Source organism: Cnephaeus nilssonii (assembly GCF_951640355.1).
Source record: "Cnephaeus nilssonii genome assembly, chromosome: 4".
Lineage (NCBI taxonomy): Eukaryota > Metazoa > Chordata > Mammalia > Chiroptera > Vespertilionidae > Cnephaeus > Cnephaeus nilssonii.
In genome coordinates this window covers 52,325,161-52,397,249 of record NC_137075.1, presented here as the reverse complement: position 1 = coordinate 52,397,249, position 72,089 = coordinate 52,325,161, and the positions used below count along the sequence as shown (strand labels likewise).

The 72,089-nt window shown below is 40.0% G+C and overlaps 1 protein-coding gene across 2 annotated transcripts; it reads left to right on the top strand.

The window, feature by feature from the left end:
* The first annotated feature begins 21,449 nt into the window (after positions 1 to 21,449).
* On the top strand, positions 21,450 to 71,604 carry SPPL2A (signal peptide peptidase like 2A). 2 transcript variants are annotated; one of them, XM_079769225.1, is made up of 16 exons: positions 21,450 to 21,651; positions 32,585 to 32,704; positions 33,017 to 33,199; positions 33,963 to 34,052; positions 34,496 to 34,629; positions 38,588 to 38,739; positions 45,455 to 45,551; positions 46,590 to 46,691; positions 48,236 to 48,317; positions 49,088 to 49,162; positions 53,403 to 53,459; positions 53,654 to 53,707; positions 54,136 to 54,238; positions 55,034 to 55,114; positions 57,816 to 57,976; positions 68,829 to 71,604. In XM_079769225.1, the coding sequence occupies exons 1-16, from the start codon at positions 21,586 to 21,588 to the stop codon at positions 68,901 to 68,903; spliced, it is 1,632 nt and encodes a 543-aa protein (XP_079625351.1). In that variant the 5' UTR covers positions 21,450 to 21,585; the 3' UTR covers positions 68,904 to 71,604. The 2 variants fall into 2 exon arrangements, with proteins under 2 accessions (XP_079625351.1, XP_079625352.1); XM_079769226.1 differs by lacking the exon at positions 53,654 to 53,707.
* Positions 71,605 to 72,089: the final 485 nt, after the last annotated feature.

The following is a 72,089-nucleotide window of genomic DNA, read 5'->3' as shown; positions in this document are numbered from 1 at the left end:
TTGTTTCTTTGAGAGTACGTAGTTCCCATTGGAAATAAATATTTGAACAGAGAGAAGAGCTCAGAGACATACCCATGTCAAATTGAAACCTTTTGTGCAATAAGATTGGAACGACAAATCACTGTAAAAGGAACAAACTGTTTAAAAGATGTTGGGAAACTGGCTCCCCATCTGGGAGAAAATTTTAAGTAAAACTTCAAAAAGATAATGAGATAGTTTACATTAATTAGCCTAGTATCTCAGGGAACACATAAGAGGGTGTTCACTAGAACATTGTTTATGGTGCTGGGGAGTTGGAGGTAAACTGGATGGCTATTACTGAGAGAGCAAATAGGTTGGATGTAATGGATTTTATGTATCACATTAGGGGCCCAGGGCACGAATTCATGCACCTTGAAAGGAACTGTGGGCCGAGAGGCTGTGGTGAGCACAGGGGCGGGTCTCGGCCCATCCTCCATGCCCCTGCCTGGCCCCTCCCGCTGTGGCCCCAGCCCCCTTTCTGCCAGCAGCCTCGCTCCCGCCACCATCACTCCCACATGCTGACAGCGCCAGCCCCGCTCGCACCCACTGAAGGTGTGGAGCGATTGGGGCCAGCACCGGCAGCAGGTGCAAGTGGCGGCTGCTGCCCCAATTGCCCCTTAGGAGCAGGGAGAGGTGGAGAAGCCCTGAGGGGCGATCAGGGCCAGCAGCCGCCTCTCGCACCCGCTGACAGTGCCAAGCGATCGGGGCCAGCGCCAGGCGCTGGCAGAGGGTGCAAGCAGTGGCTCCGGCGCCGGCAGTGGGTGTGAGTGCCAGGCGGGACCATGGCACGTGGGAGCAAAGAATTTTCAGTAACCACCAGAAGCTCGCCCCAATGACAGCGACTGGCACCCCACCTTGGTCTGGCACTCCTGCTCACCTACTCCACCATCCTGCTGTGGCCGATGCCAGCCATGTTCCACGCATGCACCCCTGTGGTCAGCGCACGTCATAGCGACTGGTTGCTTGGTTGTTTCGCCATTCCGTCTATTTGCATATTAGCCTTTTATTATATAGGATAATGAGAATAGATCTTCCAAAAATAGTACTAGTGACAAAAGATATAGAATGCTATAATATTCATGTAAACTAAAAAATATAAACCCACAAAATAATATACCATTTGCATAATGCATTCAAATAACAAGATGCACATTAAATATGTTAAATTATCTATGGAGATATGGAATAGAAATAGAATATGATGAGCAAAAGGGATGAATGGATGGATGGATGGAGGGATCTTGGTGGGACCAATAATGGTAACATGCCAGTAACTGAAGAATGTCAACTTTCTGCACCTAAGATCCAAATAAACAAATTAGCACATGCAGGCAAGCATAGCTACAGATATGTTTATCTATCTATCTATATACTACATAGGTATAATTTTTTTTAAGTTAAAAATGAATACATGAAGATTCTTATTTGTTCATTAGTTTTCTTGTGATTTCTAGTAGATGTCCTAACAAAAGTGAGTCTCAGGGCCTGCTAAGCTGAGTCAGAGCCCAGGCCTGAAGACTCACCAAAGCCAGCTCCCCCGAATAATCCACCTTCCTAGTGCACAACCAGTGTGTCTCTAACTACAACCATAAATCTGGGAGATTTTAATTAAAGTTGAGTATCATCTTTCTGTCTAGTTAGAATGCATCCTTCCTTTCCTTCAGACAGAAAGTTGTACATGTTCATTTTTATTTCTATTCAGTTACTATTTCTTTGTCTAATTAAGTTCTTCAGTTAATGGAAAGAGTTAAACTGTTAATATCTTCTCATAGGCACTAATAGTTTTCATATTATCACTGCTAATACTACTGTAATTTTCTTGGCCAATGAAGTTTTTTTGGTATGAAGATAGATATCCTTTTTTTATGTTTCAGGAATAATTCCTGATATTTCAGGGATAACATTTAAGGTGAAGACACTATAAATAGAAAACTAGCTCACTGAATTGTAAACTGGCCTGAAATGGAAAGGGAGGCGTGTGGAATGGACTGTACCCTTAAGTGGAAGAGAATGTTTGCACAGGAGGCCAACTGTTGTTTTCAATTAACCTTGATCTAGGATTTAACCCTTTGTGCCCAAGGACATTAAATAGGTTAATTTGTAACCAATTGGAATCAAAGGGTTACGGGGTGGGGAGCGGGGGGGGTGGGGGGATTATGAAAATTCTTAAGTCACACTTGAATTTATAAATTCCATAATGTGCTAAGTAACATGTCAAGACAAATTCTTTTTGGCTGGGCTATTTATAATGGCAAGTTGTAAGGTATATAACCAATATATTAAGGAAAACAGCTGCACAAGTGAAGAGAACTGTTAAAATACCTCCTTGATATAAAAATCCAAATGAATATGCATATACTTTCATAATAACCAATAGAGACGTAGAACATCTAAAAATGTAAATACCTGCATGCTGTACTTTTCATAGCTCCAGTCCAGGTCTAAAGTCACATTATGACTTTGTGGCTTTATGCTTTCCACTTCTTAAAATGCCATTTATATGCGTGCAGGTGTAGCTCACTGCTACATGAATGACTGGTGTTCCAGTTTGCCTCGAGGCTAGTCTGTCTGGGAATGAGCTTTGCAGATGCCAGATACTCCAGGCTCTTATTTCAGATAAGATGTAGAACCCAAAGGCAAGACCATAACAAATTCCCAATTGCATGCCCTTTGGACAAAAATCTGTGAACAAAGTCCCTGCAGAGAAGTGGACTCAATCCAGTCAAGACACCAATATAAGAAACTATTCACCAAAGGAGTTCACAGAGGAAACACACTTTCCTAAACACACAAAAAGGGAAATATTTGGAATCAGGGTCACTCAGTTGCTAAGGAGTAGCTGGTAAAGGTGCGCTCCTTTGGAATTTTATTCAAGGACCGAGATTTACATTATGTACATTACATTATTTCGTCAAATGCTGAAAAATATAGTACTCCACACACTGTCACTTGTCTCCTGGTGCTTTCCAATTTGAGGACGAAATTTGAAAAAGGAGGGAAAGGCATAGAGATTACTGGGGGAAGCCAACTCTAGGAAGTAATTTTGAGAAGATTCTGCCTTGCGCCTGTTCTCCAGACTTTAGGCAGGAAAGGGACTATACATAAGGCGATTATTTGATTTACCATCCAGATATTTTGAGAGCGAAAGGGAACACTTAATGAATATGCAAATGCGATAGGTGTAAACCTGTACTGTCTCAGGCAAACTGGACATGTAGTTCCCCTAACTGTGAATATTAAATTATCTCAGAGGGACTAGAGAGACGCTTAACTGATATCTGAAATGCCACAATTAGAGCTTTTTTCCTCTGTCTTAAACCAACAAGGGGATTGGCTCAGATATTTTTGGGAGAAGTAATTTATATTTTAACATGAATAAACTTTTCAGGTTCTTGCCACAGGGCAAGTTTGGAGGGGGAGGAAAACCCAATCTTGTAGAATTCCGGACCGTGTTTGGCTGAGGGACGAGGGGAAAGAACACTGCATAAGGGATGCTGGCGTGGTCTGAGGATGACTCTGGCCACAAGACCCAGCCTCGACCCAGAGAATATCCACAAGGAGCCACAGGTGCCAGCCAGGCCTCCTTGCTCACCTATGCCCCTGTTCCCCCGAAGATTTCATCTCTATCTAACGAAGTATAAAGAATGAGCTCCCAGTTGCTCATGAATCATCCTGCTCAACTAAGCCAGCTTAGCCGCTCACGGGATAACTGCCATTTTTATGGAGTTCAGAGACTGCTTTCCCTTCACCACACAGAACCATTTAGAGAAAGGTTCCTGGTCAGGCGACCAAGTTTTGAAGGTCCCACACCCCACACAGAGTGGTAGCACTGGGGAAGTATGGGGTAAAAACCCGGAATTAACCCTACAAAGAAAAGATTAAGGGATTGTTTTGCATTTCTTGACTCGGGGCAATTTATATCTCAGATTTAATCACTATTTAAATGTGAATCCTGAGTATTGAAAACAACCACAAAATAAATAAATGAATAAATTAAAGTCTCTGGGTTGTAATTTGGACCGCTGTGACCAGTAATTTGGATCAACCCCATCCTTTCTTTTCACAACAACAGGTTATACAAGCAAGGTAATAGCCAGTGACCACTCACTTTTTATGAATATATAAATGAACTGGAGGATGTTTCTGGAGATTATAGGTTTTATGTGAAGCTCCTTTCAGAAATAAGGTTCTGAAATAGAAACTTACAATCTGAGCAGATGGCTCCAGGATGCCTGTACCAAGGTGTCCTTGCCAAAAGGTCCACTATGGCAAATACACCATCCACAAAAAAGCTAAGAACCAGGGCCCAGTCTATAGTTAAGCCCAGCAAGGTTTGCTGCCTAGAGCAGCCTTATTCAATAAAACCTTCTGTATTTGTGCTGTCCAACATGGTAGCTATTAGCCATGTAAGGCTTTTAAACACTTCACATGTGGCCACTGTTAACTGAGAAACTGAATTCTTAATTTTATTTTAATTCATTTAAATTAATACATTAAGTTTAAATTAATTTAAAAATAAATAACCACCTGTGGCTAGTGGCTACTAATGTAAGTCTAGAGGTTAAACCAGCCTAAATAAAGCAATTCAAAAGTCATCTATGAATTCAGCAGGGAATCTGAAAAATTAGCATTTGATACCTTATATTTTAACTCTGTTAAAATAAAATAAAAAAGCAATTGCCCCTATTAGGTCTCTCAAGCCCTTCATGATCTGACTATTCACTTCACCCATTACCTGTAGGATCTCAGCTCCTCCTACTCAGCCTGTTAGGGTTTTTGGCCTGTGACACTGGCTCTGAAAGAATTCACAACTGAGAGAAGAGATAGATGCAGAAAGTTTATTTTTACTCCCTCCCTACCAAGGGAAAGGGCCAGTGCATTGTTAATCAATATAAAGACAAAGAACAAAAAGTGGCTTCCCCTCTTAAAGCTTTGGTTGCTGTTGCTAGGTGACAAGGAAGGGAAGAGGATTCGGGGCAGAAATTGAGCAGACATCAGAGGGGTTGTCTTTGTTAGTTCTTCAGGAGTCAGTCCAGGCAGATGTCCTAGGGAGGTATCTTATCAGTATTTTCCCCAAGCCTATAAAACACTCTTAAGAGTGAAATTTATGGTGCTAGCCGGTCAGCATGCAGACCAAAGGGTCTCGGGTTCGATTCCGGTCAAAGACATGTACCTTGGTTGCAGGCTCCTCCCTGCAACTGTTATCTAGGTTAAGACATAGTGGTAGGAAACAGTTTATTTGGTCTTACAATGATGAGTAAATTAGATTGTAAAAAACAAATGTATTCAACCAAACTTGTGCCCACTCTGCACTAAGCACTGGGGATGGTATACACAGTAAGACATAGTCTCTGCCCACAGTCTTCTGGGGACACATTTAAGCAAATGGGTAATGCAGAAGGATAACCAATGTTAGTAGTTTAAGGAGAGTGGGTTGCTCTCTGGAGGAAGGTGTGTCCAACCTGAGGCTCCAAGGCGGGATGGCTGTTATATAGGTTAAGACATAGTGGTAGGAAACAGGTGTTCTAGGAAGAGATAACAGAATGTTCAAAGGCCAGGAAGAGTGTAGGAGATGAATGGCTGGATTCTACACCAGAAAGTTCAGTATGACTGGAACATTCAGTGAAATGAGGAAATGACTTGAGACTAGAGGAACAAGTTTGGTCCAGGGCATGAAGACCTTGTCAAATCAAGTTTTTTACTATTTCAAATATGTGCTCTTCCTTTTTGTATTAACCAAAAGTAGAAAACTGCTCAAAATGCCCAGAAGCAAAGGATAGGTAATAAATTGTAATACACTCACAATATGGAATACTTTACAGCAATGAAAATGACTGATCTACAACCGTATGCAACAATATGGCTGAATTACACAAGCATGATGTTGAGAGAAAAGCAAGACACAAAAGGATAAAAATAGCCGAAACCGGTTTGGCTCAGTGGATAGAGCATCAGCTTTCGGACTGAAACGTCCCAGGTTCTCTTCCGGTCAAGGGCATGTACCTTGGTTGCGGGCACATCCCCGGTGGGGGGTGTGCAGGAAGCAGCTGATCGATGTTTCTCTCTCATCGATGTTTCTAACTCTCTATCCCTCTCCCTTCCTCTCTGTAAAAAATCAATAAAATATATTTTTTTAAAAATAGTATGATTCCTATTGTTTGAAGTTTAAGAAGAGACAACACTAATATGTGGTGATAGAAGTCAGAAAGCAGTTCCAATAGGTACATAAAAAGGTGTATAACATCACTAATCATTGGGGAAATGCAAATCAAAAACACAGTGAGATATCACTTCATACCTATTAGAATGACCATTACCAAAAAAAGCAAAACAGAAGTTAACAAGTGCTGGTGAGGATGTGGAAAAAGAAAACCCGTGTACACTATTGGTGGGAATGTAAATTGGTACAGCCATTATGGAATATAGTATAGAAGTTCCTAAGGAAAAAAAAAAAAAAGAATTACCATATATCTAGCATCCCACTTCTTGGTATGTATCTGAAGGAAGTAAAATCAGGATCTTGAAGAGATACCTGCACGCCCATGTTCATTGCAGCATTATTTATAATAGCCAAGACATGGAAACAACCTATGTGTCCATGGACAGATAAATAAATAAAGAAAATATGGGCTCTAGCTGGTTTGGCTCAGTAAATAGAGCATCAGCCTGCCGACCGAAGGGTCCTGGGTTTGATCCTGGTCAAGGGCACTTGCCCGGGTTGCAGGCTCAATCCCCAGTAGGGAGTGTGCAGGAGGCAGACGATTAATGATTCTCTCTCATCATTAATGTTTCTATCTCTCTCTCCCTTTCCCTTCCTCTCTGAAATCAATAAAAAAATATTTTTTAAAAAATAAAGAAAATATGGTGTATATATATATATGCAATGGAATATTATTCAACCATAAAAAAAGAAATCCTGCTATCTGTAACAGTAATGATGAATCTTGTGGGTATTATGGTAAGTAAAATAAGTCAGGCAGAAAAAGATAAATATTGGATGATATCACTTATATGTGGAATCTAAAAAAAACAAATTCATAGAAACAAAGAATAGATTGACAGTTGCCAGAGGCTAGGGGGTGGGGAATGGAGGAAATGAGATGTCAATCAAAGGGTACAAATTTAGTTATAAGATAAATAAGCTCTGGCAATCTAATATGCAGCATGGTGACCATAGTTTCTTAACCATGGTATTTCTACTCAAAATTCAATAACATCTTAAATGTTCTCACCACAAAAAAACCCCAAAGGTAACTATGTGAGGTAACATATGTGTTAACCTAACCTTATTTGATACTCATTTCACAATATATACATGTATATCAAGTCATCACATTGAATACCTTAAACACACACAATGTTATATGCCAATTATATTTCACTAACACTGGGGAAAACGAAGTCAGAAAGTAGTTATTAGCCAACACTGGCTAGAAGGAAACACAAGAAGGACTTCCAAGGAGCTAGTAATGCTATTTCTTGATTAGGTGCTGGATACACAGATCTGTGGGATCGAGGTATATACTTACAATATGTACACTTTCCTGTCTATAGATTACACTTCAGGAAAAGGTCAATTTAAAGACATATAGTGTTCTTTTACTTTCATAAACTGTCAAATACTTCTCTCATTTCTTGTGTTCACCCTTTCATCACTGAATTTTAAACTCATGGCCTTAAATCTGTATCTCGTGACAGTGGGTCACCACCCTAAATACATGTTCATTTCAATTGACGTTTTCATCTCAACTGATCCAAGTGGCTGGAAATGACCAGCTGCACTTGGGTCATACATGAATGCCTAGACTTGGCTGGTGATACTATGTGGCTCTATCACCACGATCTCTGGTATGTACACCTGACGCAGAATGCCAGGTGTAAGTTAATGAAAAACAAGGAGGGGTGGGGGGAGCTTAATCCTGTCAAGGTTTGTTAATGAGAAAAGATTAATTATATTCTTTGTATTTTCAGCGAAGAACTCATGCTTGTGAATGTAACATTCCTGCCAAATCAGACAGTTGATAAAATATTGACTTAAAATGTTAAATTCTTTTCGTGAATTGGTGTCATCATTGATCTGGGGGGGGGGGGGGGGGAGAAAAGGTGCTGATTATCACCAAAAATATCCCTTATTCATCGTGCACATAAGAGGGGCTCAATATAATTTTGCTGACTTGCACTCTTAGTCAAAAGTCCTGAGTCTGTTTTCCCCTAAGCAGTTAATAGTTCATAGAATCATAGAGAAACAGAGCCAGAAAGGTCACGTAGAATACACTCTGTTATATCATGAATGGCATCTCAAAAGCTTGAAACTATCTTGTGCATTTAAAAGCATCTTATGGCATTTACTTGCTGTGGGTGATAGTTTCTTAATCTGGAGGCTCCCATAAATAAGCAACTTTGGTGATCCAAAGCCCAGAGCAACCTTGAGAATATCATGCTAAAGTAAATACGTCAGACAGAAAAAGTGAAGAGCCCAGAGCATAGTCTCAACATGTCAGTAGGTAATAGTACAGTGCTCAAGGAAGAAAACTATGTCAACTAATGAACTCATCTGGATCCAGAGGGGGATTTTAGGAAAATGTGAGTCAATCTGCTATGCCTGGGAAGCTTGGCAATGGGCTAGGCTTTGCCTTTCCTAGCTACATCTAAATCAACCACTGCTCCTCACACTCACACTGACATAGCACTGCTTGCTAGGCCTCAACACCAAGAACAGTATTACTCTAGCTTACAATAGGTTACGTCTTTTAGAAATGTTATTATAAAATCATTCATTCATACAAAAGGAGATAGATAGATAGATAGATAGATAGATAGATAGATAGATAGATAGATAGATCCTATCTGATTAGGTTTAAATTCCTGCTCCATATCTTGCTGGGAGATTTCAGAGGCATAATTGGACCTTTAAATTTTCTTATCTGCAAATGGGATTAGTAATTTATTTCATAAAATTGCTTCAAATGAATAGCATTAGCTAATGTATACAAAGTACTTACCACAGGTATAAATGTGAGCTGTAAAATAATAATAACAACAACAATAATAATATTTATAAGACATTATTATTAAAACTTGCATGGCATTGTATTCAAGAAGTTGTCTTGGTGAGAGCTGACAAAGATTTCCTAAGAGAAAGTGAGCAGAGCCTGAATCTTGGTTTATCACCTTTGGTCACATGTTACCCCACAACTCCTGAGCTTCATGAAATTCTTTCTCCAAGTATTTCCATCTACTGAATAATTCATTTCTGCACATCGAGATTCAAGTTAATATTTAAATTCTCCTCTCATGTAGGAATCATATTTATTATTATGTCTGCTATGTTTCATTGATTTCCAAAATTCCAAGGGGGAGGCACGTCTGTCAAGCACAGTAATAAATGTATATGTTGAACAGGTAAAGAGAAGATCCAGTGGAGAAATCATAGCTGACAGGTCACCTCTGTTCTAGTCACCTCTTGTGAACCAGGACGCATTCAAGTCACATGTTCTGCTCAAGGAGAAATGCCTCATAAACAGGTAGTAGGGGAGGAAAGCATTTAACCAAAGCCAGGTAGTCTCCACCGAAAAACAAAACTAGGAAGTTCTAACCAGCTTTTAAATCTGTGGACGAGATAGCTGCTTAGACTGAGGTACTCACATGGATTACTCCCAGTACAAAAGTGATAAGCTCAGCGCTCTCCCTCTGGGGAGCACCCTGCACCTTCCCCTTCCCCCTCTCCTCCCCTCAGGACCCTTACCTTGCCCCTCTGCTGAGCTCCAAGGGCCCTTCTGCCCCTGTAACCGGTTTCCTGAGCCTACGCAGCCAGGCTGGCTCACTTCTTCTACCTCTGTAACTTTCTAAACTTTCTCCTATAATTTAAATTTTTAAAAGTAATAAGCGCAAAAATACTCAAAATGGATTAACTTGTAATGGATTTTTAGAAGAAAACAAGGGACAAGCTTTATGACATTAACCTCGATAATGATTTCACAGAGAAGACTCCAAAAGCACAGGCAACAAAACAAACAAGGGGACTACATCAAACTAACAAGCTTCTGCACAGCAAAGGAGACAGTTACCAAGGTGGAAAGCAACCTATGGATGGAAGAGAATATTTGCAAACCATATATCTGATAAGGGGTTAATTTCCAAAATATATGAGGAACTTCTACAACTCAATAGTAAACAAATAATAACCCAATTTTTAAAATAAGCAAAGGACTTGAACAAACAACATTTCCCCAAAGAAGACATACAAATGGCTAATAGGTATATGAAAAGATACTCAATATCATTAATCATCATAGAAATGCAAGTCAAAACCCCAATGAGATATTACCTCACATCTGTTAGGATGGCCATTATAAAAAAAGAAAAAGATAAAGATAACAAGTGTTGGCAAGTGTGTAGAGAAACTGGAACCCTTGCGCACTGTTAGTAGGAATGTAAAATGATGCAGCCCCTATGGAAAATAGTGTGGAATTTCCTCAAAAATTTAAAAATAGAACTACCGTATGATCTAGCAATCCCACTTCAGGATATATATCCATATATATCTGCACTCCCATGTTTATTGCAGCACTGTTTACAATAGCCAAAACACAGAAGCTACCCAAATGTCTGTCCATGGATGAATCGATAAAGGAAAACTATATATATTATCAATAAAAGAGCACTTTAACAGCTGATAACTCACTTAATTTTCACTCCTTTTCAGGTTTAACTGATTTGAAATAATGAGTGAAACCAGACTAAGCTTTGAACAAAGAAAATTTATCCTAAGGTACCACTAGACTTTTTTTTTTAAAGGGGATACATAAAATATAAAGTTTACGGTACAAAACTGGCAACAATTGATGAATTTAAGGAGCACAAATCTAATCTAATAATAGACAAATATGCAAATTGACCGCACCTTCGCTACACCCAAGCCATGCCCACCAGCCAAGCCACGCCCACCAACCAATCAGGACGAATATGCAAATTATCCCAACAAAGATGGTGGCTAATTTGCATATCGCGACAGCGTAGAAAGAAGCCAAGAGCTGCAGAAGGGAGCAAAGCTGCAGAGAAGCAAGCAAGCCGGGGGGAGGAGAAGGGAGGAGCGGAGGCGGGGCCGGGGGAGAAGGAAGTTGAGCAGGCGGGGCTGGGGGAGAAGGGGCGGGGCCGGGGGAGAAGGGAGGAGCGGAGGCGGGGCCAGGGGAGAAGGGAGGAGCGGAGGCGGGGCTGGGGAGAAGGGAGGAGTGGAGGCTGGGCCAGGGGAGAAGGGAGGAGCGGAGGCGGGGCCGGGGAAGAAGGGAGGAGAGCGGGCTGGCGGAGAAGTTAGAAAAGCAGGGGGGCTGGCGGAGATCGCGGGGCGGGGACAAGGGAGGAGAGCAGGCAGGGTGGGGTAGAGTGCAGCAGGAAACCCTATTGCAGGATTTTTCCTGCAACGGGAACGCTAGTACTGAATAAAATGATTCTTGATGTTTGCGATTCCATTGTTTCTCATTATCAGCAGTGCCTGGACCAGAACAGTCATCAGTTTGAAAACAGGCATTGACAAAAAATTATTCATTTCTGTAGATTCTTTGAAAATGAATTGTGTGTTAATAAACACTGAGTTTATAATCTTTCCAAGTGCGTATGCATTTTTGGGACACCCTGTATATAGATATTTAGTGGACTATTATTTAGTCTTAAAAAGGAAGGAAATCTTGCCATTTGCAAAAACATGGATTAACCTGGAGGACATTATGCTAAGTGAAAAAAATCAGACTCAGAAAGACAAATACTGCCTGATCTGACCTTTCTGTGATTCCAAATAGTCAAACTCATAGAAGCAGAGAGTAGAGTGGTGGTTGCCAGGGGCTGAAGGCACAGGGAGAAATGTGGTGATGTTGGGTCAAAGGGTACAAAATTTCACTTATGCAAAATGAATACCTTCTTGAGATTTCATGTACAGGGACTATAGTTAACAGCACTGTACTGTACACTTGAAATGTGCTAAGAGGATAGATATAAAATTAAGTCTTCTCACCACACATACACAAAAGAAATGGTAACTATGTGGAGATGATGAATATATTCATTAGCTTGATTGTGGTTAGAATTTTAAAATGTATATGCATCAAAGTAGCAATTTGTACTTTAAACACATACAGTGCTTACATGTCAATTTTATCTCACTAGAGCTGTTTAGAAAAAGAATGATAAGCACATTGCCTTCTAAAAGTTGTGTTCAGAGATAGATACCAACACATGAACTCAACCCCAACAAACACAACCACTAAACGAAACTGGTGGGATACTTTTTTCCCCACTTTTAGAGAAGAGAAGAAAGAAGGAATAAGATCTGGCCCACAGCATCCTTTACTGGAAACTCCCAGAAATTCTTTGCATTTAATAGTAATAAGGAGTTGATTTATCTACATTAGTCATTTCTACCCTGGCTGCCCAGTAGAATCACCAAGGGAACTTTCAAAATATACTGATGTCTGGGCCTACACCAGACCAAATAAATCAGAATTTCTTGGTGATGAGGTTTGGGCATAAAATCTTGCTGTTATTTTATTTTTTAAAATATATTTTTATTGATTTCAGAGAGGAAGGAAAAAGGGGAGAGACCAATGTAAATATCAATGATGAGAGAAAATCACTGGCTGCATGGAGCCCATAACCCGGGCATGTACCCTGACCAGAAATCGAACTATGATCTCCTGGTTCATAGGTTGATGCTCAACCATTGAGCTACACTGGCTGGGCACTTGCTGTTATTTTAATGTCTTGAGGACCTTTAGTAATATTCCCTCTCTTGTTCCTGACATTGATAATTTGTATTTTCTCTCTTTTTCCTTTAATCAATTTGTCTAGAGTTTCTAAAATCTATCAATCTTCTTATAAAACCAGGCTTTTGGCTTCACAAATTTTCTCTATTGCTTTTTTGTTTTCTTTTTCTTTTTTCTTTTTATTTTTTAATTTCTACTCAGATATTTTCATTTCCTTTCTCCTGCTGACTTTTGGATGTAATTAGCTCTTTTCTGGTTTCTTAAAGTAGAAGCTTAGGTCATTGATTGTGTTTATACCTTTCTATTATAAATGCTATAAATATCTTTTTTTATTTTAATATATTTTATTGATTTTTTTACAGAGAGGAAGGGAGAGGGATAGAGAGTTAGAAACATCGATGAGAGAGAAACATCGATCAGCTGCCTCCTGCACACTCCCCACTGGGGATGTGCCCGCAACCAAGGTACATGCCCTTGACTGGAATCAAACCTGGGACCCTTCAGTCCACAGACCAACACTCTATCCACTGAGCCAAACTGGTTAGGGCAAATGCTATAAATATCTTTGTAAACACTTTTTTAAAAAGCCTTAGCTGCATCCCACAACATTTGACTTGTCACATTTGCATTTTCATTCAATTAAAAATATATTCTTAATTCCCTGTGACTCCTTCTTTGGTCCATGGGTTTTAGAAATGTGTTTAGTTTCTAATTATTTGAGGATCTTTGAGCTATCTTTCAGTTATTGGTTTCTAATTTAATTCTGCTGTGGTTAAAGAACATACTTTGTATGATTTGAAACCTTAAAATTTAATGAGACTTGTTTTATGGCCAAATGGGTTTTTTTGGCAAAGCTCCTGCATACACGTGAAGATACTGTGTACTACACAGTTGTTGGGTGGAGTGTCCTAAAAATGCCAGTTAGGTGAAGTTGGTTGATGGTGTGATCAAGTCTTCTGTATCCTTACTAATTTTTTAACTACTTGTTTTTTCAATTATTGAGAGAGAAGTGCTGAAATCTTTAACTATAATTATGGATTTGTCTATTTGTCCTTTCAGTTTGACTAGTATTGCAGCATAAGGTTTGTTTTTTATTTTAACTTTGCAGATGATTCTAATATGCAACCACAGTTAAGCAATGTTGTTCTAAACCAATAATCCTCAAACTTTAACATGCTTCAGAATTTCTTAGAGGGGTTATTAAAACCCAGATTACTAGGCCCTGTTCCCAGAGTTTCTAATTTAGTAAGTCTGGAGGAATTTGCATTTCTCAGGGTTCCCAGGTACTATTGATACAGCTTGGTCCAGAAACCACACTCTAGGATCACTGACTAGAAAGACAAATACCATGAGATTTCACTTAATGTGGAATCTAAAAAACAAAATAAGTGAACAAACAAAACAGAAACAAACTAATAGGTTCAGAGAACAAATTGGTGTTTGCCAGATGGGAAGGGCGTGGGAGGGAATGGATGAAAAAGGGGAAGCGATTAAGATGTATAAATTGCCACCTGACTGGTTTGGCTCAGTGGATAGAGCGTTGGCCTGCGGACTGAAGGGTCCCAGGTTCGATTCTGGTCAAGGGCATGTAGCTGGGTTGTGGGCACATCCCCAGTAGAGGGTGTGCAGGAGGCAGCTGATTGATGTTTCTAACACTCTCTCCCTCTCCCTTCCTCTCTATAAAAAATCAATAAAATATATATATTTTTTAAAAAGATGTACAAATTACCAGTTATAAAAATAGCCATGAGGATGTAAAGTACAGCATAGGGAATATAGTCAATAATATTGTAATAACTATGTATGGTGTCACATGGGTACTAGACTTATCAGAGTTATCAGTTCATAAATTATATAAATGTCTAATCACTATGTTATATACCTGAAAATAATTAATTGGAAAATAAAAAAAAATTTATAAAGAATCCTGACTAAGCCAAAGTTTCTCAATCTTGGTTGCATATTAGAATTACCTGAGGGGCTTTTAAAACTATAATACACAAGCTACAACCAGACCTGCATGGGGAAAGGAGGACCCAGGCATTATGGCAAACAGTGCTTATACTTTGGACTACAGCAATCATTATCCTTTAAAGCTCTTCTATATGATTCTCATATAAACAATCAAGATTGAAAATCGCTACTCTATACTAAAGTAATTCTCTGGAGTGTCCAAGAAAGTCTTTGGGGCTCATGACCAACATTTCATCAGTGTCCCCCAAGTAAAAAACACCGTGCCGTATGAATGATGTAGTGTGCTGGAGCAGGGGATTGGGTTTTAGCTCCCCCTCTTCTACTGCCAACCTAGCAGTTTGCTCTTTTGTAAAATGGAGCCAAAATTTACTGACCTCTTCCTTCAATATACATTGACTTAAATTATCCAGGTACTCTTTATCCTACCTAATACTTGCAGGGAAATTCATGCATAACAGAGGTATACTCCAAATAAACTTTAACAGCCTATTAGCCCATTAGTAAAGTCATTAATCAAGAATCTTTTAATCTTCCATTAACCCTCCTATTTTCCTTCACTTCATCCTTGGACTTTGACCAAGGAGAAACCATTCCGGCAGAAGAATTATGGCAAACAGTGCTTATACTTTGGACTACAGCAATAACACAGCCTTCTATTTTTCTTCTCCTTTTTCCTTTTCTCTCCTCCTCCTCCTCCTTTTAAATTAAAATTTTTTTTCAGAGTAATTTTACCCAAACTATAGATTATGTAATTTTTATGATAATCATGTGAGACAGGCAGAACAGGTATTGCTATCCACCTTTTCAGCTGAAGCAGGTAAAGAACATGCACAAGGAACTAGTGTATAACACAAGAAGGAAAAATGTGCATAAAAATAGAAAGAACAGATTTCAGACAGTCTCAGAGTCAACTTGGAGATTCACTAGGTTAAGGGCCACCATGGTTAGAAGTGAATATTTAGAAATAGAGTCATCCAGCCATTTTACAAAAGGTGAACATGGAAGTGAAAAGAGACTAGGATTGACAGACAGGAGAACTGAGTTCTGGCCAGATCCCACAAGCATTTCAAACTCACATCCAAAAGTATTTCCCCTCCCTCACCCATTCCACTGCCACCCTCATCTCCTGTGGTGATCATCTCAATAAATGGCCTAGGGCAGGATCCTGGGATTCATCCCTCCTCACTTCCATCTCTAAGTCTTCTCAGTTACAGAATTCTGCTACAAATCTTTCAGATCCATCTCTTCCTCCCCATTTCTTCTGCCACTGTCTCAGTTCAGGCCCTCACAATGCCTGGCCTTGGTTAGGTTACTATCTATCTATCTATCTATCTATCTATCTATCTATCTATCTATCTATCTATCCATCTATCTACATATAAAGAGCCAGCGTCCGTAACAACCAAGGCTCGACCGAACACTGGAAGTTAGTGCTGTGTTGACTGCAGCCAGTGCCAGAGCAGTGACCCAGCCACCATGGCAGCTGTTGATCAGCTGTTGCCTCTCTCTTTCTCTCCCGGCTTCACCAGCAGCTGCGCCTCTGTTTCTCTCCAGGCCTCCTCAGGGGCTGCTGATCAACCCCGCCTCTTTGATCAGGCACAGATATAGGCCCGGAGACGCTGACTGGCATAGAAACCGACCAATCAGAACCAAATCTGGGTGAAGTGCCAGGAACCAATGGCTGCCTAGGAGGGGGAGCTTTTGATGCTGACTGGCATAGAAACCGACCAATCAGAACCTAATCTGGGTGAACTGCGAAGGCAGAACCTAAGGTGGGGGCTGAGGAGGGGTTTTAAGGGCAACAGCTGTTTGGTGTAAGGTGTAAGAAAGCGGTTCAATTTTTTAATGACCGGTTTGGTAGTATATTGCATATGGCTGGCTATTAATCCAGATATATAAGGATTATGTATTTTTGTCTGCCAAGAGCATCTCCTCCTGCTGAAAAAGGCTTTCTGTGCTCCCCCCCCCCCCCGCATTTAAGCAATCCTATCCTATATAATCTATCTATACTACTAAAAGGGTAATATGCTAATTAGACCAGGTCGACTGGCCATCTTCTGCATGTCTGACTTCCTTCCAGACAAAGCCATGGTGGTGGGGGCCAAGGCAGAGGCAGTTAGGGGTGACCAGGCCAGCAGGGGAGGGCAGTTAGGGGCGAGATCAGGCTGGCAGGGGAGGGCTGTTGGGGGCAAGATCAGGCCTGCAGGGGAGGGCACTTGGGGGCAACCAGGCTGGCAGGGGAGGGCACTTGGGGGCGAGATCAGGCCGGCAGGGGATGGCAGTTAGGGGTGATCAGGCAGGCAGAGGCAGTTGGGGGCGAGATCAGACCAGCAGGGTAGGGCAGTTGGGGGCGATCAGGCAGGCAAGCAGAGGCAGATAGGGGCGATCAGGCAGGCAGGCAGGCAGGTGAGCGGTTAGAACCCAGCAGTCCCAGATTGCAAGAGGGACGTCCAACCACTGGGGGTCGGACATCCCCCAAGGGGTCCCCTTTTGGAGAGGGTGCAGGCTGGGCTGAGGGGACCCCCCCCATGCACGAATTTCGTGCACCAGGCCTCTAGTAGTTGTATAACTGGTCTCTGGGTTTCCTTCTACTTTGCCTTTTCAGAACATCTACCACTTCACCTGCCACCCCGAGAGCTTTGGAAAACCGAAATGGTCTGTCATGCTCTACTTACTATTCATTTACTCTCCACCATCAAGTGGGTGAAGCCTAAAGTCCCAAGCAAACCATCCTATCTTTCTGATTTGGTCTGTGCCTTCTTCTCTCACTTCATCGTTCACCACTCATGACTTCAGCCAAGCCCAAGTTTTGCAGTTCTTCCACTGTCACCTTTGGCTTTGAGACTCTTTCTGAAAGTCTCCCCCTTCCCCTGCCCATTGCCTGGATAAAATTAACTCACCCATCTAGGCTCAGCTTAAGTTGGAATTTTTCCTGGCACCCCTTTTATAGGTTCCTTTGATACTCCCAAAGCATCTCATGCAAACAAAAAACAAAAGTCACAATTCACCCTAAACTGTGTTTGCTCACAAATCTGTATCCCTCACTAAACTGAGCTGTGGAATAGCAGGGAGAGCATCCTATTCAGTGTTTGGTATTGAATATTCATCCAAATATATTTGAGGACCTACTTTATGCTAAATGTCTAGGTGTAAGAGATATAGCGGTGAAGAATGCAAAGACACTTTTTTTAAAAAAAATCTTTATTGTTCAGATTATTACAGTTGTTCCTCTTCCCCCCCCCCATAGCTCCCCTCCACCCAGTTCCCACCCCACCCTCTGCCCTTACCACCCCCCCCACCAACGGTCCTCATCCATAGGTGTACGATTTTTGTCCAGTCTCTTCCCGCACCCCCCACATCCCCTTCCCCCTGAGAATTTTCAGTCCACTCCCTTTCTATGCCCCTGATTCTATTATATTCACCAGTTTATTCTGTTCATCAGATTTTTAATTCACTTGATTTTTAGAGTCACTTGTTGATAGATATGTATTTGTTGTTCATAATTTTTATCTTGCCTTTTTCTTCTTCTTCCTCTTCTTAAAGAATACCTTTCAGCATTTCATATAATACTGGTTTGGCAGTGATGAACTCCTTCAGCGTTTTCTTATCTGTGAAGCTCTTTATCTGACCTTCAATTCTGAATGATAGCTTTGCTGAGTAGAGTAATCTTGGTTGTAGGTTCTTGCTATTCATCACTTTGAATATTTCTTGCCACTCCCTTCTGGCCTGCATAGTTTCTGTTGAGAAATCAGCTGACATTCGTATGGGTACTCCCTTGTAGGTAACTAATTGTTTTTCTCTTGCTGCTTTTAATATTCTCTCTTTGTCTTTTGCTCTTGGCATTTTAATTATGATGTGTCTTGGTGTGGTCCTCTTTGGATTCCTTTTTGGGGGGGTTCTCTGCGCTTCCTGGACTTCTAAGTCTATTTCTTTCACCAGGTAGGGGAAGTTTTCTGTCATTATTTCTTCAAATAGGTTTTCAATATCTTGCTCTCTCTCTTCTTCTGGCACCCCCATAATTCGGATGTTGGTACGCTTGTAGTTGTCCCAGAGGTTTCTTTTTTTTTTTTTTTTTAAAGATTAACACTGGTTCATTTTTTTTTTTTTTTATAATTCTTTATTGATTTCAGAGAGGAAGGAAGAAGGAGAGAGAGAGAGAGAGAAATATCCATGATGAGAGAGAATCATGGATCGGCTGCCTCCTGCACGCCCCCGACTGGGGATTGAGCCCGCAACCCAGGCATGTGCCCTTGGCTGGAATCGAACCCGGGACCTTTCAGTCCGCAGGCCGACGCTCTATCCACTGAGCCAAGCCTGCCAGGGCCCCAGAGGTTTCTTATACTATCTTCAACTTTTTGGATTCTTTTTGCTTTTCCGGTTGAGTGTTTTTTGCTTCTTCGTATTTCAAATCTTTGACTTGATTCTTGGGATTCTCTAGTCTCCTGTTGGATCTCTGTATACTATTTTTAATTTCAGTCAGTGTATGCTTAATTTCTAGTTGGTCCTTTTTCATATCCTCGAGGGACTCACTAAATTTATCGGCGGTTTCTAGAAAATTCTTGAAGAACCTTATAACTGTGGTTTTGAACTCTATATCCAGTCGTTTGCTTTCCTCCATTTCTGTCATTTGTGACCTGTTTCTTTGTCTCCGCATTTTGGCTGCTTCCTTGAGTTGATAGAGTGGCTTTGTGTGCTAGGTGTCCTATAGGGCCCAGTGGCTCAGCCTCCACAGTTACCTGAGGTGGACACTCTTGGTGCACCCCTTTGTGGGCTGTGTGCACAGTCTTGTTGTAGTTAAGTCTTGATTGTTGTTGGTATCACTGGGAGGTATTGACCTCCAGGCCAATTGGCTGTGAAGATCAGTTGTGTCTACAATGGGAGAACTTCTGTGCTGGAGACACCCTTATGGGGCAGGACTTGCTTCAGTGGGGCTTTGGTGCTCACTGTGTCTGCCCCCTGAGTGTGTCCCTTATGGATCTCAGGAGTTGTAACCCCACTCTGACCACTAGGTACACTGGCTCTTGGATTTCCAAGGAGGTGCAAATTTAGCTTTGCCTGAGACCACCCAGCAGGAGCTATGGAGAGATCTGCAGATTCCTCTTCTTTGTTTGGGTTTTGGAGGTGCCCAGATGAGGCCCAGCTGTGAAGCAATGCATGCTGCTGTGGAGCCTTGGGCCTTCTTTTGGATGTTCTGGGGCTCTCTGACCCAGCTGCAGTTTGTTAGGTAATTTTAGATTGCAAAGGGCCAGGCCATTCATATGCAAAAGCCTCTGCGCACAGCTGGGATGGGGTTGTAAATTGGGTGGGGTGGGGTCTCAGGGAATCAACAGGGCAGAGCAAACAGCAATGGCTGACCTTCAGCCCTGCCCTAAGAGGCCCCTGGGTCTCAGTGTCCTGCAGTAATTGCTGCAAACACCTCTGAGAAAAAGCCGCCCTCGTGTTCCTGCCCGATGCCAGACAGTCCAGTTTCTTCCCCTCTGCGCCCCCATCCCCCCCCCCCCCCCCCCCATGAGTCTGGGTCCCCAGAGTCTTGCCTGGAACTGGAGTTCAGAGCAGTTGGGAGCTTGTGTCTTCCTCCCGATTGAAAAAGACAACCGCGTTCTCAGTTGCCAGCCCTTTCCGAGTGCGTGCCTCTGTATCTCTGCCTTTACTTCTGCAACTCCTCTGAGTCTCAGTGTGCTTTTCTCTTCCCTTCTAGTTGTAGAATTTCCACTCAGCCAGCCTTCCTGTGGTTCTGGATGATGTCCGTTTTGTCTTTTAGTTGTAGTTTTGAAGTGGTTGTGCGAGGCAGCAAGTTCAGGTGTTTACCTGTGCCACCATCTTAGTTTCTCTCGCTCTTTTTTTTTTTGCAAAGACACTCTTGCTATCCATTGGGAGATGACATAATAAATGAAAAAGTAAATAATCAAGAGAATATGAGAGTGAACATACTATGTAGAGAATTAAATCAGATATGAAAGTGAGTGGGTGGCTACCTCAGCTTGGTATGTCAGGACGTTCCCATAAGTCATGTCTGGGGAAGTGACACCAGTTGGCAAGTGCATTCCAATGCGCCAGGTCTTCTGAGAGAGCATCTCAGCAGGAAGGACTACCAGTGCAAAAGCCAAAGAACCAAAGGCATCCCAGTGGCAAACGTGGAAGAGGAGTGAATTTGGGGATCAAAGAAGGCAGGGACTATATTGTGTAAACTTTGTATAGAGCTTTGATTTCGTTCCAAGTGTGATACGGAGTGCCATGAGCTGACTTATACTTTTAAAGAGACCTCTTTTTAAAAGGGCTGCTATTTAGATAATGGGCTGTCGGGAATGGAAACAGAGACCAGTTTGGAGGGGACAGGATAGTGTCCTGGAGAGGGTGGCCGCAGCGGTTCTGGAGAAAGTGCACGGACTTGGAATCTGTGTTGGTGGCCAGGACCAGCTGGTGAGCCACAGACTGGGGCTCAGGGCGCCTGGACAGTGACGGGGGACCAGCGGCGCTGGGCGGCTTCCAGGAGGAGGAGGGTCTTGGAAAAGTCCCTTGCATTCCGGGACGCCGGGGAGAATTCAGGTCAGGCATCTGGAAGGAGACACGCCCAGCCCCGTCGGCGGCAGGGAGAGCCGGGCGGGCGGCGAGCGCGGACTCCGGGCTCCACGTGCTCCGCGCGGGGGTTTCCGCGTCCTCCGGGCGTGGCCGGAAAAGGAAGTCGGCGCTGCAGTGGCCGCCCCAGTAACAGCGGCGGCCCGGGCCAAGCCCCGCCACCCGCCCGGTCCGGCTCGGCTTCGGAGGCAGCGCCGCGGGACCCCGAGCCTGCCCCGCCGAGCAGCGCCCGCCGCGCCTTCGGGCGCCCAGCACGCCGATGGGGCCGCAGCGGCCGCCGCTCTGCGCCGCGGCCGCCCTGCTCTGGGGCGTCCTGCTCCGGCTGGTAAGGGGGGCGGGCGGCGGCGGGCGGGCCTCCCGGGGCGGGGCTGGGCCCCGGCTCCTTCCCTCCCCCCCACCCGGCCGACCTCTCCGCCCGCGCCTCCGCGGCCTGCTCTGCTTCTCCCCCGTCTCTCCCCTCCTCTCCCCTCCCCTCCCCTCCCCAGTACTCCCCGTCCTTCCAGCCACTTTTTCACCTTTTCCCCTCCACCCTCCCACCCCCCACTCCTGTCCTTGGAAGCCCTCGAAGTACCAACCCCCAAGAAAGCCCCTTATGCCACCTTGACCTTGGTGCCTCTCTGTAGTTTTCTGGGCATTTTTAATCCGCCTCTGAGATTTGTCGTCTAGCCTTTCTTACTGCTGCTGCTTAGCCTCTTTCCTCCTCGGGAAGAAGGAAAATAAAATGTACACGGTCCCAGGAAGGTCAGCCGTTGTTCAAGGACTGCGCTTCAGTTTCATTGCTCTGATAGGTGTTTTGTTTCGTTTTGTTTTGTTTTTCCTTCCGCTGTAGTTCCTTCCTCACCTTAGGGTTCCTTTGATTCCATTCTGGGAGGTTTTGGTAATAGTAATAATTTAAAAATAACTGTAAAAAGAACATACGAAAGTGGTTTCTAGTTCTCTGCCTCCTTGAAAGGAGAGAGGGGTAACAAATGCGTGCTCACAAGTTTGTTTTCATAATTACAGGAAAGTGGTAAGGTTTTAACATTCATTATCAAACAACGGGAGCTCCCGTGGGTGGTTAGGAGCCTGTGTTCAGTGGTTCCGTTTTTGTTTCGTGTAGATTTCACTTAGGGAGTTTCAGGTTGGAAACTTTTAGGAGCTTTATTTACACAGAATTTGTAGGATGTATGCCTGTCTAGTTCTTACCATTAGAATGTGCAACTTGAAAGAGTGTATTTTGCATATTCTCCACTTGAAAGGATTACTGTTAGTGAATATATTCAATATGAAAGTGTCTTTAACATTTTTTTTTTAGTGTCTTTAACATTTATTAAGAAACCAAAAGCAAAACCCAAAGTGAACACGCGCCTTTGGCTGGTGTATTCATAATTTGCTAGGCAACATTAGGAGCATGAAGAGGTAATGAATCTAAATATTGTTTGTGGGGGGAGTACAATATAAGCAAAACAACAAAGTAACATTTTAGACCGAACCTTTCAGGTATTATGTAATCAGATATGTCCAAAAGATAACAATGCACATAAAACCATAACCTGGTTGTAAAACTTGTCTGAGTGGTTTTGCACTCATTGTTGTTTGAACTTCTTAAGCTGATTGTAAGAATGTATCTTCTATATCACATTCTCACTAATCCTTTCTCAACACAAATTAATAACTAACCTAATAATACATCAGTTGCTCATAAACTCACATTGAAATTCTTTTTTTTTTTTTTTACATTTTATTTTATAGTATAATGTTCAGTAAATAAGCAAGATGAAATTCTTATAAAAGCTCCGAGCCCTGGCCGGTGTCATTCAGTGGTTAGAGCATCCGCCCACCCACCGAAGGGTTTTGGGTTCATTCCCTGTCAAGGCAGGTACCTGGGTTCCAGGTTGGATCCTGACCATGTCTGGGTGTGTGGGGGAGGCAACCAATCCATGTGTCTCTTTCACATTGATGCTTTTCTCTCTCTCTCTTTCTTGTTTCCTCCCTCCCTCTTTCATTCTTCCCCTCTCCCTCCCTCCCTTCCACTCTCTCTAAAATCAATGGGGAAAATAACCTTGGGTGAGGAGGATTCACACAAAAAACAAAACAAAAAAAGCTCAGAACCCTCTCAATAGAAAAATGTAAGCAGACTTTTCATATAATTTTAAGGGCTTACCAAATTTAAAGGTTGCCCTTGCTCTAAATTGTAGCTAGCCTATCACTTCCACATTCTAGTTTTTATTCTTTTTATATTGCGTGTTATATTTTGTTATATCCTACTGTATTAATCTTGGTTTCTGTACTCCTCAGTTCTAGGGTTGTGTGGACTGTGGGAGGAACAAACTTCCTTTTATCTCCAAGGTTCTTTAGTTTAATAATCAAATAGACATGAGGCAGATTAGCAAGAGAAAATAATCAACTTTAATGAATACATATGCATGGGAACACGTGCACAGTAAATGCAGAGACGGAAAAGGAAAATGTGTGACCTGTGTGACTCAGAGGTTAGAACGTGCACTGAAGGGTTAAGAGTTCGATTCCCAGTCAGAGCACTTACCCAGGTTGAGGGTTCAGTCCTCAGTTGGGGTGCGAATGGGAGGCAACTAATTGATGTTTCTCTCTCACATCAATATTTCTCTCCCTCTCCCTTCTTCTGTCTCTAGAATCAATGAAAAGCATATCCTCCAGTGAGGATTAAAACAAAAGAGGCATTCTGAGTTAGGGATGAGGTACTGTCACTTGGAGGCTTCAAAGAATCATTGCAGGACGATAAGCAGATGTTTAGTAAATAGAAGTTCCTGTTATCTGTGATGATCTCCCATTATGGGCAAGACCCCTAATTGAAGTTCTTCCAGGTAGTCAAGGGAGGAGTAGAAGTTTCTCCTGGCCTACAGGTAAAATTGCCCTTAGCTCAAAACAATCCACATAACACAGAGGCACATCTTTGGGGGGGGGGGGGGGGTTTGCGGGGACTAACTCTGAACCCACAGAACCCAGTAACATTCTTTCACTGCACAAATATTTAGTATCTGTTACATGCCAGGCACTGTGCTGGTGACTGAATAAACTGACAAGAACTTTTTCAAGTGTGAAGATCTTTTTCAGTGCCAACCAGTATTATTGATTTTCTATTTCCTGTTGCTTTCTCCATGGTGTGTTTTCCTCTTGTCTCTTCCTTTAATCTCCTGAAATGATCTAAATTCTCATTTCTTTCCTTTTTGAGGAACTCAATTAAATCTAGTACCCTTTTCCTTAGCCGGCGCCCTCTCTCCCCCTTCGGCTAACTTACTGGGTACCTAGTTCTTTCCCTACAACACTCTCTAGTACTGGTTGTTTGTTTTGTTTCTTACCATTTTCTCCCTGAAGCCCTTGCTTATATCCCTCTTCCCCCAAAATCCAGCCCGAGGTGGCCGCTCTGAGTTCTTTTGAATTAATGACGCCAGCTTAATCATTTCATTTCTCCTCTCTGGGCTCCTGACGCTGGCACTGCCGGGCATCTTTCCCCTTAGTCATGGAAGAACGTCCTCATCCAGAGGCAGCCCTCCAGAAGCTGCTGCTGCCTTCTGGTAGAAGAGGCAGAGAATTTAAGGGCTTACCGAATTTAAAGGTTGTCCTGGCTCTAAATTGCAGCTAGCCTATTACTCCCACATTCTAGTTTATATTCTTTTTTATTGCACATGTATATTTTGTTACATCTGACTATATTAATCTTGGGTTCTGAACTCCTCAGTCCCAGGGTTGTGTGGACTGTGGGAGGAACAAAGTTCCCTTTATCTCCAAGGTTCTTTGGTCTAATAATCAAATAGGCATGAGGCAGATTAGCAAGAGAAAATAACCAACTTTAATGCATACATATGTATGGGAATCTAAGTTCAGAGATGGAAAAGGAAAATCCTATATAATAAAAGCCTAATATGCTAAGTGTTGGACCTCGTTTGACTGTTCAACCAGTTGCTATGACACGCACTGACCACCAGGGGGGCAGACGCTCCGACTGGTAGGTTAGCTTGCTACTAGGGTCTGGCCGATACTCTCTTGGTCCCTCCCTGGCCCGATCATGCAGGGGTGGGGGTGGGGGGGCAGTCCCTCAGCCTGGCCTGTGAGGATCTGGTAGAAACCAGCAGCCTGACATCCCCAAGGGGTCCCAGATTATGAGAGGCGCAGGCCAGGCCGAGGGACCCCCACCAGTGCACGGATTCTAGTGGGTATGTAAAGCATTCTGCTTTGACTTGTAGAATTTAGTATTGGAAAGACCCTTCACATCACGTAGCCTCCTCATCTTGTCTTCTTCAAAACAATGACCTCACTGTGTATATGAAATCAAACTACTGCATGTCCGGCTATTTTAATGAATTCTAAACCCATTAACCTTAAGTCTAGAATTAAAAAGAGTGCCTTGTAGGTAGTTGATTCTCTCTTGGCCTTGCTATTTTCCATTTCACACTCATCTTTCTCCAGTGCAACCCAACTCCCAGCCCCGACGTTTTGATCTTTCTTTCACAGTGTTATTTGGACACAGTCACAAAGTTCTGTTTCAGAGAGAATGAATGAAGTTTTTAGCCTGGATCAGTTTTCTAAAATTGCTTCAAAGTTCTCTGAAGAATCCTGAGTCTTCTTCATAATGTTTTTACAAAAGTTCTGTTCATTTGTTCATATCTTCAAAGATTTTAAAGTATTATATAGCCACATCTTGAAATGAAGTGATAATCAGGATTCCCAGTAGAAAAATCTCTTGTCAAAATTTGCATTTCTTTGGTATATTATACCAATTCAAAGAATCTTCTTTAATTCCTTCTCTGCCCTCCTCTCTCAACCTCCTGGGGAAACTAGGTGTGTTCTGCTACCCAGGCTGTCTGAGCTGCTGTGCTGTGGTCTGAATTGTGCCCCCCTTCCCAATCCATGTTAAAGCCCTGACCCCCAATGTGATGTTATTTGGAGATAATAGATTTCTATGAGGTCAGAGGGTAGGTCCCTTGTGACCTTATAAAAAAAGACACCAGAGAGCTTGCTGTCTGTTCCTCCCCCCTGCCCCTTCTCCCTTCAACTCCTCTCCTCCCCACCACCATGTGAAGACACAGTGAGCAGGTGGCAGTCTGTACAGGCCAGAAGGAAAGCTCTCAATGGAAGCCAACCTTTTCTAGAACTGTGAGAAAATAAATTTCTGTGTAAGCAACCCACTCTATGATATTTTGTTATGGCAACCCAAGCTGACTAAGACAAATTTTAGTATCAGGACTGGGGTACTGTTGTAACAAATGCCTAAACACGTGGAAGCAGCTTTATATCTGGGTAATGGGAGGAGGGTAGAAGAGACTTGGGGTGCATGCCTGAAATGTAGACCTTAAGGGCGATTCTGGTGAGATGTGTGACAGAAATGAGGAACAGACATGTCATTGGAAACTGTAGGAAAGGAAATCCTTGTTAAAATGGCAAAGAACTTGGCTGAACTGTGTTCTAGTGTTGTGTGGAAGGAAGAATTGTGAACAATGAGATTTAGATATTAGCTGAGGAGATTTCTAAGCAAAGTGTTCATGGAGCAGCTTGGTTCCTCTTGACTGCAAAAGGAGAGAGAGGAATTGAAGAAGGAATTGTTAAGAAAAAGGAACCAGTGTAAAACTTCAGACAATAAAAAAATAAAAGGTAAATGATTCAGGAAAAAAAGAAAAAGGAACCAGAATTTGAAGATTTGAAAATTCTCAGCCTATCCGCATAGGGTGTAGCTGAACACCATTTGATAACAAATGAATGGGATTATGTGAGCAGAAACACTGCCACTTTGAACTGAAGGAGCTAGAGATGGTGCAAAATGAAGAAAGGTTGTTGGACTTACGGATTTGACAGGATGGGATGATGGAGCTATGTGGCTGTGAACTTGCATTATTCTTCAGGAAGAGGGAGAAATGGTCCCAGAGGCGATTCAGGGGTCATCAGGGTGACTGCCTCAGTTTCAACAAGCCTTAGGCATCTGCTGAGACCCTTGGCGGCGGGACTCCACAAAGCCAAAGCGGTGGGGCCATCCCACAGAGTCATGCCGGTGATGCTGCCCCCGCATTGCGCCTGAAAGATGGGGATGTTGAGCCAAAAGGGACTATTTTTGAGCCTTAGCACGTTAAGCGCCATGTCAGTCACCCGCGGTGACTGAAACGGAAAGGAAGACAAAACAGGCTTGGCGCTTAACGTGTTAAGATCTAAAGGAATTTGTATTGCTAGGTTTTAGACTTCCTTGTGTCCCATCACCCATTTCTTCTTTCCAGTTTCTCCCTTTGTAATGGGAATGTCTATCCAAATGCCTGTCCACCATTGTATTTTGAAAGCACGTAGCTTATCTGGTGTCACAGGTTCACAGCCAGAGAGGGGTTTTGCCTCAGGATGAATTATAGCTTGAGTCTTACCATATCTGGTGCAGATGATATTTAGATGAGACTTCAGACATTAGAATTGATACTGGATAGAATGATTAGGACTTAAGGGGCTGTTAGGGTAGAACGAAATGTATTTTGCATGTGAGAAGGACATGAATTTTGGGGGCTAGAGGCAGATGCTGTAGACTGCTTTGTGTGTTCCCAAATTTTTTTTTTAAATACATTTTATTGATTTTTTACAGAGAGGAAGGGAGAGAGTTAGAAACATCGATGAGAGAGAAACATCAATCAGCTGCCTCCTGCACGCCCCCTATTGGGGATGTGCCCGCAACCAAGGCATGTGCCCTTGACCAGAATCGAACCTGGGACCTTTCAGTCCATAGGCTGACGCTCTCTCCATGAGCCAAACCGGTTTCGGCTGTGTGCTCCCAAATTCTTGAGTTGAAGTCCTAACCCCTAATATAGTGGTATTTGGAGACTGGGCCATTCGAATGAGATCATCTGGGCGGGGCCCTTATGATGATTGTTGCCTTGCTCTCTCCCCCTCCCCCACCACCACCACCACGTGAGGACATAGTGAGAAGGCAGCCATCTACAAGCAAGAAAGAGAGCCCTTACCGAAATCAACCATGTTAGTACCTTGCTCTTGGATTTTTAGGTTCTGGACTATGAGAAAATAAATTTGTGTTGATAAAGCCACCCAGTTTATAGTATTTTGTTATGGCACCCTGAGCTTAGACATGCTGGGTTTTTTTTAATCACATTCCTCCTTTAACTTTGAGATTTTCCGCAGTTTTTCTTTTACCTTCTCTATTCTGAGCTATCTCTGTGAATTCTGCATCTCATTCATTGTCTGCTTTCTAAGTCACTGATAACTGTGTATCTTCTTTCCAAAATGCAACTCTTCCATCTACATCTCCTTTTAAACTCAAACCTTGAAGATTCAGGAAGGTTATGATGTCATAGATTACATAGAAAGTTAAGTAAAAGAAGACTAGAACCAAGGGATTTTAGGCATTTCTTGATATTTTTTTCACTAAATTCTGTAATAATTATTTTTTTGTGAATGCAAAATAAATCACAAGACTGGATAAATTTGTGAAGTTATTCATAAGAAAAGGTTTAAAGATAGGAGAAGTCATGTTTATTATATATTTGATTTTTTTTTTTGTTATTGTTAAAAATCACCTGAAATTGGTTCTGTTTAAAAAAATCTAGACCATAAAGTCTTCAGGTTTAGGACTTTACCCCAAGATACTATTAAGAAAAAATTTTTTTTATTGTGTTAGGCCAGAATTTGCCAAACTTAACCATGCCTTATGGTCTTAAATCAACTCTGATTTGTGCATTTATATTGCCTGCTTAGCCTTTTAAGCATTTGAGTTTGTGAATTCTGGTGTAATTCATAAATTCTCTAACATCTGAGATACATCATTAAGTGGTAAGATTACTTAGGAAAAACCAGGAAGAAGTCTGGATCTACATAGCAAGTAGAACATAAGCCCCATGAAGGAGAAATTCTATCTGACTCACTCTCTACTGTCTCCCCTACTACCTCATAGACTGCAGAGTGTTGAATGAATGCATGGTCTCCTCTCCCAAACCTAGTATCTCTTAGCCTGTATATTACATATCCCCAGATTCTCCAAGTGCAAGGAATGATTCTGGCTCTACTTTTTCCCTGGTCCACAGACTCCTTGGATTCCCTATAAACCCCTATTTGATGCCCTAGCATGAATACAGGGTTGGGAGTAGTAGTATGTTAGGTAAACTTTTAGATAGAGAATTGTTATTTTCGAAAGGAATATAGAAAACAGATCCAGTGCTGGAAGATACCTTTTGAAGGGAAAGAAGAGTAGAAGACAAAAAAAATCAAACCTGTTAACCAAGGTCAAAGAAGACTCTTCGAACTGTGCTGTTAGCTTGGACAGTAGAACAGGCCCGTTCCCAGTAAGTTAATATTGGGCTGGTGAGTCAGCATCAAGAGTCTGTTGGAACAGAGGCCAGGAATTCAAATGCCTGTGGTTGGAACTACCAAGTGGCAGGAGTGCAAAGCATGAACACAGCCCCAAGAGGCATCCTGAAGGTTAGAGCAAAATTGACTCAGTGTAAGTATACTTATAAAATAAAAGTCCTTAGACATGTCCCTCTTTAAGGTCTGATTGGTCCGGGAAAATGAGGAGATAGTACACCTGCAAGCATGTGACTATGGTATCCACCACTACAGTTCTCTTTTAGATTTTGGTAATCGTTTGTCACTTGTCATACCGAAAGCTATTTGGAGAAAGATGGTCAAAGGAATAGGCAGCTATAACATTAAGATAGACTTAAACATCAGTACTCTTTGATTTGAAAAGAAGATGATGGAATATGATTGAAGGCAAGTGATCTGAATAAGTAAATTAGGAATTGTTCACAAACAACAACCATCCCATGAAGTTTTATATGAGGTGGATTTGAGTCAAAAAAGGAAGGACTACTTTATACTATGGGCTAGTTTACTTACTTTCCTTGCAAGTGAGGGTCAAGTAAAATGCAGAAAATAAAGGCACTGGTGTGAGGTTGATGATGTGATGGCCCTAGAGAGCATTTGATTCCATGACCAGTGGTTGTAGAAAATGGTGTAAAGAGGGAGGATTTGGGGCAAGCAGTAAGGAGCAGATAAGGGGGGGAGGGACTTTATACCTTTCTGTTCTGCTTGAATGCTTTTTTTCTTTTTTAAGTTTCTCTTTCCAGTCTTTACACCCTCACTTTTGCTTTTGTTTTCCTCTCACTCTGTTTTGTTGGTTTGTTTGTATTTTAAATAGTCTGGTGTGTCTCTCTCCACATCCTTCTTCAAGCTCACATCTATATATATAAAAGCCTAAGCGATCTTTCAACTGGTAGCTATGACCACACTGACCACCAGGGGCAGATGCTCAATGCACAGACATGAAAACATGGAACAGACTGATGAATCTCAGAGGGAAGAGGGAGAGCGGGAAGAGATTAACCAAAGATCTTCTTTTTAAAAAAGACCGTGGTTTCTTTATTTTTAATTTTTTCAATATATTTTATTGATTTCAGAGAGGAAGGGAGAGGGAAAGAGAGATAGAAACATCAATGATGAGAAAGAACCATTGATAGGCTGCCTCTTACACACCCCCTATTGGGGGTCGAGCCCACAACCCCGGGCATGTGCCCTTGACTGGAATCGAACTTGGGACCTTTCAATCCACAGGCTGATGCTCTATCCACTGAGCCAAACCAGCTAGGGCTAACCAAAGATCTTATATGCATACTAGAGGCCCTGGCCTGCAGGGATCAGGCTGAAACCAGTCCGGTGCACAGATTCATGCACCAGTGGGGTCCCTCAGCCTGGCCTGTGGGGATAGGGCCAAAACGGGCTTTCAACATCCCCCGAGGGTTCCCAGATTGCGATGGGGTGCAGGCCAGGCCGAGGGACCCCACTGGTGCATGAATGCATGCACCAGGTCTCTAGTAAATATCTATAAGGAGCTTGGGGGGAGGGATGGGTCATTACTTTTATAAAAATAGGATTACACTCTAAGTATCTCCCTGGAATTTGCTTTTCTCACTATGGACATCTGTTTCTACAGATAGATCTAGTTCAGTGGTTCTCAACCTTTCTAATGCCACGACCCTTTAATACAGTTCCTCATGTTGTGAGGACCCCCAACCCTAAAATTATTTTCGTTGCTACTTCATAACAGTAATTTTGCTACTGTTATGAATCATAATGTAAATATCTGTGTTTTCTGATGGTCTTAGGCGAACTGCTGCTGTAGAGCCTAAGACCATCGGAAAACATCTTTAATTATTCTATGTAATTTGATGACGTTTTAAAGGAATCCCCTATACTGACTTAGGTCCTTAAGCTAACGAAGTCCCTGTGCCAGAAAGCTTTCTAATCCCAAATGTTCTAGGGAAATTTTAGGTAGGAGAGCATGGGTTAGAGCATTTTGTACTCATTAAAAATTTAGATGGTCTTACATGAAATTGCCAATTTTATAGAACAAAATGTTCAATTATCAGCAATTTGATGTGGCTCAACCTAATGCATGCATCCCCTCAGGGGATGTCTTTAGTAGAGGCTTTGTCCATCATCTTCATTTGCCAAGCAATCTTTTTCTCCCTTATGTTTTAGAGAAAGATTTGTTGAAAGGAGGAGGAAAGTGGGATTTGAATTGATCCAAGTTTGAAGGGAATTGTGATGTGGAGTGGTATTCTAAATATCTTGAGATGTTTCATCATCTCATACTCTCCACTCTCACCCTCATGTATAGTACTTATTCTTTTCAGTCGCTTCTTACATCTTGTCTCTTTTTTTTTTTTTTTTTTTTGCTTCCAGATAGAGGGAAATGAGGCAAAAGGAAAAACACACTTTTCTAGCTCTTTTCCTTCACTTTAAACTCTGGATTGCTCTTTTTGAATAGGCAGTTGGGGAATCTTGAAAACTTGAGAGTTCTTTGGTTCTTTTCTAAAAATAGCACTTTGAAATAATAATGTTCTTTAAAAAAATTTTTAGTTATTCATACTACAGAAGGTACAAGTGGGTTAAGGGATTTCACATGGATTTTCTGTTACAGAACATAAATAATGAAGTAACAACTCCCAAAGGGGTTTCAGGCAGTTCCTGAAGGGAATTCTGAAATCATCACAGCACAGGAAGAATCCTCCCTGGGATATGGCTCTTACAACAAGGGCCATAACAATATCCCCATAAGAAAGTGACTTCCTTAAAGAGTGTGTTCTAGGCAAATGTGTATAGTTTCAGTGTTTTCTCAAATAAGAAAAAATAAATTCACTGGAAGACCTTCCCTGTTAAGGAAATGTGGTCCAACCTGGATATAAGTAGCTTTATTAAAATCCTTAGTTGTTGGCAAAGCCAAATCATTGCTAGTGTGAAAATTATTGTTCATGTCCCAGACAGCTGCTCAGGAAGCAGTCCTGCACGCGTCTGGAACTGGCACACCTTCACCATCTAAGGACTACTGCATGTTCTATAACCCTCATTGGACAGCTCTTCCAAGAACCCTAGAAAATGCAGTAAGTACATCACAGTTACTGTTTCTTTGTAAACAAAAATACTGAAAGGTGAAAATGAGTGATTATTATTTTCAGTGTATGAACTAGTTGTAATATGTGATTAATAAATAATTGTTTTATTGCTTTAGCTTAAATATCTTTCTCTCTGAGGGAAAAATAAGTTAGGGAATTTTAAAATACTTCAAAGCCTGATCATCATGAAATCTTTTTGATTTAAGGGAACATTGTATTAAATCAATAGATACTTTGTCACTAAATGCATTTACGGTGAAACACGGTATTTACCATACTAAAGACATTTCTTCTTTTCAGACTTCCTTTAGTTTGAAGAATCTGACTTCCACACCACTGTGCGACATTTCTGATATTCCTCCTGATGGAATAAAGAACAAAGCAGTTGTGGTTCAGTGGGGAACCTGCCATTTTCTTGAAAAAGCCAGAATTGCAGAAACCGGAGGTGCTGAAGCATTGTTGGTTGCCAATAACAGTGTCGTAGTAAGTTATAAAACTACTAGAGGCCCAGGGCGGGGAGGGGGCTCAGCCCGGCCTGCACACACTCTCAATCTGGGACACCTTGGGGGATGTTCGACTTCGGGCCTAAACCACAGTTGGACATCCCTCTCACAATCTGGGACCGCTGGCTCCTAACCGCTGGCCTGCCTGCCTGCCTGCCTGATCACCCCTCACCACTCTGTCTGCCTGCCTCATCGCCTCTAACCACTTGCCTGCCTGCCTGATTGCCCCTAACTGCCTCTGCCTCGGCCCCCACCACCGCGGCTTCGTCTGGAAGGACGTCCAGAAGGACATCCGGCTGTCCAGTCTAATTAGTATATTACGCTTTTATTATTATAGATAACTATTTCTTTTGAGCTCGTGATATCAAATTTCACAGGTTGAACTACCTTCTGTGTGCGGAGTTTTGAACAACCTGATAGGATTATTTTTAAATAAACATTCTGGTTATGATAGGCATTTAGTTGGACTATTTTGTAGTTTCTTTTCTATTCCTAAAGTAGACAAGACTTTGTTAGGAACAAGTATGTATAGTGTGTGTGTGAGAGTTACATGCTGTATATATGATATATCTGTATATATCAGTTTGAGAACTCTTGCTATAATATTAAGAACACTTGAAACTTTGTTTTATAACTTGATAAAGATGTGATATTCTATTTAATGGAATAATTTGGATTTTATTCTGTAAATATATTAATAGTTCATACGTTTTCATGATATGTGTTGTTGTTTTTTCTTTTAGTTTGCTCCCTCAGGGAACAGATCTGAATTTCATGATGTGAAAATACTGATTGCATTTATAAACAACAAAGACTTTAAAGATATGAAGCAGGTAAATTAGTAATTACATACTAGACAATGTTCATACCTAGTACAACTCTTTACTTTTAACCACTGATATTTAACTTAAATGATTATACAGGCTGCACTTGCTAACAAGAAGCTGTAAAGGCCTACCAAGTCTTTACTTGGGAAGTATTCACCTCCCATTTAGCAACGTGTTTCCAAGCCCTGACTTCAGAAAGGATATCGATTTGTTTTGACTTCTTTAAAACCTCTGATTGTATGGAATACTGCAGTTTCAAGATTTAATAAACCAAAATATAGCCTCCTGATTTTGACAAGAGAATATATCATATTGTCAAAACTAGTTCTAGTATTCTTGACTGCCTGACGCGGTGTCCATTCCAGAGTCAAATTGGCGTGTTGCTGCCATACTCTGTAGTGGGAAGAAAACTAATGCTGGTGTTTTAACTCTCATTTTTTGCCTTTCAGACTCTTGGAGATAACATTACTGTGAAAATGTATTCCCCGTCATGGTCTAACTTTGACTATACTATGGTGGTTATTTTTGTAATTTCTGTGTTCACTGTGGCATTAGGAGGATACTGGAGTGGACTACTTGAATTGTAAGTTTAATTAAACTTCAGTGTTTTTTGTGATAAATGGTTAAAAATTATTTAAATTATTTTAATCATATAACAACATTTAAAATTCCACCTCAGAAAATAGCATGGTTAAGATCAGATTGCAGTTTGTCCTCATACAGGTCATTCGCCTTATCACTGAGAAAGGGGGTCATAAGTTCCTCTAATTCTTCACCTGGAAGGGCCTAAACACTGACATTCTATCAAAGACTCTTAAATTAAGATGTTCAATGATGTCTCCCAGGAAGATGAAGATACTTAGTATCCTAACTTGCCTATTTATTTCGATTGGAAGAAAATAAGCAAGAGACGGTGAGGAGTTTTTCAGCTCCTTTTGAGTTGAGTCAATACAGTGTGACCTCATCATTCTGTTCAATGCTTTAGGAATTGGAAAAATATTAAACATGTTTATATTTTAATTTACAGAGAGGAAGGGAGAGGGATAGAGAGTTAGAAACATCGAGAGAGAAACATCGATCAGCTGCCTCCTGCACACCTCCTACTGGGGATGTGCCCGCAACTAAGGTACATGCCCTTGACCGGAATCGAACCTGGGACCTTTCAGTCTGCAGGCCGACGCTCTATCCACTGAGCCAAACCAGTTAGGGCTCATATTTTAATTTAAATGTAGAAATTTCAAATGTACATAAATTTGGATTTCCCTATTAATAACCTAAACCCAATCTTCTTACAGTTAAATACCTTTGGCTCTAGATTAAAGCAGGCAACATAGTAGAGAAAGATCAGTTCATATTTATAACTCTGAATTTTAAAAAAGTGCTGAGAGCATATTAATTCATACATAAAGGACAATATATTCACCTTGTGAATTGATCTCTAGATCAGCGGTCGCCAATCTTTCGGACCTCAGGGACCACCGGTGTCTGTGGACCACCAGTTGGCGACTGCTGCTCTAGATTTCTTTAAAAATGTCTTATTTGCAATTAAATGACGCTAATAAGCTTACTTATCATTTTTAAAATACTAAAATTTGATTTACATCAAGAGAGAAATCTTAGGGTTTAACAAGTATAGTTTTCCTGAAGTATTGAGCTTTAAATATTTTACATATTTGGAAACTTGTTTCAACATATATGAGTCACATGTTTTCCTGTAAGCATTGTTTTTCTTCATTAATATTAATCTTTAGAAAACATAGTATGTGACTAGATCTCCAATTATTTTCTAGATTATTTGTTGAAACTTTATAATTTCCCAAAAGCTACTATTTCATTAAAAATCTTTTTCCATTTAATATAAATTCACCCTGCACTTCATTACTATGTACATTGTTTCTTTAGGGTAGTGCTTCTCAAACTGTAATGTGCATACAAACTGTCTTGAGATCTCATTAAAATAGAAGTTCAGATTTAGGAGACTCGGGGTGGGGACTGAAATTCTGCATTGCTAACAAGCTCCCAAGTGGTTTTGCTGGCCATGGACCACCCTTTGAGTTAGCAATGCAGGCTTCACATATATATCAGGGCAGTTTCCTCAAGAAAACTGGAGATGGGAGAGGACTACATATAAGCTTTTTTATTTATAAAACATCATGATAGGCAGAAACAGAATTTGTTGTCTTCAATAGCCAGGTTGGGAGAGGGGATGTCCTTTACCTATAAGATTATGGATTTTAATATTGAGGTAGCTGAGTCTAAGAGTAAGATAAAGATAGAAGTAAGTGTATGTATGATTGAGGTAGGGAGGGTGACAACATATCCTATCTTAATAAAGAGGGAATATGCTACTTGACCATCACACCCTCACAAAGATGGCGGCACTCACAGCCAATAAGGAGGGAATATGCTAATTGACTGCCTCGCCCTCAAAGATGGCAGCACCCACAGCCACAAGATGGCGGCGCCCAGTCCCCTTAGCCTCGCTGGGGCGGCAGGCGCGTGGCACTGCCAGGCCCGCCCCCAGATGGGTCCTGCTGCTCCGTGTGCCTGCCTCTGGGCACAGGCAAGAGGCACAGGCAAGCCTTGGATGGTGGCTGCCCAGCCGCCCAGGGCCGCCCGAGGCTCAGGTAACCAGGGCCAGCTGAGGCTTGTGCTGCCGGCAGTGGCAGCAGCAGAGATGTGATGGGGCGTTGCCTTCCCTTCATTGCCAGGTCGCCTCCTGCCCCTGAGGGCTCCTGGACTGTGAGAGGGGGCAGGCCAGGCTGAGGGACCCCTCTCCACTGCATGAATTTTCATGTACCAGGTCTCTAGTAAAAAAGGAATATGAATCGGTGATAAAAAGAAAACATTTCCGTGAAAAGTAGAATTATTAAGAACATAAGGATTATCATTTAGCAAGTAAAGAGTAAGATTGGAAGAGAAGGGAAAGAGAATAAGGCTTAGGGCAGGGAATAAGGCTTAAGACCTCATAAGCCAGAATTACCTTGCCAAGTGCAAGGTACACCTTATACAAAAGGGAAGTTTGCCTTGGTTCCATATAAAGACTTTTCAGTAGAAATTTGAAGTCTTACTATAACGAAATCACTGGTCCTCAAGCTTTCTAAACTCAGGATGGCATGGAGGAGAGCTTAGCATGTGGCTCTTGAGAAATTTAAGAGAACAATTTTTTAAAAAGATGAATTCTAGTATTTTCTGATATCAGTCTAGTATATGTTTTCCTTCAAGAAATTGCCTCATGCTTTCTATTACACTAAATACGAACATATAAATCTTCATTATTATGGCTTACATGTGTACTCTGATTAAAAAATGTCTTTCATCCCTGACCGGTTTGGCTCAGTGGATAGAGCGTCAGCCTGCGGATTGAGAGGTCCCGGGTTCGATTCCGGTCAAGGGCATGTACCTTGGTTGCGGGCACATCCCCAGTAGGGGGTGTGCAGAAGGCGATGTTTCTAACTCTCTATCCAATAAATAAATATATTTGTTTATAATGTTAGATACCATAGGTGGCACGTTTTCCCACTTGGGTATCACTTTTATTGAAACATACGTTAATAACAGTGCAGCTCTACAGTTTCAGGGAGGTGCTGTTGAGTCTGTCCTCAGACTCTCCCTTCTCTTATCCCAGGTAGCATGCCTAAAGTCACAGATGCTTAATGTGGTGGCCATCCCAGTTAACAAGGGTCTAATAAGATAGTGGCATGTTGGTAAATAAGCAGTTTGGCAAATGTGTAATTTGATAGGAGTAAACTCTTTTTTAACTAACATTTGTACTGAGCCGAGATGATGAGAAGGGTCTGGTAGTGCACACAGGTAGACCGGAGTTGATGGGATTGGAGCTGGAAAAACATGTAGTGGCTTCCACACAGCTGGGAGGAGACAGTAGGTGACAGAACAGAGACTGTTCAACAAGGGGCACCTGAGGCTCTTTCCTCTTCAACTTCAGTCTTTCCCTTTTATTAACTATGTGACCTAGAAAGCAAGGATTGTTGGAAGAATTAAAAACAATGTTTTGCTGTCTTAAATCAAGGTCGGACAAAGCTATGTCTTGAACTCCTATGAGTCCTTCAGAATATATTGATGAGCATATAGTAAATACTGAGTTGCTAGAAAAACTTCTAGTGTTTCCATTTAAAAGAAGCTAATTTTAGAAGTACTTGACTATGTAAATTGATAATATTAAGTATATAAGAATTGGTTATCATCTGAAATTTATTCCAAAAATATAGTTTCCAAATCAGATAATATAAACATCCACAAAACTTAACTTGTTTATATATGTCATCTGTTTCATCAATTTTGCATCAGGAAAAAATGCTGTTTCAAAAGTCAAAACATCGGTTAAAAATATTATCTCTGGAGGTTAGAATAATAGAGAGTTTTACTTTCTTGATTAAACATTTCTTGTTGGTATTTGGGTGGGTTTTTTTTAATGTATTACTTTATAATCAATAACAAATTTAAGTTGGTGTTAAAGATGGATTTTACAAATGATTTTACTTGGAAGAGATTTGCTGAAGTTCTTATGTATGTTTACTCAGGGAAAGCATGAAGGCAATGGCAGACACTGAAGACAGAGAAATGAGGAGAAAGAAGGACGAATATTTAACTTTCAGTCCTCTAACAGTTGTAATATTTGTGGCCATCTGCTGTGTTATGATGGTCTTACTTTATTTCTTCTACAAATGGTTGGGTAAGAAGTCATGTTTTATATTTTCTATTTTCAGCAAACAATCTTCTCACTTACTTGGCAGATTTATCTTTTCCTTCCACCTGAAAAACTTAAGTGAATAAATAAAAAGTGATATTAACTTTTTAAATTGTTAGAAATGTTAGGTCTCCATTACTGTGGGGTAAAAAAATATTCAGATTAAAAATATACTGTCTTGAGATAAGAACACTTCTTCATGGATGACTTGAAAGAATTGTTATGGTCCCTACATTTCCCTCCCTGTAGATAAAGCATGAAATCCTAATATCTAAAGAGCAGACTAGCACGGCCAGTGTTGCTCATTGGTTGAGCATTGACCTATGAATGAGGAGGTTACAATTCAATTCCTGGTCAGGGCTTATACCTGGGTTGTGGTCTCTCTCCCCAGTAGTGGGGCAGGATGCAGCGGCAGCAGATCAATGATTCTCTATCATCATTAATGTTTATCTCTCCTCCCTTCCTTCCCAAAATCAATAAAAATAGATTTTAAAAATAAAGAGCAGGCTAAGGACTTCTTGGTGGCTATATTGAGTTACATGAAATAGAAGGCTATTCAAATTACTGATTTATTGCCTTTGCTAACCCCCAAAGTGTAGTTTATTCTTTTGTCAGTTTATAAATCAAGATGTTATATTACTTGAATTTTGTTTTACTTGTATAAACAGTTATGGTCATACTACATCTAAAGACACACAGGTATTTACCTGTGGTCTATAGAGTAAGTGATACTCCTTTAAGTAGGTAGCAGTAGGAACATAATGGTTTGTTTATCCCGTGGACAATCTTAATTGTCTGATAGGATGGAAATTTGCCATCCCTGGCCAACATACAGTACAAAGAGGAGGTGGTGAGACCAGGGAAAGGGGGAGTGTGTCTGATGAGAACTTGTAAAAACCACCAAAGGCTACAATCCTTATTTGGAGAACATTAAATACTTTTCTGGACTAGAAAATTGAGGCCTTAAGGTTAGTTTCAGCTTATTCAATTTCTCCTGCCCTGTGGCAGCAATTTTTAAAATGTGACCTATTGACATATAGTTCTAATTAGAAAATAATCATTCTTTGAATATCACTCATATTTCGATCTATTGTTGGGAGAGTAGGTTCTAGGGTGTTGTTTGTATTATGTTGTCATTGGATGGCTAATTTTTCTATTTTAATGGTCTTGAATTATTTATGTCTGACCCTCAGTCAATATATTAGTCACTAATTAGTGGTCTTTGATAGAAAAAAAGACATTTCTGTACCCTCTCTTAAAGCATGTTATAATTTTTGGTAAGATATTGTCTTAAACTAATTGCTATTTTAAAAGTTGACACTGCCCTTAACAGTGTGGCTCAGTTGGTTAGGTGTTGTCCTGTGAACCAAAAGGCTGCCAGTTCAATTCTGGTGGGGCACATGCTGGTTGGGCTCAATCCCCAGCAGGAGATATGCAAGAGGCAACTGATCAATCAATCGCTGTTTCACTCTCATTTGATGTTTCTCTCTCTCCCTCTCTCTCTTATTTCTAAAAATCAGTTTTAAAAATCTTTAAAGTAAGCATAAAAGCATACACTGAAAAAAAAAATAAGCCTGGTTGGTATTGCACAATGGTTAGGCATTGACCCATGAACCAGGAGGTCACCTGTGTGATTCCTGGTCAGGGCACATGCCCGAGTTGCAGGTTCGATCCCCAGTAGGGGGTGTGCAGGAGGCAGCTGAATGATGTTTCTATCTCTCTATCCTTCTTCCTTTCTCCCTAAAATAAATAAAACATTTTTTAAAAAATAAAATAAACTATATACTGTATATAAAAGCCTAAGCTACCGGTCGACTGTTCGCTGTGACGTGCACTGACCACCAGGGGACAGACACTCAACACAGGAGCTGCCTCCTGGTGGTCAGTGCACTCCCACAGCCAACCTCCCGTGATCCTGATCGGCCCTGATTGCTGGCCAGGCCTAGGGACCTCACTTGTGCACGAATTCATGTACCAGGCCTCTAGTATAATATAAAATCAAAAGTTGACCCTGTTTATAAAAGTAAGTTTTGATATAGGAGAAAAATCATTAAACCTCAAGGTTATCCCAAAACATGGGATTTATTTATTTATTTATTTATTTATTTATTTTTTAATATATTTTATTGATTTTTTACAGAGAGGAAGAGAGAGGGATAGAGAGTTAGAAACATCGATGAGAGAGAATCATCGATCAGCTGCCTCTTGCACACCCCCCACTGGGGATGTGCCCGCAACCAAGGCACACGCCCCTGACCGGAATCGAACCTGGGACCCTTGAGTCCGCAGGCCGACGCTCTATCCACTGAGCCAAACCGGTTTCGGCCCAAAACATGGGATTTAATTATAACTCTGAGAAATCTTATGTGATTATTGTAAGATTTAATTCACCTTTAAGTGGTGAATTAAATCTTACGAATATCACATAAGGCTCAATATGCTGCCTTTTCTTAATATATTAAATAGCTAGAGGCCCAGTGCATGAAAATCATGCACAGGAGTTTCCCTCAGCCCAGCCTGCACCCTCTCCAATCAGACATCCCTCTTGCAGTGTGAGACCGCTGGCTCTTAACTGCTCACGTGCCTGCTTGTCTGATTGCCCCTAACTACTCTGCCTGCCTGCCTGATTGCTCCTAACCCCTCTGCCTGCCTGCCTGATCACCCCTAACCTCTCTGCTTGCTTGCCTGATCACCCCTAACTGTTCCCCTGCCGGCCTAATTGCCCTCAACTACTCTCCCCTGCTGGCCTGGTTGCCTCCAACTGCTCTCCCCTGCTGGCCTGGTTGCTCCCAACGGCCCTCCCCTGCAGGCCTGATCTCATCCCCAACTGCCCTCCCCTGCCGACCTGATCTCGCCCCCCAACTGCCTTCCCCTGCCAGCCTGATCTTGCCCCCAACTATCCTCTCTGCCTCAGCCCCTACCACCATGGTTTTGTCTAGAAGGAAGTCAGACGTCCGGAAGATGGCCAGTCGACCCGTCTAATTAGCATATTACCCTTTTAGTAGTATAGATAGATTATATAGGATAGGATTGCTTAAATGGGGGGTGGGGGCCCTTTTTCAGGAGGAGATGCTCTTGGCAGACAAAAACACATAATCCCTATATCTGGACTGATAGCCAGCTATATGCACTATACTACCAAACTGGTCATTAAAAAATTGAACTGCTTTCTTATACTTTAACACCAAACAGCTGTTGCCCTTAAAACCCCTCCTCAGCCCCCACCTTAGGTTCTGCCTTTGCAGTTCACCCAGAGTAGGTTCTGATTGGTCGGTTTATATGCCAGTCAGCATCAAAAGCTCCCCTTCCTAGGCAGCCATTGGCTCTTCTGGGAAATCCAGAAGGCCCTGCTGACAGTTGTTTCTCTCTCCGGGCCTATCTCTGGGCCTGATCCACAGCCTCTGCAGGGGCTGCAGATCAGGCCTTGCCTTTCTCTCTGGGCCTCTCTCTGGGCCTAATCCGAAGCCACCCTGGCAGCAGTGAGGTCATTAGACCTCCGGCCTGGCCCCGGGGTAGAGGCTAATGATCTCGCTGCCCCACCTTGCCCCGACCTCCCCGCCTGCCTTCCTGCCACCAGCCTTGCTGTGATAGCAGCCTGTGGGCTGCAGGGGAGGGACCAAGAGGTGCTCCATGCACTTCCTGGTGACTGGTCATCTGTCTGGTCGTTTAGGTCATGATGGCCCTAGGCTATTATTAGTATAGATGGGACTGTACTAAATTGGTAGGGTTCCCCTTACCATTTTATGATTGTCATGCTCAAGGAAGTAACTAAAGGCAGTTATATTAACCAAATTCCTTTCCACGCCCAATTATTTTCTTAACTATAGTATGACACTGAATGAGGCACCTAAAATCTGTTAGGGCCCAAGAGCCTCATTTCCACCAGTGTTGTAAAACTTGGGTTGGAGACCTGTGATAGATGACTTACCAAACTTAATTTGACAATGTTTGACTCTCTATCTCACTATTTATATTACCATATATAACCAAGTAGAGGCTTGATGCACGAAATTCAAGCAAGGGGCTCGGCCCTCACAGCCCCAGCTGCCTCAGCTGGTCCTCACAGCCCCGGCTTCGTCTAGGTCGTCTGGACGGTTGTTCTACTGTTTCAGTCTAATTAGCGTATTGGCTCTTTATTATATAGGATAATTAAAGTAACAACAAATAAGAGTTATATAAAGCTAATTATGTGGCAGATACTTTTCTAAGCATTTTATATATATTAACTTATCTAAATCCTCACAATAACCTTGACATGGATATAATTATATTTCACATTTTAAAGACGAAAATCAGGGACTAAAGTAATTTGTCTAAGATCACCAATTAGAAAGTGGCTATTCCTTACTTACCGTCTCTAGATTACTTTCTCTTCCTCACCTGCAGAACAGTTATAGTTTTCTGAATTTAGTGGAATTTGAAAAATTCAGATAAAATTTGTGTTTCTATTGTGAAATTTTGATGAAGTTCAGAAAACAAATTATTTTTATTTTATTTTAGAGTACAGTAAGCGCCCCTATTTTAACAACAAGGAGACCAAATGTTTTTTATTTTAAAGAATTCTCAAATAAGTATAGCTACTATAGAAAAACACTTGTTGCCCTAGCTGGTTTGGCTCAGTGGATGGAGCCTTGGACCGCGGACTGAGGGGTCCCAGGTTAAATACCAGACAAGGGCACATGTCTGGGTTGCAGGCTTGATCCCCAGCTGGGGCGTGCAGGAAGCAGTTGATCCATGATTCTCTCTCATGATTGATGTTTCTGTCTCTCTCCCTTCCTCTCTGATATAAATGGAAATATATTTTTTAAAATACTTTAAAAAAAAGAAAAGAAAAACACTTGTCAATTTTAACTGCCTTAGTATCCTCCTATATAATAAAGAGGTAATATGCAAATTGACCATCACTCCAACATACAAGAGGGCCGCCCCCATGTGGTCAAAGATGGCTGCCCTCATGTAGACACAAGATGGCCGGCAGGGGAGGGCAGTTGTGGGCAATCAGGCCTGCAGCAGGAGGGCAGTTGGGAGGGACCAGGCCTGCAGGGGAGGACAGTTAGGGGTGACTGGGCCAGCAGGGAGGGCAGTTAGAGGTGACCAGGCTGGCAAGGGAGGGCAGTTAGGGGTGACCGTGCCAGCATGGGAGGGCAGTTGGGGGCAACCAGGCCGGCAGGGGAGGACAGTTAGGGGCCACCAGGCCAGCAGGGGAGGGCAGTTAGGGGTGACCAGGCTGGCAGGGGAGGGCAGTTAGGGGCGACCAGGCTGGCAAGGGAGGGCAGTTAGGGGTGACTGCGCCAGCGTGGGAGGGCAGTTGAGGGTGACCAGGCCGCCAGGGGAGGGCAGTTAGGGGTGACCAGGCCAGCAGGGGAGGGCAGTTAAGGGGAACCAGGTCAGCAGGGGAGCAGTTAGGCGTTGATCAGGCTGGCAGGGGACATCCCTCGAGGGGTCCCAGATTGGAGAGGGTGCAGGCTTGGCTGAGGGTCACACACGCACGCGCGCACACACACACACCATGCACGAATTTCATGCACCGGGCCTCTAGTTGTTTCATAACAAAGATGTTTGCTTAAATGGATTTGGTTTTACTGCAGGCCAAGTTATAGATAAATTCGACCTTAGAAAAATATAGACAGCATGGCTAATGTCGAAGGTGTCAGTTCTCATCCCTAAGCTGCATTTTAAAAAGTATTTATGGAATACAGACTGGTGCAGCCACTGTGGAGACAGTATGGAGTTTCCTCAAAAAGTTAAAATGGAACTTTTTGACCCAGTAATCCCACTTATAGAACTTTATCCCAAGAAACCAGAAACACCAATCAGAAAGGATATATACACCCCTATGTTCATAACAGCACAATTTACAAGAGCTAAGATTTGGAAACAACCTAAGTGCCCATCAACAGATTGGTGGATTAAAACTGTGGTACATCTATACAATGGAACACTATGCCGCTATAAAAAAAGAAGGAACTTTTTTACCATTTGCAGCAGCAGGGATGGAACTGGAGAGCATTATGCTATGCAAAATAAGCCAGTCGGAGAAAGATAAATACCACATGATCTCACTCATGTGGGATACAATGATCAACATAATTTGATGAACAAAAATAGATCCAGAGCCAAAGGCAGGGGAGATGGGGGGACAAAGAGCAACCAAAGGACATGTATGCATGCATATTAGCATAAGCAATGGACACAGACACTGAGTTGGTGGGGCTTGCCCGAGGTGGGAATGGTTGGGGCAGGGGGGTCCAATCGGGGAAAAAAGGAGACATATGTAAAACTTGAGACAATTTAAAATTTTTTTAATTTAATTTTTAAAAAGTGTTTATAATGGCTTATTCATTCTCCTATTTCTTACATTAAAATTAAATACTCATAAATGTCTACAACTCCCTTGATAGAAATCTTTAACAAACATGTCAGTTTGAATGATAGTAAATGTAGAGCCAGCTTCACCTCCTTAAGCAATCATCCTTCCAATGATTAAAGGAATTAAAACAACACAAATTACTCTGAAAAACTCAAGATCTAAATATTTTCAGTTTAGTAACCAATTCAGATCATAATATGGTCAGTGCATTGAAAGTATTGTGATCCAATGAGAAAGCTAAAGAATTAATATTGCTTTGTAAATATTTTCTTGTTACATTTTTTTTCTGTTCTCATACAATTTAGTGTCTTGTTGTGTGTTTTTTTCTAGTTTATGTTATGATAGCAATTTTCTGCATAGCATCAGCAATGAGTCTATACAACTGTCTTGCTGCACTAATTCGTAAGATTCCATATGGACAATGCACGTATGTATTTCTTATGAGGCATCCTGTAATGTTGGTTTTTGTAATATAAAACAACTAGAAGCCCAATGCACAAAGATTCGTGCTAGAATGGGCTTTCCTTTCCCTGCCTGCCATCCACTGCCTTTCCATGCTGGCCCAGCCCCTTTCTGCTCAGGCCCCGGAGCCGCCTCTTTCCGCTCCAGGAGCTGCCTCTTTCCACTCTGGCTCCGCCTTCCCACACTGCCCAGAGGCCCTGAGAGACCGGGGGTGGGGCAGAACGCCTGCGTTGTCTCCATGGCAACGACACAAGCATCCCGCCCCCATCACTCGGTGCCTGTTTATGCAAATTAACCACCATCTTTGTTGGGTTAATTTGCATATCACTCCTGATTGGCTGGTGGCATAGCGGAGGTACAGTCAATTTATATGTTTGCCTATTGTTAGGTAAGATACAAGAAAAAGTAGGAGTCTTATTTTAAATCCGTGCAGTTTAGTATACATGTGGCTATTTAAATTTAAATTAATTAAAATTAAATAAGATTTAAAATTTAGTTCCTCAGTTTCATTAGCCACATTTCAAGTGCTAAATTGCCACATGACCAGGCCGTTGTGGCTCAGTGGTTGAGTGTCAACCTATGAACCAAGTTTGATTCCCGGTTAGGGAACATGCCCAGGTTGTGGGCTTGATCCCCAGTGGATAGCATCCAGGAGGCAGCTAATCAATGATTCTCTCTCATCATTAATGTTTCTATCTCTCTCTCCCTCTCCCTTCTTCTCTGTGAAATCAATAAAAATGTATTTTTAAATAAATAAAATAAATTGCCACATGGAGCCCCAATATGGAATATTTCTATCATCACAGAAGGTTCTATTGAACTGATGCACTTTTTATTATGTATTATGTTTTATTTAAAATCAAGACTTTTAAATTGGTATTGCAATAGCTTTCTTGTGACTGTGGTTAATATTTGTCATTTCTCACAGTAAATAAATATTTTATTTCATCTGCAAGGTAAACTAACCTATTCCCATCTGTTTCTTTTGTTGTTGTCGTTTTAGGTTTGTGTGTCGTGGCAAAAGCATTGAAGTGAGACTTATTTTTCTCTCTGGACTGTGCATAGCAATAGCTGCTGTTTGGGCCGTGTTCAGAAATGAAGATAGGTATAAGTACTTTATTTGCTTTTAGATTATGGATGGATTATTTTATGTCTTATCCTGATAATTACAGACAGTCCTCGGGTTACGTCAGACTCAACGTGTGTTGTTTCGTGGTTACATCGCCATCTCCCATTTATTTATTTAAAAAAAAAAAAAGTTCCGTCATTTCTACGTATGTTCATATGTGTTTTGTGCTTTATGTTTTTTTTATTACTTATTTACCACAAGTAAAGGTCAGGAATTGTTATCTTTCTTTTAATTTTTTGTTTACTGTTTCACTTCATTACTGTTGTGTATGTGCTCCATGTGAGTGATGTAGGTGCTTATATAGGTGGGTTCCGACTTACAGCGAAAATCGCGTTACGTTGCGCCATAGGAACGGATCTCGAACATAACTCGAGGACCTACTGTATTCATTATGATTATTATGGAAGTTTTTGCTTTTATCCCAGAATACCATAGTCTTGAAAAAAGTTACTTGTTAAATAAGCAGATTTTGTGTTAATGGATTTGAGGTCATATAAAGAAGGAAATATGAATCATAATTTAAACATCTAAGCTAAAATAGACTTAATTACATATATACTTAATTATGATGTAGACATAATTAAGTACACAATGGAGTACAGTGCAGCTATAAAGAATGAAGATCTCTGTGAGTTGATAATGCAGTCATTTCCAGAATATATTTTTAAGTGAAAAAAGTGCAAAAGAATATAAGTATACTAAAGTAGGCTACCTCTTATTTAATGAAGAAGGAGATATAAGAAAAATATACAGGTATTCATCCATTTACAGGAAGGATAACCAGAAAAAAATTATATTTAAGTTTATTTAATGTTTTATTAATGAAATTAGTAAAGTCCAAAGGATTTAATACCCTAAAATTTGGGAGCAAAGTTCATACATTTTAAGCAGCTTCAGGTAAGATAAATCAATTGGGAATTATCCATATCAATTTCTGATAGAGTATGTTGCATAGCTCTTGTTTCCTTTATGTTCTAGCTACCTATCCTTTGTTATACTTGACCTTTCTAGAAAGAGACATGTATAAATTCAAAGATTAAAGATAAATATGCATTTGTGTCTGATATACATTCTTCTTAGCTAGTCTTTCAACTTTTTCTTAGTATAGTAGTATTAATTATTCTATTAAGGCAGTAAATTACTCAATATGGAAAATAGGAGAGGTTTTTTTATTTTATTTGTATAATTGCTGCTTGATTATTGAATAATCAAATCATAACAATTGAACAATTTTACTTTACTGATCTATTCTTTTGAAAAGTTCCATCTGAGGAATAGACTGACATATCTCAGAGGGGAGGTTGGTGGGGGGATGGGAAAAGATTAACCAAAGAACTTACTGCATATTTGCACAGCCCAAGGACACAGATAATAGTGGGGTGAAGGCTTGGGGTGAGGTGGGGGCTGGGTGGAGAGGGAAGTGGGGGGAAAATACTGTCAACAACAAAAAATAAACTTAAAAAATAGTTCCATCTGAAAATAACTGGATAAAATAATAGAGTAACTTCTTTTGATTTTAGGTGGGCTTGGATTTTACAGGATATCTTGGGAATTGCTTTCTGCCTGAATTTAATTAAAACACTGAAGTTACCCAACTTCAAGGTAAGGTATACTACTCTGACAGCTAAAATAATTGTTTCTTTTTATGTTTTTTAGATTATTATTGATTTTAGAGAGAGAGAGGAAGCCGAGAGAGAGAAACATGGATGTGAGAGAAACATCAAATCAGTTGCCTCCCATATTAGCCCTGACTAGGGATCAAACCTGCAACCTAGGTATGTGCCCTGACCAGGTATTGAACCTGCAGCCTTTTGGTGTGTGGGACAATGCTCCAACCAACTGAGCCACTTGGCCAGGGCGATAATATTTTCTTTTTAAAACAACTTTACTGAGGTATAATTTACATATAATAAAATGCACCCATCTTAACTGTGAAGTTTATTGAAATTTTACAAATGTATAACTTTGTAACCACCCTCATAATCAAATTAAACAACATATCTCTTCAAAAGCTCTATCATGCCCTTTTGCAATCAATCCTAAACCGCAGTCCCAGGTAACCACTGATTTGCCAGCTAAAATATTTTAAATCATTTACATAATATGCCTAATTTAGAAAATTCGTACAGGACTAAATATCAGGGAAGAACATTTCTTTGATTCATTGATTCTTTTTTTTATATAAAAAGAATAGGATAAAGAACATACAAGTTTTAATGGGGTTTGTAGACTAAAACTATAAATAGTAATAACCATTAATGCTTTTAAAAATAGTGTTCAAATGTATGTTCACATGTTTATTTATAACTTGAAAAATAATCTCTTAATTTAGATATGGAAAGTTTGACCTTTAAATTTGTTTCTTTCAACAGTCATGTGTGATACTTCTAGGCCTTCTCCTCCTCTATGATGTGTTTTTTGTTTTCATAACACCATTCATCACAAAGGTATGATATTTTGAAACCCATGAGAATCATGCTAAAAGACGAGAATCTTGAACCTGCTCTTAGACTATTGGTTTTGCAGATGTTTACCCTGAGTGAGTTCTAATTCTCTTAAGAAAATTGTCATTGAAATTAGCCTTTTAATGGATGATTTTTTTTCAAGCCTTTAAGCCATTCTGCTAAATAAAAAAGGTCTCTTGACTGATGTGAATGTGAGAATATCTATAAATTTGCTTCCTAATCTCTTTAAAGTATCTTTTCTTATTATTGTGAAACAGTAAATGTTTTCTATCGATAAAATAGACCACAATAATGATGAAAATGTGGCATTGCTACTCCCATTTCTGTAGCTATCATTGAGAGCACCACATTGGAAATCTGAAGACCTAACATGTGCCTGCGTAACTCTGGATAAGTCAGATAGCTCTTTGTGCTTCAGTTTCCTAATCCGTTGTGTGAAGGCATGTTACTAGCATTTCATCCTCCCTCTTCCATCAGTAAAATTCTTTTGGTTGCAACTAACAGAACCCAACCTACCCTTTCTGTACCAAAAAGGTCCCATCTATCCAAGCTGTGTGTAGAGGCCAGGATGGGGCTGGCCTCAGCAGAAACTAGACGCAGGGCTACATCTGCTCCCTTTCTGCTTCTGTCCATGTGTTCATGGTCTCAGACTGGATTTTTCCATGATGTTAGTCATAACAACTGGCATCTCCTAGGTCAGTGGTCGGCAAACTCATTAGTCAACAGAGCGGCAAACCGCAGCTCGTGAGCCACAGTTTGCCGACCACTGTCCTAGGTCATCTGTTTGCAGCTCTGCCACTAGCTCCTCAATAAAATGAAGGTGCTGTTCTCAGAATAAGGGAGAGGTGTTGGGTGAATGTGGTAGTCTTTCATTATTTGCCCAATTTTTCTACTTTGTCCCTATTCCTATCTCATGAATATTTTTTAAATTATTGTTTAATTGTCCCACTTCTCCTATTTTATTTTGCATCTCGCTTTGTAACTTTCTATCATCTCTTTATCCTTTGTCACTTTCACATATTTAATATTTGATATTATAATCACTACTTTTCCCCCATTAGTTCTTTATCCATTCTTTAGCCTCTGCCATCTGTAAAATCACTGTAAAACTCTGCACTTCCAGTAGGTACTTGCTATAATGGTGTAAGCCAAGCATGTGCCCCATTGGGGAGCTAACATTGCCCCAAGTCACAGCTATCCCAACTGTCTTACTAGCACCTTTCTGTGCCTTGATGATGAGCCATTTGACTAATTGACTTTATTTGCAATAATACCCTACAAAAGTATAGAACTAGTATTACGGATTATAAAGTTGTTAACTTATTAAAGCATTTTTTTAAAGTTCTATCTAAAGTTGTCCTAGCTTGTATCAATATATTTGGTTTAATAAAATGTTTCTGTAAGGCACTCCATCAGAGATCTTATAATGAAAGTAAACCATTCTCTCTAGAAAGCCATTGTCATAGGTCAACAGATTGTCATAGCATATGACACATAAATTTTACAGTGGCTATAGCTATATAAATTCTTTTTTTTTTTTTAATTGATTTTTTACAGAGAGGAAGAGAGAGGGATAGAGAGTTAGAAACATCGATGAGAGAGAAACATCGATCAGCTGCCTCCTGCACACCCCCTACTGGGGATGTGCCCGCAGCCAAGGTACATGCCCTTGACCGGAATCAAACCTGGGACCTTTCAGTCCGCAGGCCGACGCTCTATCCACTGAGCCAAACTGGTTTCGGCTAAATTCTTGTTTTAAAATAATTTTTCCTTTCTGTTTTAACACTGGTATCACTTTTTAAATGTCAAACGTGTCTTCTAGCAAACTATTTCCAATCTCTATACATAAAAAGTTTTTGAATTTTAAAAGTATAGGGTAATAATAGAGATGTCTTTGAGCCCTCTTTCTTCCTTCTGTGCTTAGGGAATTCTTTATCTCCTTTTTTTCCATCTTAGTTCCCACCAACTAGGAATTCCTAGTAGTCTGATCAGGTGGAAAGATTGAAGTGCTCTTTGCTCTGTTCACTGTTTCAGATTTACTTTAACACTGTCTTCTCAGTCTGGTTTGTTTTTATTGAAGTTATAGACCTTTTAGTAGGTAACTGAAAATGAAAATCAGATATGCAATTTCTTATTTTTGTTGTTCTCACTGAAAATTTCAAGGATTAAATATTGGACAGTCTAAATATGTTCTCAAACCCTGGTATTAGTAAACTTTTAATGAGTTAGCAGGGCCCGTGTCTATTAGTACTGACAATAAGAGCCTGTCTTCATTTTTGTTGTTAATCCTCTCCCGAGGATATTTTGCCATTAATTTTTAGAGAGAGTGGAAGGAAGGGGGAGAGACAGAGAGAGAGAAACATCGGTGTGAGAGAGATACATCAATTGGTTGCTTCCCCACACGCAACCTGACGAGGGCTGGGGATTGAGCCTGCAACCAGGTACGTGCCCTTGACCAGAATCGAACCTGGGACCCTTCAGTCTGCGGGCTGATGCTCTATCCACTGAGCAAAACCAGCTAGGGCATCATTTTTTATTTCATACACCATGATTTTTGTTATAGTATTTTGCAGGTAATAGTTACTCAAATATCTTGGACTGTTTGAGAGGATATCAATGATGTTCTTCAGTTAAATGTTTTAAATAACAATTAGAAAACAAGCCAAATTCTTTTAACTGACAATTGAATCACATGATGGGAGATTGCTGTAAGGAACTGGATTCAATATTAGTTTATTTTTCTAAACTCTGTAACTTAACCCTCCAGTAACCCGAAGCTTAACATGAGGAAAAGATTTCTATAGCTCGGGACTTTATCCTTCTTTCTACTTAGCTCAGGTATCAGCAAAGTACTCCTAAAAACACTCCAGTGATGTCTCCTTTGCACCCACCCACATGTAAAATATTATTGTTAGTAAATCAGTTTTCCTAAACTTCAGCATTAATTTACCTTCCCACTAACTTTTTTGGTGACATTATTTATCCTAATATGAAGCTCGCTACCTCAGAATGTTTCCCCTCTCCACAGCAAACTTGGCTGGCAGGAAATAACTTTTTAATGAGCTCGTCACAAAGCCCACATAACAAGCCTGTGCCAGACACAAGGGAGAGAACTCAGCTAAGGTTAATGTTTTGATTGGGACATAAAAGTGGGCAGGGCTGACATTGGACAGGAGTTAGGCTAGAGAAGCATCTCAAGTTCTTTAGGGCTGGTCTCTTCAAATTTGGTTTCACTGTTTTGTTACTGTGGGGAGTAGCCAGAGATCAAATGTATATTTCTTCAAATAAAGTTACCAATATTGGCCGAAACCGGTTTGGCTCGGTGGATAGAGCATCGGCCTGCAGACTGAAAGGTCCCAGGTTCGAGTCCGGTCAAGGGCATGTACCTTGATTGCGGGCACATCCCCAGTAGGGGGTGTGCAGGAGGCAGCTGATCGATGTTTCTCTCTCATCGATGTTTCTAACTCTCTATCCCTCTCCCTTCCTCTCTGTAAAAAATCAATAAAATATATATATTTTTTAAAAAGTTACCAATATTGAATACAAATCTAAATATTAAACAATTAATGTTTCTTGTGTCCCCATTAATTGTTATCACTAAAAATGACTAAGGACACACAATATATATGACATAATATAACTAAAAGCAGAAAAATTTATAGCCCATTAGAAATGCTAGATATGGGTTGTCAATACAGACCAGTGCTCAAAGCTTCACTTGAATAAGCTGTATATGGTTTATCTGTCAGTTTCTGAAAATTGTTGAGTTCTGATAAAGTGGAACAGTGTTGCTAGGTGGATTTTGTTTCAGATTACTCCAATTTTTGCTATCTACAGAGACTGTTTTAGGAAAAAGTGTATTTTATTTTATTTAGTTAGTTTTAAAATATTTTTAAATTGATTTCAGAGAGGAAGGAAGAGGGAGAGAGAGAGAGAGAGAAACATCGATGATGAGAGAGAATCATTGATCGGCTGCCTCCTGCACGCCCCTTGCTGGGGATCAAGCCCACAACCTGGGCATATGTCCTGACCTGGAATAGAACTGTGACCTCCTGGTTCATACGTTGGCACTAACCATTGTACCACAGCAGCTGGGCTTTGGGTGCATTTAAAAAAATTAATTTATGGTAGGCCATAATCCACAGGGCCAAATCATTCTTGAATACTGTCAGATTGTTCTCTTTAAATGATTGGACAATTTCTTTCATCTTTTCAATTTTAGAACGGCGAGAGTATCATGGTTGAACTTGCAGCTGGACCTTTTGGAAATAATGAAAAGGTAGCGATGGCAGTTAAACAGAACTGGCTGCCAGTGTATGTATGTGTGTCCAGTAAATAATTTGCCTTCCTGTGTAATTAATTGGTCATGTAGTGCATGTTAAGGTATTGTTAAACTTTATTTCTCACAAAATATAGCCCTTTTCTTAGTTATTCTAAATTATTAAATACCTATTGACTTGGGTTTCATCCTAGAATGATGGAAACTTGGTGGAAGCCACTGCTCAACCCTCAGCTCCCCATGAGAAAGTAAGGATTGTATTTCAGATATGTTCATTGGACTTTAAATTATAGCCTCTGAGACAAGACTCTTCTTTGGGGGAAAAAAATCCAGATTGCAAAAAAAAAAAAAAATTGTTTCAAGGCCTGAGTCATATTTTTGCTAAAAATGGAAAAGAGATTAGATGTGGGGATATTAGAATTAATACTGTTAACCCTACACGTGTTTCATTTTTCCAAAACTACATGTCTCTTTCTTTCAAGCTTCCTATACATTCAGAATATATGTGTCTAGTTTATGTGTTCTAATTTCAAGTTCTTCTAAATGTCAGTTTTAAAATGTTAAAACAGTCATTCTAATATTAATTCTTCCTTTTCTAAAAGGTATGGTTAAAGATTCCCAAGAGGGTTTATTGATGACCCTTGTTTTTTCTTCTTCTTTTTTTAAATAATTACAGTTACCAGTAGTCATCAAAGTACCAAAGCTGGCATATTTCTCAGTAATGAGTGTATGCCCCATGCCAGTTTCCATATTGGGTTTTGGAGACATTATTGTACCAGGTAAGCAATTGTTTGTAACAATTTCAGTAAAAAATACACATCATTTCAATTTGTCAAATGTATAGTATTTGTTAAAAGTTACCGACTCTGTATTAAGTATTTCTTGGCTATCGCTAGAGCTGGGATCAATGATAAAGAAAAAAGCATTTTGAGTGGTAGAATACAAGCCCAATTGGTAACAACCAAAGTATATCTTCCGTGGCTCAAAAAGTCTCTTGGAGGAAGCAACTAGGATCAGTTTGACCCTCTTCCTTAAGGAAGTATAATATATTCAAAACTCTTTTTAAAAGTTTAATTTAATAATACCAAATATATTGTAATTTCTGTTATTTCTGTTTTAAAATAATAGTTATGTTTTAGGAAAAGTGATTTAGTTATGATTTAGGAAAAGTGATTTAGAAACATAGTAAACATTGCCCTATAGGGTACTGTAATAAAAAACAATATAACATATGGAGTTGACCAGCTTTTAATATGTCTTCTCTGACAATTATTACAGCTCTGCATTATTTTCTTCACTGGGCTACCTATAGAATAAAGTTCACCCTAGCCTACTAAAAATATAGTTTAGAAGTAATTAATATTTCTTTGTCCGTCCTCACCTTCCTTACCATTTTCCTGAGTCCTAAGTGCCTGTGGATGTGTTAAAAAGTACTAGCTCTTATGAAAAATACACACACACACCAAAAAAACGTTTTATTTACATAGTAAAGCCAAGTAGAGAGAAAATATAACAGTGTTGTGTTATGAGTTGTGGTGGTTTTAAGAAAATAACGTGGAGTGTTTTCTTTTAAGGCCTGTTGATTGCATACTGTAGAAGATTTGATGAGCAGACTGGTTCTTCTTCTTCTATATACTATGTCTCATCCACAATTGGTAACTTTTTTTTATTATTATTACTAGAGGCCCAGTGCACGAAATTCATGCATGGGGGGCAGGTGTCCCTCAGCCCAGCCTGCATCCTCTCCAATCTGGGACCCCTCGAGGGATGTCCAACTGGACATCCCTCTCACAATCCAGGACTGCTGGCTCCCAACTGCTCGCCTGCCTGCCTTCCTGATTGCCCCTAACTGCTTCTGCCTTCCAGCCTGATCACCCCCTAACCACTCCCCTGCCAGCCTGGTCACCCTTAACTGCCCTTCCCTGTCGGCCTGGTCACCCCTAACTGCCCTCCCCTGAAGGCCTGGTCACCCCTAACTGCCCTCCCCTGCAGGCCTGGTCCCCCCCCCAACTTCCCTCCCCTGCAGGCCCGGGTACCCCGCAACTGCCCTTCCCTGCAGGCCCTGTCGCCCCCAACTTCCCTCCTCTGCCGGCCTGATCACCCCTAACTGCCCTCCCCTGAAGGCTTGATTGCCCCCAACTGCCCTTCCTTGCAGGCCTGGTCCCCCCACCCCCAACTGCTCTCCCCTCCTGGCCTGGTCCCTCCCAACTGCCCTTCCCTGCTGGCCATCTTGTGGTGGCCATCTTGTGTCCACATGGGGGCAGCCATCTTTGACCACATGGGGGCAGCCATCTTGTGTGTTGAAGTGATGGTCAATTTGCGTATTACTCTTTTATTAGATAGGCTGTTGAATTGTGTTATATGTAGGAAAAGGTAGAGGTCTAAAAATAAGGAGCTCTAAATTCTAATTCGTCATGACTAACTAATAAATAAGACAAATATTTTTTTCCTGTCAAAAAGGAATAATTATACTTTACTACCTACTTTACAAGGTTTTTGAGGCTTAATAAGGAAATTATATGTGAAAGAAAAACATTACATTTTATATGTAAGATGCTTATTAGAGCACCTGGCACACAAGTAGTCAAATGATATAAAACTAGATTTAAAAAAAATACTGTACGGATAACTACATATTTATATAAATGAATTTATGGCACAATAACATCTCACCTAGAACAGCAAGTAGTTGTTACTTACCTCTCTGTTTCTATTGTTGAGAACAAACAGGAGCAGGAAGGAAGCCAAAAATACTACTTCTGGACATATCAAATATATATATCAAAGTCCATACACCAGAGTTCTTTTAGGTAAATGGCCTGCACCAGAGCCATTTACTAGTAGGTACTGTTCTAGCAAGGTTTTCAATTCCACAGTCGAATTAAATCTAGAAAATTAAAAGTGTAGGTTAGCAGTAGAGAAGGGTGTTGCTAGAAATAGGTAACCTGATAACTAGAAACAATAAGTGAATGAAGAGATAAAAAATGAAAAAAGGAGAGCAATCTGAGGCCATTAAGTGTGTACTCTCTAAGGGCATTAACAAATTAAGAGTCTAGCACAGTTACTGTGATACAGTAAAAGAACACTCGGTGAAAAGGTGAATAATGACTGTGTCAGTTCTGCTGTGTCACTGGCCAGCTCACTTCACTTCCCTGGTCCTCCATTGCCTCATCTGTAAAATGAGGAGGTAGACTCAGTTGTCTGTAAAGGCCCTTCCAGCTCCAATATTCTCAGATTCCATGTTCAAAATGAGACCCTGAGTCATTAAAAAAAGTTGAAATGATATTTGGTATTCTCTTGTTGCACAAGACCAGGAAATATATAATCAATGTGAGGAAGATTTTTTTTCAAAGCAACCATTAGTACCTATAGGTCCAAATTTTAGTTATCTAAAATGTGAGACAACTCGCCGAAACCAGTTTGGCTCACTGGATAGAATGTCGGTCTGCGGACTGAAAGGTCCCAGGTTCGATTCTGGTCAAGGGCATGTACATTGGTTGCGGGCACATCCCTGGTAGGGGGTGTGCAGGAGGCAGCTGGTCGATGTTTCTCTCTCATCGATGTTTCTAGCTCTCTGTCCCTCTCCCTTCCTCTCTGTAAAAAATCAATAAAATATATATTCTTAAAAATAATAATAAAAAAATAAATAAAATGTGAGACAACTCAAAATCCTTAATGGTAACAGATACATGAGACTTTCTTGAATTATTATATTTATCTATGATTGATGGTTAGTATTTATACTAACCAGTTTCCAGATTTTTCAAAAGCCCTATAGAGTGTCTCTCCTAATTACTGTCTAGGAAAATAATGAAATTATGAAAAGAAGTCATAGGGTAAAATCGTCCTCAAATACTTGAAAACCAGTACTTCAACTAGGGATTTAAAAAATCCACCTTTGGAGGTCACCGTTCGATTCCCAGTCAGGTCACATGCCTGGGTTGCAGGCTTGATCCCCAGTAGGTGGTGTGCAGGAGGCAGCTGATCCCTGATTCTCTCTCATCATTGATGTTTCTGTCTCTCTCTCTCCCTCTTCCTTCTTCTCTGGAATCAATACAAATATTTAAAAAAAAAAACACGTCCTAGCTGTTTTGGCTCAATGGACAGAGGGTCACCCCCCAGACTGTAGGGTTCCAGGTTCGTTTCCAGTTAAAGGCACAGGCTTGGGTTGTGGGCTCAATCCTCAGTAGGGGGTGTGCAGGAGGCAGCCGATCAGTGATTCTCTCTCATCAGTGATGTTTCTGTCTCTCCTCCCTTCCTCTCTCTGAAATCAATAAAAATGTATTTTTTAAATCTTTTAAAATCCACCTTTGAAAGCATTCAGAAATGACTGATATTTGGTATTCTTTTTTGCAGCCTATGCTGTTGGCATGATAATTACCTTTGTTGTTCTGGTGCTGATGAAAAAGGGGCAACCTGCTCTCCTCTATTTAGTACCGTGCACACTTATTACTGCCTCAATTGTTGCTTGGAGACGTAAAGAAATGAAAAAGTTCTGGAAAGGTAGCAGCTATCAGGTATGTGCTTGTATTTTAGATGCCAAGTTATCTTATGAAATAATTCAGTGACTAACTTTGGCTGGAACTGCCTATATATATCTAAGTTTTTATGTGCCAAATATTTATCTTGGATCTCTCAGGATGTCCTTTAAGTTTTTTCCACTACTGCCCCTTCCTGTCCACCTGCTGCATCATCAGTTTTCATCACCACTGCAATCTGATGCCAAAATCCTGGTGACTCAGGAAGGAGTGGGAGGGCATCAGGAAAAAGCAAAACACATTTCGACATGTTTTCAGAATGCACACAAAAGTAGACTTCATGGAATATAAAACTATGTTTACTGAATTTTGAGACTGACATTAGCTATTTATAGTGAGGGTCCTAAGGTTTTGAAGATAAAAAGTATACCCTTGCTCTGGCCAGTGTGGCTCAGTTGGTTGGAGCTTCATCCCATATAACAAAAGGTTGCAAGTTCGATCCCAGGTTGGTCATGTACAGAAGGCAACTGATTGATGTTTCTCTCTCTGTTTCCTTCCCTTCCCCTTCCCCTCTCTCTCTAAAATCATTAAAAAAAATATCTTCAGGTGAGGATTAAAAAAAAAAAAGTATACCCTCTTCAACATCTAAATGGGCCTAAATAAATTAAATAGGGCACTCATTTCAGATTGACCTTTTTGTAAAATTTCAGGACACAAAAAATCTTAATACCAGACTACTGTGTTTGAGTTGTGTCTTCATTGAAGTTAAACTCCTTTCTTCTTTTTCTGAATGTCTTGGTATTCCACTAAAGTCTGTTGCATTGAAATGAAAGAGGGTTGGGAAACCCTAGCCATTGAGGTCAGGGTCATGGCATTGATCCCTTCATGAGGCAGTTAGTGCTGCTTTGCCCTGTTACAACAAACTGCACTCCTATCCACCCCCATGCATGTGTGTCGTGGTCACATGAACAAAACAGAGGTACTTTGGGTGGATGACGCAATTCTATTAGTAGATAAACAGTCCAAAGTTCACATTCATCTTGTAGTTGGTCTGTAATATCATCTTTATTTAACAAGAGGTGATTAACACATTAAGTTAGACCAGTTGGAAAAGCACTGGTCTGGAATTCTTTTTGGATAAATTTTGTAATTTCTCTGAGATTTAGATAGAAGTAACAACACCTGCCTTACCTACCTCACAATGCCATTGTCTCAAAATGTAGTATTTATACACATAGAATTAGTTTATAGTCACAAGATATGTGACTAAACTAGTAAGATAGCTTGCAACTTTTCCATTAAGAGGACACAGAATTTTTACTTTTACAGATTTAAAAAAATAAAGTATGTCCTACGACACATAATCTACTACTATACTAGCCTTTGAAAGCCACAACCCAATAAGTGCTCTTCATCATCATTTTTTAAAAATACATTTTTATTGATTTCAGAGAGAAAGGGAGAGGGAGAGGGAGAGAGAGAGAGAAGTATTAATGATGAGTGAGAATCATTGATTGGTTGCCTCCTGCACATCCCTTACTGGGAATCGAGCCTGCAACCCAGGGGTGTGCCTTGACTGGGAATCAAACTGTGACCTCATGGTTCATAGGTCAGCACTCAACCACTGAGTCACACCAGCCAGGCTCTTCGTCATCGTTTTTTTTTTAAATAATTTTATATTTTTTCATTTAGCAAATATTTATTGAGCAGTTCTGTGACCCAGGTACTATTTTAGCTGGTGATAAAATATGAACAAGTTAGAAACAGGTCTAGTCTCATGGCCTCTTAGAAGTGAGAGTGCCATGGGGGATACAGATGGAGTCACTAATGATACAGTGTGATAAATGTACTATTTATGGTAGGTGCCATGAAAGCTAGCAGGGGACACCCAGTGCTTGTAGGTTCATGACCGAGTCAAAGGTGATTTGGGGAAGGCTTTAAAGAATGTTAAATTTTCCCGGGCAGTGTTGCTCAGTGGTTGGGTGTTGACCTATGAACCAGGAGGTCACGGTTCGATTCCCAGTCAGGGCACATGCCCAGGTTGGGGGCTGGATCCTCAGTAGGGGGCATGCAAGAGGTATCTAATCAATGATTCTCTCTCATCATTGATATTTCTGATTCCCTCTCCCTTCCTCTTCCTGAAATCAATAAAAATATATTTAAAATTTTTTTTTAATTTTTAACTTTATGTTGAGACTTTAACTGAGCCAGGTGTTCCATGTTGAGGGAACCATGTCTTCAGAGACTCGAGGGAAGCGAGCATGGCACATTCTAGGAACCAAATGTGGTTTAGGATGACTATAATGTTGAGTAAGCAGAGGGGAGCTGTAAGAAATGAAAACTGGGAAGGAAACAAGGGTAGGAACCTGTAGGATCTTATAAGCCATGTTAAAGCGTTTGAATACTGTGCTAAGAACATTGGGAACCATTTAAGGGTTTTAAGAAATTTAGAGTGTTGCTCAGTAGTTAGAGTGTCAGCCTGCACACCGAAGGGGCTCGGGTTCAGTTCCTGGTGCCAGCTATTACAATGAGAAGCAATAGTAGCCAGAATTAGGAAGGCAGTGCGATTGAGAGGCGAACAAAGTCAAGAGAAATTAAGAGGCATGATTAAAGGGATGTAATGCAATTGATAGAAGTGAGCAAAGTCAAGAGAAATAAAGTAATAATTAATGAGGTGTGGTAATAGATTCAATGGAGGGGGAGGAGAAGGAAGTGGAGTCCAAGGTTTCTGGCTTAAGTAACTGAGTGGGTGGATGGTGATACCATTCACTGAGATAAAGAACGGCAGCAAATTTGAGGAAAAAGATGATAAATTCAGTGTTGGACAAGTTAAATGTTGAATATGAATTTAATTTTGAACATTTCAAAATATCTATAGGACCACCAGGAAGAAATACTGGGCAGTTGAATAAATGTCCCCTGATGTGCAGAAGACAGACCAAAGTAGAGATAGAAATTTGGGAGTGTCGTCAACATACTTAAAGAGTGGGTGAGAGCATAGAGGGAGAGAAAAGACTCAGGAAGAATTGTGAGCAAGAGGTTTCTAACTCTTAGGGCACCTATCTGATTAACTGATTAACTGATTGTGACATGGGGAATTTTGTTTAGGGTTAGCATTAAAACTTAGGTTAGACATTAAATTTGGGATTGTTAGTGAGAGCACATATGATATCTTACAGAAGTAAATGTATTTCTTGTTATTTGCATTTTATTCTTATTTCTAAAATTGTCCCTTCTCTTTAATACAGATGGGGCAACAATAGGTTTATAGTTGTTAGTATATGAAACAGTTTATTCTTGTATTATTAATAATTACTAGTATTGTATTGTATTGTATTATTTTCTATATGAACAACTGTAAACCTAATTTTGCCCCACCCTGTACAGATTTTGAAGTAGTTTATTATAAAAATAGTGCTTATTACAGAAAAGTTTGAAAATGTAGGAAAAGACAAGAAAATTAAGTCCACCAATAATCCCACCACCTAGAGATAGCCACTCCTAAGATGTAGGTGAGTTGGTTGGTTTTTTTTTTGTTTAAATTTCTTTATTGATTAAGGTATCACATATTTGTCCTCATCCCCCCATTTCCATCCCACACCCCTCCCCACACATGCCCCCACCCCCTGTAGGTGAGTTTTTTTATGCCTTCCTAGATAAATGGATAGGTGAATGGATGATCCCATATTTAAATAGTTTTCTATCTTATTTCTCCACTGCATGTTAGTTATTTCATTTTAAATTTCTTGCAAAAATCATTTTAATGGCTATGTAGTATTATCTCATGTGCATGTACCATACATTATTTTACCATTTCCTTTGACCCAGTAATTTCTCTTTAGCAGATTGTCAAGAAAATAAAAACTTGGGTTAAATTGATGTGAAAAGATGTTCATTAGAATACTCCTGGTCATCTTTGTTCTATTATAATAAAATCTAGGTTAATGTTATTGGCAGTTAATGAACTAATATTTTTATATACACTCTAGCCCTGCTTTTACTTTTAATTATTTTTTTGTGTGTTTTAATTACAAAGTAATGCATGTTTGCATTTTTAAATTCCACATTATTTATTTATTTATTTTTAAATGTTTTTGTTTTTATTGATTTTAGAGAGAGGAAGGGGTGGGGAGAGAGAGAGAAACATCAGTGTGAAAGAGAAACATCAAACATCGGCGGGTTTCCTCCTGTATCCTGTATGCACACACCCTGACCGGGGACTGAACCTGCAACCTGGGCATGTACCCTGACCAGGAATCGAACTGGCGGCATTTTGGTACACAGGACGACGCTCCACCAACAGCCACACCAGCCAGGGCAATGTTTGCATTTTTTAAAAGCAATGCAATCGTGTCTGAAGTAAACATAGAAGGCCCTTTTCCAGCTCTTTTACCCCCATATCCACCCTCAAGGGGCAGCTACTTTGAACGGATTATGTGGAGCTTCCAGATCTTTTTATGCCAACACATAGTATAAAGAGTTGAATGTTTAGAGATGTTATATACATAGATGTAATAACATTGTGTCCCTTTGGAAATATTCTACGGCTTACTTTTTCTCGGGTTCATTGTAGTACCTCTCCTCCTTTCTCCATGATGTTTATTGAAGGGAAAGGGGATGATGGCAGGTAAGGAAGGAATCAACCAACGGATGCATTTATATTCCCTTTGAACAGATGCTCTGTCATGGACCATCTGAGTTTCACTCTTAAAAATTATGATCTTGAAAAAAATTACGATTCTGCTCCACAGCAGCTACATATAAAGTGAAAGAAAGATCATTGCAGCTGGACACAAAGCAATAGTAAACGGCCCGGAAGGGCAGACTGCAGGGCTTTGACCATATGACATAGTAGCTAAATAAGACAATTAATTGTAGGAAAATCCATTTAAAAGTGTCTGAAAAGATAGAACAACTTTGGTTATACACTTCTCACTTTTATAGTGTGGTGTCATGATTTTATTAGGTAAAGACATTCAGAATATAAAATAACGTGTTAATAAAAAGTGTGGAGTCTGCTGCCAGACTGACTGCATTGTAACTCTGATTTTGTTAATTATTAGCCATGTGACCTTAGGCAAGTTACTTAGCTTCTTAGCGTCTCAGTTTCCTCCAGTGTAAAATGGGATAATCATCCTATTTAAGAGGATTATTGTAATATATGCAAAATGCTTAGAGTAGTGCCTGGCACAACATAAGCATGACAAATGTATTTGCTATTATTATTTGTAAGAATTGGTTTTTTGTGGTTGTTTTGGTTCATTTGTTGGTTTGGCTGTAATTTTTTAGTTCAGTTACTAGATTTACATTTTCCTGGTTTGGGTATTAAAACGTTGGGTCTTTGTTAAATCTGGTTCCTTTAACTTATTTGTAAAAGGATTTGATAGCCATCACAACCTCAGAGGGAAAAAAACACGTCAAATGCTGTTATTTTCCTACTGTGCACTAGATTTTTAAATATGAAGAATGATATTTGCTGAAATTTTAATCAAGCTGGTTGCAGAATATTATAAATTGCTGCCAAGAGAAAGTCTATTTTTCTAGAAAACTAGCATTTTTTAAACTTATAAAATGTAATGCCTTCACAAAATTATTCTCTGGTTAAGGTTTTTGAAAAAAGAAAACTTCTCATTGTTTTTGTCTGACCTTTAAAGTCAAAATTAATTTAGCTTGAATGTTGTCATTTGTGGTATAGACAGTATATTATAGGCTTTGGCATCAGTTCTGGCAAATTACTCAATCTCTTAACTGTCTCCTCATCCGTAAAATGAGGTTGGACCTACAGGCAGGCAAGAGAATGTGTGATCCATGGTGGTGAGTTAGCCCAAGACTTGGTGAGACAGCTGGTTGTTGAAATCAGGTAAGATTAGGCAGACCCTGGGGAAGTAGGCAGGGAAACTCAATAAGCCTGATAAAATAGGGAGAAGACTAGGTATGGACCCACATCCTCAGGCAGTTACTGGCTCATCTTTTAGGCTAACAGTATAATAATACTCCCTCCCCTCCTCTCCTCCTACTTTCATTGTCATTATAGCATTGCCAGTCTGTTTCCAGAATATTCCTATGTAACTCCCAACTCAAAATCTCCTTTCTCCAAGCATATATCTAAGGGTTCTCCAATTGAAATTAAGTCACTTTCCCTCATATTTTTTAAATTGTACTTTAAATACTAACATCAGGCCTTGTAGTGTAGATAGTTATGTGTGCCTCCCTCATTATATATTAGCTCCTAGGTGTTAAGAGCCCACGATGCTGACAACAGTGTTTTATACACTGTACATTTTCAGTTAGTGTTATTGAAAGTCTTCATGCGAAACAGCTGTACTGATCAGTCTTTAATCCAATGACCTTTACTCATTTCTGTGTGTGTGTACAAGCTTCCTGATTGTATTTTCACAGACCTCATAAAATTACCAAAATTGTTATGAGGTATTATAATAGTGAAGCACTTTTAAAACATTAAACTAGACTTACATGTCTACAATCTTTATAATCATTTTTTTGCAAGTGTCAGAAGTTTATTTTTATTTTTATTGAATTTATTGGGGTGACACTGGTTAACAAAATTATACAGGTTTCAGGTACACAATTTTATAACGCATCATCTGTACACTGTATTGTGTGTTCACCAGCCTAAGTTAAGTCTCATCCATCAACATTTATGTCCCCTATCCCCTCTTCCAGCACCCTCCACAAGTGCCAAAAGTTTTTGCTGCTGTTTTGAAATAATCAAATATAAAACATGTAATATAAAATAAAGTCAGCATCAAAAGTGATGGCATGTTTGTTTATGCTGTTAATCATTTGGTTCATTCTAATGCCTGATAGTATAGTGGAGTACAAGTGGTGGAAAGCAGGACTTTCCACTGGAGACTTCCAATGTCATGGGTATCCCTGATAGCCTTTTTATGTTGTTTTCCAAGGGCAAAGTATACCTCATTGTTGCTGAAACTTAAGAGACTTCATTGAAATACTTTAGTATTTTACTTGGAGTCTCTCAGCCCTTTCCATGAGTTTCTCTGATCAAAAGAAGTAACACTTCTGCCCTGGACGGTGTGGCTCAATTGATTTGGTGCGTCATCCTGTGCACCAAAGGATCACCAGTTCAATTCCCTGTCAGGGCACATGTCCAGGTTGTAGACTTGATGCTGGGTCAGGGTATATGCAGGAGTCAGCCAATTGATGAGATGTTTCTCACATCATTGCTTCTCTCTCTCTCTCTCTCTCTCTCTCTCTCTCTCTCTCTCTCTCTCTCCCCCCCCTCCCTCTCCCTCTCCCCCTCCCTCCTTGTCCCTTCCTCTCTCTCTAAGATCAATTTAAAAAGTAACATTTCTATAGGATATCACTAAAATAATACTAATTTGGAAATCTTAATTGTATTCTGTATAGCTCAAAGCTATTTACTACTATTTTCTATGAACTTTTTTTTTTCTAGAATGCTTTAAGAGTACAGTATTTGGTTTCATATATTTAGTTTTACTCAAAGTCTAAGATCTAACTAGTATAAATAACGGTTTAATCTCTAGAGAGAGAAATCAGCAGTGGCATACTTTGGCACATAAAACAATTAAGAGAAATCATTTTAGGGGATTTTTGTTTGTTTATTTCTATTCTTAAATCATTGCAGTTAGATGTTTTTTGTTTTTGAGTTAATCCTCACCTGATGATATGTTTTCTATTGATTTTTAGAGAGAGTGGGAAGGAGGGAGGGAGGGGGGGAGAAACATCAATATGAAAGAGACACTTCGATTGGTTGCCTCCCACATGAGCCATGACCGCCAGGGATGGAAACTGTAACCCAGGTACATGCCCTTGACTATGAAAATCGACCCTGAGACCCTTCGGTGCATGGGCCATCACTCTTAACTGCTGACCACACCGGGCAGGGCTGGAGTTAGAATTCTGCAGCCACCTCCAGTGGGCAATTTTACTCTGGGTGGGAAGTAAGTTTTCAGTGTGCTGATAATCAGTAAACAATGGGATTGTCTCTGTTAAATATCACTAGTGCTTCTAATTATTTTTAGAAGCCACAAGTTGTGACTGACAAGTGAGAGTAGAGATACTTAGAACAACTTCGCTTTAGTGTCAACAACTCTCCAGTTACTCCACTTTAATGAGTGTTTTATTAGACTGTTTCTGGAGCCTGGATCAACTATAAATAAGCTGAGCTAGCCCGGCCAGCGTGGCTCAGTGGTTGAGCATCAACTTATGAATCAGGAGGTGACGGTTCAATTGGTTTGATTCCCAGTCGGCACATGCCCGAGTTACAGGCTTTATCCCCAGTAGGGGTGGGTGTGCAGGAGGCAGCTGATCGATGATTCTCTCTCGTCATTGATGTTTCTATCTCTCCCTCTCTGAAATCAATAAAAATATATATTTTTAATAAATAAGCAGAGCTATCAGTAAATGATGTTTCTATATTGTTTTCGTTTTATATATACACATACAGATTTTTTAAAATTTATCTTTATTGTTGAACGTATTACAGGTGTCTCCCTTTTTTTCCCCATTGACCGCCCCCCCCCCCCCACACACACACACACCTGGCACCCATCCTTCCCAGGCCTTCACTACACTATTGTCTGTGTCCATGCATATAAGTTTCCCAGTTAATCTCTCCCTACTCTCCTACCCCCACCCTCTGCCTTCCCTCTGAGATGCGTCAGTCTGTTCAATGCTTCTGTGTCTCTGGATCTGTTTTGTCCATCAGTTTATTTTTTTCATTAGATTCCACATATGAGTGAGATCATGTGATACTTATCTTTCTCTGATTGGTTTATTTAGCTTAGCATATTTTCTTACTGAGAAGTCAGTAAAGAAAAGTAAATACAGAATAGAGATATTTATTTCTGAATAAGTTGATTTTTGAAAGTGTTTTTTAAAAAGTAATATATTTCTATATTTAGAGATTAAAGTGCCAATTAGGAAAAAAAGAAGCATGTTATAACTTAGGGTATGTAGGCTATTATTTCATTAGGTTACAGTTGCCAGAGTAAACAGGTCTTGGGGCTTCAGCCCATCCTACTGAGGCTGCTTCCGTTCTCTTTCCCCCCCCCCCCCCCCCCCCCACAGCTCCAACGTCTTACACCCAGAGCGTCTACATTTTTGGAAAGAAGAGGGGCTAAATATATCTTACATGCTTCTCCTTCCCCTCCTTCATTTAAATTATTATGACTAAAATCAACTCTTCTACAACTTCATCTTATATTTCATGTAGTAAAATGCTTTTAATAAATATGCTACCTGTTTTGATTTGGCTCCCCCCCCCCCCCTCGAAGGGCTGCAAACATGTAACTACCTTCATCTGGGCGTTATGTTTAGCAAATAGGGGACCTCAAAACTGATAGTTTGGGGACTTGAGAAGGCTCCGAGAGTTTCAGCAGGTGTGGGCTGTATAAGCTGTCTCCATTACTTGAGATAGTTGCCAGCTAAATGCCTTAGTTCTGGCTTATTCTTGCCTGGCAAGTCCTGAGACCCCATTTGGGAATTATTCCTCTCTTTACATCCTCTTCCAAAAAACACTAAAGCTTTTGGAATCAGTTTACAAAAACAGGAACACTATCTTGCTGGTATTTTCTTCTATTTCTTGATAAAAGAGAAAGCAAAAAAGTATATCCCAATACTGAAATGTAATCATTTACTTAAAAATCTTTGACAATATTCACAAAGACATTATTCTTTCCATATTAAAGTAATTTTATCTGAAGAACAGAGTAAAAACACAAAAAAAATATTTAAACACTTTCTTTCTTCATTCCCAAATATAAAAAGATTTTCATGGGAATATAGGCAGAGCTGAAGTGATCATTTGAGAAAAGTTTAACTGGTAATTCCTCTAAAATTAGTCTATAGCAAATGTATTCTTGATTTTGTTTTCTAGTATCATTTGACCTTTAAGTACCTTCAAGTTATTTATTAGTAGAAACTTTTGTTATACAGTGTTTCCAAAATTTCAGATATCATTTTTAAAAATACTGTATTTACTTGTTTTTTTATATATTTGTTTTTAGAGAGAAAGAGAGATAAACGTTGTGAGAGTGGAACTTTGATCATTGATCGATTGCCTCCTGCACAGCCCCACTGGGGATCGAGCCCATAACCTGGGCATGTGCCCAGACCGGGTATCATACTGGCAACCTTTTGGTGCACGGGACAATGTCCAACCAACTGAGCCACACTGGCCAGGGCTCACATATCATTTTTAAATGATCTTAAGGTCACTTCAAGGTGTCATCAGGTTACATTGTCCCCAAACCAGCAGGTATTCTCACAGTGAGTTATGGGGCCACTTGTAGTTTTGCCAGTTCTAGGAGTGGGCACTTCCTGCAGTAGTGTCCTGGAATGGCATCAGGAATATCTTCCTTTTGTGGTGGAGCTCCTACTGCCATGTAGAGCAGTATCCACATAGGGAAGTGGAAATAGTGGAAGATCCAGAGAAAGCATTTATCACATTGGCCCTGAGTCCAATGATTAGGCTTTTGGAAGGAGGGTTCATTGTCACTTTGACCATACCTTGGGAGCGTAGATGTTGAACCAGTACATTGCTCCAAGAGGAGTACTCATTTCCATAGAGCATTCTGAGTCATTTTTAAAAATTGGGAATCCGCCCTGCCGGCGTGGCTCAGTTGGTTGGAGTGTCATCCTGTACACCAGAAGGTGTCAGTTTCGATACCCAGTCAGGACACATACCCAGGTTTCGGGTTCAGTGGCAACCGAACGATATTTCTCTCTCTCTAGCTCTATCTCCAGCTCTTCTTCTTCTACTAAAAGAAATCAATTAAAAATAAAGAGAAAAATCTTTCTTTTTAAAAAAATTGGGAATCCTTTTGCCAAATTGGTCAATATTGAGTGCAAGTTGAAAATTTGTATTTTCTCACATCTTTATGCCTAGATGATGGACCAGCCGGACTACGCAACAAGTGAAGAAACCCCTGTGGCTGCTGGTGAACAGATTATCCAACAGTAATATTATGTGGACCTGCCATAATGTTTCAGTTGATTTTCTGCAAAAGAGTTTTGCTTTTAGAATTGACAATCTGAAAGAATCTTCAATGATATGCTTGCAAATATACATTTTTAAGAGCTGGTACTGTCAACTATGTCATAAGTAATTCAAATACATTTGCTTTTAACTATGTTAAAGTTGTGCCTTCACATTAAATAAAAGGATATGGTCTGTATAACTTTCAAAATGTACTATATACAGTATATTTTTCTAAAAAAAAAAAGTCTTTATCCATCCCTGTATTTTTCTTACTGAAATCTATTTCTTTTCAACTCTAATGATAGGTAAAAGTATTTCTGCCCAAGTGAGTTTCTGAACAGATTTTACTGAAAAGAATTATGAAAATTTTGTGCTCTCTAGAAATTTGATTAAGATCACGCAAGAAGGAAGTTCCATAATGAAATTCCAGAAACTGCAGAAGTTAAAAAAATATAATCTGGGAATATGTTTATAGCATAAGTTTTTAAAAAAATCCATTCCTTTTTAAACTTGAGAACCTGAATTGCTTCAAATTGCTATGTTTTATATTACAATATTTTTCCCAGTATAGGGAAACAGAATATATAGAACTAGTCATTAAAAGAATACAAAAACTGACATCCACAGTTTTCAGTGGTCTGCTATTTCCTTGAAGGTATAGCTTAAATTTCTATAGTAACACTCAGTTTCACTGTGGTATTTCTGATCTCTGAAGTTTGGGCCTGTTGATGTTCAGGCTTAGTATTTTGTATAAAATTATGTATTAATACATATGGCTCACCGTTTGAGTGTAATATCCCTAACAATCCTCCCCTTCCCCCCACTATCTTAATTCCTACTCCTTTCTCCAAAGGAAACCACAGCTAACCTTTTATATTTTGGTGGAGGATGGTATACTAATATACCAGGTGTGCTTCAGAAGAAAGAGACAAAAGAGAGGAGACTGGATCTAAGGGTCAATTTAATTACATGACAGAAGTGTGAGTAAATTGTCTTGGTGCCGGACATTGATGTCTCAGTTTTCTCATCTGCAAAATGAGTAGGTTAAATCAGTGATTTTCAACCTTTTTCATCTCATGGCACACATAAACTAATTACTAAAATTCTGCAGCACACCAAAATATATATATTTGCCATTCTGACAAAAAAATAGGTATAATTTTGATTCATCCACGCTCAGCTGTTGTGTCGGCTGTTGTCATTTATTTATTTGACAATCTAAGGGGAAAGAGGTCAGTGCCCCTGACTAAATAGTCAATATTACATGTTTTAAAGATTCTTGCAGCATACCAGGTGCAGCACACTGGTTGAAAATTGCTGGGTTAGACCAATGAACCACTCTAGTACCTTACAACTTTAAAAAAAAAACTCTCATTCTTTGCTTGTGACCTGGAACATTCTCCTGGAAGTCAGAGGTCAAATTGTCTTTCCATTTTTTTTTTTTTTCTCTAAGAAATTTCCAAATGACAAGTAATTCCAAAGGCAGTGGAATTTGGCATTCTCTAGAAGTAATATACAAGATATGTGAGCCACTCTATGCTCTTTCATTCTAAAGCCAGTTCAGCTGGTTAAAATATAAGTCTAATGCCTTTTAAAATGGATGAGAGCTTTGGTATTTGAACTAAATTTAGCATTTGAGGGAATTAGATGCTTTTGTTTGTTAACTTTTGCTGAGTAAGTAGCAGATAGAGAAGCTCCCTTGACAGCCCTCTGTCCACTTAATACACTTACGGATCCTTCGGTAAATGACAAGTAAGTATCTGACCAGTAAGGGTTATTCTTCATTCTGTCTCCATAATATCAAGTTTGAATTTTTTCCAAAGAATCTAATTTATTTGGCAGATGCTGATAGAACACATGAAATGTCATTTTAAAGATCCAACTATATTTTCATTTTTAATATCAATAAAATGTTTGCCAAAATACATCTTTTTTAGTAAAATTATCTGCATTCTCATCCCAGCTTTTTGATATTCAAAAGCCTCAACCTCAACCACATTTTATGAAGAATGTTAAGGAAAATTTAAATCTATAAATAGGAAATTTTAGTTCTTTGTTACACATTCTACTGTATCCAACCATTAACTATCAAGGAGGTAAAATTTCGTTCTAGTTTGCTATTAAAATCTGACTGATTAAATATAAATAAGAAACAGGGAAATTCCTTAAGTTTCTCCATCCTCAGTGTCAACTTTACATTATACTTAAATAATTCTTCTACCAAACCTGCTGAAAATATTTAGAGAAATTACAATAAAGTACAAAAATATTTTAGGAATCAAAGTAAACAAAGAGTAGGGAAGATGAGAATTCGTCTTTAAAAGGCTCTCTTAATTTCTTCCTCTCTTGCCTTCCCATCACCAGTAACTTTAAGGAGAAGATAAGTTGTTTTTTTTCCTAAATATGTCTTAAAAACAATACTATATCCTGTATTATTACTTATTGAAAAAATTGTTACTTAGATATTATCTATGAACATTTTTGCAACTTATCAAACAAATCACTAAATATCTCAAATTGTAATGAGTTTTTACTTCAGTTTACTTCAGCAAAGATAATTCGGTTTGTGAGAAAAACCTTGCTATTCTAATACATTATATTCCAGCTTGTATTTTCTTTTTAGATTAGCAATACCTTATTAGTAAAATCCACAATTTATTTCTTTTTAGAAAGAAGAAAATATTAACCCATCTGCAGTTGGCATTCATAGATTTTAGTTAAATGTCCATAGAGATTTTGTTAAAATGAAACATTTATATTAAATACAAATGCGGTTTCTAGTTTCCTTTTGCTCTTTCAATTTTTTCCTTAGATATAAGCAGACATTTTTACATTTGACTAAAAAAGTATTTAAACTAATTTATTTAAGCTTGATCTCTAAAATTTTAGCCTGATCTCAACCAATGAGATTTCAAAAACATAGGAATTGCATTTCAAACTGGTGCAATGTACTAGTTTGAAAGGCTTTATATTTTTCTACTAACAAGGAAAAGAGTTGAATTTACTCAAGATGATGTCAAATAATAAATTCTACAGTTTAAAATTTTTATTTTCAGTGATCGTTTTACCTCAGAGGCTAATTCTAAACAGATTGGGGTAGGAAATGTAAATAAAGTCAAAATACTGAATATAAATGACTTTATGCTTCCTGAAAGAAAGATATTCTGT

Excerpts from the sequence above, each read along its gene's own strand:
- SPPL2A (XM_079769225.1), top strand. The coding sequence starts at position 21,586 with ATGGGGCCGCAGCGGCCGCCGCTCTGCGCCGCGGCCGCCCTGCTCTGG. Across the intron at positions 33,200-33,962 it reads TTGCCAATAACAGTGTCGTA|TTTGCTCCCTCAGGGAACAG; the intron begins GTAAGTTATAAA and ends TTTTTCTTTTAG. Across the intron at positions 57,977-68,828 it reads GGAAAGGTAGCAGCTATCAG|ATGATGGACCAGCCGGACTA; the intron begins GTATGTGCTTGT and ends CTTTATGCCTAG.